The 63,213-nt window shown below is 39.9% G+C and overlaps 1 protein-coding gene and 1 long non-coding RNA gene across 5 annotated transcripts; one reads left to right on the top strand and one right to left on the bottom strand.

Moving 5' to 3' along the window:
• Window positions 1–8,616: 8,616 nt before the first annotated feature.
• On the bottom strand, window positions 8,617–51,682 carry WARS2 (tryptophanyl tRNA synthetase 2, mitochondrial). 3 transcript variants are annotated; one of them, XM_082070249.1, is made up of 6 exons: window positions 51,480–51,682; window positions 28,787–29,044; window positions 16,578–16,658; window positions 14,786–14,871; window positions 12,021–12,139; window positions 8,617–9,973 (listed from the first exon to the last, which is right to left on the bottom strand). In XM_082070249.1, the coding sequence occupies exons 1-6, from the start codon at window positions 51,531–51,533 to the stop codon at window positions 9,525–9,527; spliced, it is 1,047 nt and encodes a 348-aa protein (XP_081926375.1). In that variant the 5' UTR covers window positions 51,534–51,682; the 3' UTR covers window positions 8,617–9,524. The 3 variants fall into 3 exon arrangements, with proteins under 3 accessions (XP_081926375.1, XP_081926377.1, XP_081926376.1); XM_082070251.1 differs by lacking the exon at window positions 51,480–51,682 and adding an exon at window positions 50,914–50,932 and having other exon boundaries at window positions 8,621–9,973; XM_082070250.1 differs by lacking the exon at window positions 51,480–51,682 and adding an exon at window positions 50,690–50,765 and having other exon boundaries at window positions 8,621–9,973.
• On the top strand, window positions 51,338–52,976 carry LOC309448585. 2 transcript variants are annotated; one of them, XR_014185822.1, is made up of 3 exons: window positions 51,338–51,470; window positions 51,869–52,060; window positions 52,477–52,976. It is a non-coding gene; the product is annotated as an uncharacterized lncRNA (long non-coding RNA). The 2 variants fall into 2 exon arrangements; XR_014185823.1 differs by having other exon boundaries at window positions 51,343–51,504.
• Window positions 52,977–63,213: the final 10,237 nt, after the last annotated feature.

Below are 63,213 nucleotides of genomic sequence, written 5' to 3'. Positions count from 1 at the left end.
TGCCGGGGGCTCAAGGTTTCATTTCTCCAAACGTATCAACCCTCTTTAAAAAAAAAGAATTTTTTTTTAATTCCCTCCTCTAGATTGGTTTTCATCGTAGGGAAGTTGCTGCAATTTTCCCCGCTGAGATGTCTGCAAAAAAAAAAAGCACTGCAGCCCATCGCTGCTGCCTCTCCTACGCACGTTGTCTCTGGGGTATTTTCATATGAACATGGAATTTAACCTCTCGCTCATCCCAAAGAGCTCAAACCACGGGGAATGTTACATGACAGGGTGCTCTGCAACTCGCAGATTAAGTCCGTACCTCAGCAAAACACGCTCGCTTCGGCCGAAATAGGATGAAGGCAATCATTGCCTTGATTTAAGAGCCCCCGAAAGCCCCTGGATGGGGACATAGATGCGTGTAGTTCTGCCCACCCACGAGTTTGGGGCGCGAGGAGGACGGTAAAAACGAAGGGCTCCGGATTAGCCCCTCTCCTCCATCACGTCCCCCGCCACGCCGGGGACACTTAGAACCCGGCGAGCCCACGGAGGCGAGGAGGTGCAGGGCCATACGAGGTTTAGCATCACATTGCAAGTCTCAAAGAGGCTCAAGGTTGGGATACACGGCCAGGATCGGACGTGAATTTCCAAACCCCACGTCTCTGTTTCTCTTTCGAAGGCAGCAGAGGCAGCAGAGGCAGCGGGGAACGAATAAAGTCAAGAGGAAAAGGTCGTGCGTTGGAGCTCGTACTACAGCGAAAGAAGGCGGGCATCTTTACCTGCCGAAATATTCATTCTGTCCTCGCTGCAAGTAGCGGGATCAGGTGTATTTTGCCCTTTCGATCCTATTGCCCTCCCTTGAAAACAAAGTAATGGAAGGTTTCCTGGGCAGCACGCTTCTCCCTCTTTCTTCATATTACGGAGGTGACGGCTCAGGCCCATCCTCGTCTCGTATTTTTCATGTTTAGGGAAGCGGGAAGGGCTTCGCAAATAACACTCGAGGAGCAGATTTGATCGCGCCCGCACAGTCCCCTCCCGCATGCTTTCAAACCAGTCGGCCACTGAAATCATCCCCAGCTTCAGGCTCGCTTGAGGGCATGTGCTGGGGAACAATCGTCGGGAGACGGACAGACCGAGAGGGGCTGGAGCCACCTTCGTTTCCCCTGCAGGGCTTCACTACCTTGAAGGTGGTGCAAGCTCTGCCCTATTTTCTGCTCTGAAATCTACAGGAGGGCGAGGAAGGCGCCCTTAGGGACGCCGAGATCTCTGGACGGCCTTGAGTGCTCGGGCTCTGCTCCGTGCAGTAAGCAAGCATCTTGCCAAAGGGAGGGAGTGAGACAACAAGGGGCTCGGAAAGCCAACGCGCAACTTGATCTTCAAGGCGCCTCCTAAACGTTTTTGACGTTTGGAAAGGCTCGCTGGGTGCCCAGAGGCCACTGGGGAGCTCGGGGACACAGCACAGCCCCTGTGCGGAGCCGCGCAGCGCCGCGGCACGGAGCTGACGGGAGACCTCCTGCACGCAGCCCGCAAATAAGGGGCTGAGCCGGGCTCCCTCCCCGTGGGGACTAGTTTTGAATTTGGAACGCAGCGCTGCATCTCCCTGTACTCGCCGAGCCAGACAGCGGGCACGGCAGCGGAGCACATGCAGAAGCAGCCCCGGGACACCACGGCCCTGTGCTGCGGGTCCTTTCGGAGGGGCGGGGAGGCGGGGGGGGCGCTGCCCTTCCCGCAGCCCCGCCCAGAGCCCACGGCTGCCCCCTGGCGCCCGCCGCCGTGCACTGCGCCCCCCCGCCCGCTGGCCGCGGAGGGACCCACGCGCGTCGCAGCTCCCCCCGCAGAGGGAAAGCTCCTTCCCATCCGCAGGGACTGAGCAGTGCTCCCCACCGCTCTTTAACTCCGGTGACACTTTCCCCGTCAAACCTGTTTTATCCATTGGCTGCAATTTTCGGGGAGGGGAGCAGGGGGAGGCTTGCAACAACAGCAGGCTGGGGCATCCCAACCTAGAGACACCCACCAGCAGAGCGAGGTCCAAAAGAGCAGAGGGACCGGCTCCTGAAAAACAACAACAAAAAATATAAAACCATAACAACCAACCAAAACCCACCAAACTGTTTACTATTCAGGAAATTTAGTAATTATTTTTCCCCTCCCTGTAGTGGTATTAGGCCTTCTTTTGATATTAGATCCTTGCCAGAGGCTCTCACTTGCAGGCTGCAGGGACGAGGCAAAGATTAAGGAGTTGCAGTAGAGACTGTAGTGTAAGTTTCTTTCGGAATATTTTCAGACATTTTACAGTAGAACAAAAAGTTAGAAAGCAATAGCCTACAGGTTTCTGTAAGCAGACAAATTGGATCTATTATTTATTACACCAGATTGAACTGTCTGCCCTCCAGCATATTTCATTGTTTATTCATGCCACAAGCACTGCTAATAGAGCATCTCAGGAAGAAATACTGTAACTCGGTGTCAAGTGAAGGCATCTTCAACTGGAAGGCTCAAAATGCTTATCAAGTATTAGTTTAGCCTCCCAATACCTGCATAATGAAGTCTCCTACGCTTCATTTTATAGCAAACTGAGGCAAAGCACAGTTAAGCAACTTGCTCAAAGGCATAACAGAAATAGAAGGTAAAACATATTCCTAGTTTTTCTTTGCTTAACCGAAGAGCAAAACTCTTCCTGCAGAAATAAAACTAAAGGAGCAGAAAGCTACAAGGCACATGAAGACCTAAATCAGATTAAAACCAACAGACCAAAATGGCCTTGCTGATGAACATTTTCTCTGTGAAGCTGCAGAAAAACATTCTGTGAAGTAGACAGGAAATCTTCCCTATTTATTTTAATTTGCAGCTGCTGAGCCTCAGATGAAGATGCATTTGATACATTTTATATATATATATATATATATATTTTTTTTTTTTTTTTAAGCTAACAAGAGCTAACCTCCCCACCCCAACCTTCCAGCATCCATTAAATCTACTTGGGCCACCCATAGATCTCCCTTGACAAACCACTCATCATCTACCAAAACATCCTCATAAACCACAAAGATGACATTCACACTTCAGCTAATCCATCTCTTCAAAGGCAAGTGGAAAGTAGAGTGAAGCCCTTTGAGTCAGGTCTACGCTGGCTTAAAGGAGTTCCTATTGCAAGGCAGCCTGCCAGCATGTGGTGCTGGTAAGCAAAACAGCTGTGATGCTCATCACCTCCATTTCACTGTTATTTTATGCACGTATATTGTCAATCTGAAGTCTATTTTAACAACACTTCCTCTGTAGGAATTAAGTCCATTACAAATAAGCCCACGGCAAAAGCACATTCCATCTTCAGTGGAGCCAGAGCAACATGAGAACACCACTGCTCCTGTGTCAGCAACACACCTCATTCCAAGATCTTCAGAATCCCAGAACATCTCTGAGCCATTTCTGCACCGGTTATTAAACACCAAAACGATACTTTCCCCACAGGTCACACCAACACTATGCAACCTGCAGCCTTCACGCAGACCACAAAGTAAACTCATCCACTTCACAGCTTCCTCCTGGTGGGGGAGTTCATGCTGAACATAAGCCCGGAGTGTCACAGCTTGAATCAGTTGTCTCAATGGCAACAGTAACCCTCTTCCAGCAAATGTCTTCCCAAGGTCCACCAAGGCCCTTTTAGCTTGCCTGTCAATGCGCAGGCCAAGGGAACGCACCAGCTCTGAGAAGAAAATGGGTTTAGTTGTTCATGTCCAGCCTCTGACTAGACACTAACTTCAGTGCTTCTTGAGAACTGTTTTGGATGTGATGGGGAGGAGCTTTCTGTGCATCAAAACTATAGTTAAACCGTGGTCCTTTGAGATGCCTTGTCCACATGGATTCCACATATGTGCCAAGAATGTAAGACTGCATTCTTTTAGAGATGCAGCCATTGAAGCCCAGCATTCACTCTGCACACCTTGCTTCCTGTTTGCAAGAAAAAAGTGTAGCCTATATTTAAGAGCAAGAATCTCAGGAGTAACTTTCTGATAAGAACAGACGGAAGGCAAGACACACAGCACATGTGGACAACAAGTCTTGAAGAACCACAGCTAATGTAATGTAAATACCCACCCTTTCCCCTCCCCAAATATCCACACAACTTCAATACTGGAGGTTTGCAAGCACTGACGTCAGTAACAGAAAGTTGATGAGGGTTGCCTAAAGAGAATGGATGCCACACTGCCACTCACAGTTCACATTTGGCCCACAAGCCTAAATAGAAAAGTGCTCTTTTTCCCATTCTTGCTGTAGGAACATCTGCCAGACAGGCTGTGAAGTAGTTTGTGTGGGCAGAGAAAGCCTCAACCCACTCAGAAAGATCCTTCTTGGCTTGAGTACTCAAGAGGCACTTATTGAGACCTTTGTTATTCATTCAGCAAACATCATGAAGGGAGTCTTGAAATACATTTGAACAACTGTTTCCAGTCACAATAAAAAGTCAGCCTCACAACATTCAATATACAAGATTTTACTTTACTCTGAAAGGGATGTGGTTTAGGGAAGGAAACATGAAGGTAAACACGATGAATGAAGCCAGAGGCTACCTACACCAGAAAATCTGGGTAATGCCAGAGAATAGCCTTGTTTTGATAAGTTTCATCTGTAGTTAGCTTAACGATATGTTTCTATAAATGCTGGGGCATCAGGAACGAAGTTTCACCCAAGATAGCAGAGAACATAGGTCAAATGTTCCTAACAGAAGTTTCATTGGTTTTATCAGCATGTGATCATCATTTCAAATTGATGAATGACAGTTAAGTCACACCAACAATGAAGACATGCCTCAGAAATCAGACTGATTGGAGAGTCGTAGATAAAACAGTACGTGGGACAAGTGACACTGTCCATGGAGGATCTTGCCTATGATTTCTGCAACCTGAAGTCACCACCTGAACTGTGAGCATCTTGTTTCAGAATGGCTTGGGAGATGTGGCAAGAGAGATCTGGTACCACCTTACTCTGCCAAAAGCTATTGCTTCCCACCTGTAAGGGTTAATCCATTAACCCTTCAAATTAGATTCATGCTGTCTTTACATTGATTGTATTGAGGAAGCAGATGGCTTACTTTACTCCACCATCACATACAGCCATTTGACTTCTCATGTCAGCCATATGAATGAGGCTAAGACCATTCGATCATACCCAGGCTTTTACAAGCATGCTATTACTGCCAAACATTTAATAACTTTTAAAGATTTTGGTGCTGGAACTCTTGTCCTGACATTTCGTCTTGCAGATGCACCAAATATAGCACATCTGGAACTAATTGAGCTTTCTGGTGTGGCATAGATTTGATGTTCCTGTTTCGCAGCCACATTGGAGTGCTGAGAGCACGACAGCACAATGGACATTAAGCTCAGTTTCATGTCCACAGGCAGCACAAGACCACTCATGTAGTGGATAATCTCACCTTCAGTCATGGTGTTCTGTGACAGCAATTTATCACAGAAGCAAAATATCTTCCCAGATGTGAAACTGTTTATTGTAACTGGGCACATGTGCCCATCTCTCAGTGCAGGAGGTTGGCATTTTGCTTTACATAAAATAATTGCAAAACGAAAGCTGCTGCCTAAAAGCAAAAAGATCTATGAACCTGGCATTTGCATAATAATGTGAGACTGCTGCAGGTGGAATGATTTTTCATTGGCACAAAACAAAATACTGTTCTGTCAAACCTTCTACAATATGATCATTAGCACAACCAACAAAACCAACAGAAACAGCACAGAATCTTTTGTGACAATAAAGAGAATTTCCCATTACTTCAGCTGTCATCTGGTCACCAAAGGACTATGCAATAGAAAGCTTGGTTGGAAACTCCCAAGTTTATCAAAAGTCTTCTCTCACAACCTAGTCAGTTAAAAAAATAAAGCAAATGAAAACACAAAAACTTTGATTAGATCAATGAATGTCACATAAGACCACAGTTTTGCTGCAGCATTTTACCTGAAACTGGCTCAAGCAACTAGCAGAGTCCCAAAATGTAAGTGATTTGTGAAATGATGAGAGGAGATGCCTGGCTCCTTCCAAGACTTTTGACTACACATTAAAGTAACATTCTTGTTGCAACTATTATTGCCAAGTTTACTCAGAAAGAAGAAAAAACCAAATCATTTAAAGGAAATTAGATAGTCCAATATAGTGGAAAGTTTTTGTTTTCCTGGTGAGGTAACATCTTTCCTGAACAAACCTTTCCCACTAGAATCCCTATGCTAGCATGCTAGACTCTTTGTCAAGCAACCAGTTATAAATAATCAGGCAAGCAGCATCCAAAAACTCAGAGACATAAGCACAGGTGAAAGATCCATCTGTTGTGAACATAAATCTAACCCAGCTGGACCACTGAAAGAACATGCTCACTAGATTCAAGACTCAAACCCACCTGGGTCCATATTATTGCTATTGCCAGAACCACACGCAGACCCTCTATGAATTTTGTCATGATTCCTGAGCCACAGGGCTAAGGAGCACATGCATCAGAGCAGTAAAGAAAAATACAAATGAGTCGTTCAGAACAGACCTCTGGGTCTTACTGATCCTACAGCAACTACTGAAATTGGTATTGTAGCTTATAAAAAACAAGATGTTTTGGGAAAGCCCCATTTTGGGAGAACATCCAAAGGCTCTGGATCTGAGAATTAGGTTTGGTGTTGGCTAATCGTTTCCAAACAGATTTCTGCTGACACAATCATCTAGCAAACTGTAAAGGCCAGAGAAGTTAAAGTTTCATGTTATAGTACGGTCCTCAACAGATCAGAGAGTTCCTACATAAGCTGACATAATGGCTTTCATCAGCACTATTTACTGCTGTACTGTTGTCAGGATCATGCTGGCCCCCACCAAGGATAAAAAAACCCCACTTGCTCTGATATAACCTATGGTCCCAAAACACTGAGATGCAGATCAGTCCCCAAGGATCCCATTTCACTGTGATTCTTTAAATCTTCAGCTCACTCATGTGAATTCCCTAACATTAAATGGAGGCAACCATAATCTTGCTAAGGAGTTTTGCTTGAATTGTTCGTAGGTAAACACACACTAAATCAGAACTATGCACAAGGTCTTCTGGAGAATCTGAGAACCCAGATCATGGAGTCTGAAAACTAAGTATACTTTAACCACATCTTTAAGAGTTACAAACAAATTCCAGGATAATGTACAATATACATACACTTCAGTTATTTGAGGCAGCCATGTACGCAGATGCTGGAGGAGTGCCAGAGTTAATATAGGAAGCTAATCATCATCTGGAGTCTCTGCTGAAGAAAACATTGTTCCTGAATCTAAAATTCCCAGTAAATTCTGTGCTCTAAATTTGGAGCACAGAACTGAAATTCACTATCAGCGTCTTCTGATAAGTGACAAAATGACTTACTAGGAACCATTGGCCACAATGGTAAATGTCTCAAATGCAGAAATGTTTTAGTTACATCTTATTAAGTTATTCACTGTGGAGTTGATGTTCATCTTTAAAGGTAACTGAATCTCTTCAGTTACCTGGATGTGCTAGGCCTGCTACTGCAGAACCCACATACGTACTTCTGATACACTAAACGTACAGGAATGGGAAAGGAGGAGATTTCGAGACTAAGACAAAAATTACTGCACGTATTCAAGGAAAAGGATCGCTAAAGAAAAGGAAGCTGAAATAATGAGCAAAACAGCAAGGATACCTCTCCACCTTTCAACTCTTCTTTCTTCTACTAATAAAGATGTGATTTGGTCTCTTTCCCACCCAGTCCTGGAATAACACCTTACAATGACTTTCACAGCACCGCAGGGCACATCTACACTAGCATTGTGGCTGGGGTCAGGAGTGTGCTTCTGCAGAAACTACCCACTGTGCCCACTAAGTACACTTCAGCAGCATCTCAGAGAAGTCTCAGGGAGCCCATCATTCTGTCTCCATGCACTGTGCTCCTCTACTCTTGACTAACTTCAGAAACTCTGTCATCATCAAGTTCTTGCATGGTAGTTCTCTTCTTCAGATCCCTAACAAACGAATACAGGTTTTAGTACAGATCCACAGACAGTCAGCCCACAACTTTGTGTTTTGCAAAACTGAATAATTCTTTCTTAATTACCTCATTATGATAATTAACCACATTTAAAACTAAATAGATTTAAAAAACAAACAAACAACTGCACCATATGGAACCTGCTCTCCCCAGTCTTACTAACCAAGTCATGTAAGATTGCAATCCTTCCTGACAAATGCCATAGGCCTATAATGGTTATGAGCTGCCAGAGTACAGGTTGAACTCAATGTACATTCCAGCATAGCAATTTCACACACAGCACCAGTAAGTGCAATGATCCACCTAAATATGCTGGCACAGGACCTGTAAGGCTTTCATAACCTTTTAACAGGTTCAGAAGGGGACATCTCCTTTTGGCAATTCCCCTTTGCCACACAGTCCCTAACAAATGCCATAGCCCATGGCTCCCAGTCTGTGGGTCTTATGAGGCCTAAGATCAGGGGAGGCTAACACCATTCTCCCATCACTGAGTTGTTTTGATGCTCAGTAGTAAGATTTCATAAAGATCTATTTAATCTCATTCTGTCTCTCACCTCAGCATAATTTTCCAAACAAGTAATTTTTACAGAAAGTTCTCTGATTTCTCAATATTCTCTAAGATTTCTTTCACACAGGATTACATCTTTTCCCTTGCACATTTTCTAAGTGAATCCTAGACTTGATGCTGAACTGAAAATTCTGGAGCTCCCTGCTAAACCAAACAGCAGGTGGAATAGCAGCAGTTGAAGCACATGTCGTCTTTCACAGTGAAGTACCTTAGATCTGACCAGCAGGATGGCACAGGTGGCAGAAGTGAAATTCAAGTCGATTCTTTGAAGTGATTGTCAAAGAGGCCATCTAGCACAGCAGTCACAGTGAGTTTTAAGAGTACAGATACCTGTAACACACACTGACTCAGTTCATGCAAACTAGACACAGATACGAAAATACACTGAGTTTGAAGACACCATAGGGAGAGGCAGTAAGTTTTCTCTTAACCATCATGAGCATTTTGATTTGTAAGCCTGTGCTTTTATTCTGGTTATCCAAGAACACATTCAACCATCATATCAATGCTGAGTAACTACCAATGGGAGGAGTTGTCCATCTGTAATAAGATCACATGTACAGGTAAGCATGTTCTTGAGACTACAAATCTTTCTGTTAGATTCTGATTAGCTTGCCTATACCTTAGCTTCTTGCAGCAGTCAATGGTAAAACCCAAACCCCATTTGGGCAATTTTATATTCTGCTTTTGCAGCTTTTCTTTGTGAATGATGACTGCTTTTGCACTCCCTCTTTCCTTATCCAGACAAGTTCAACGCTGGTCCCACTGGAAATATCTGGCTTCATACACATTTTTAAATGCAAACACCTTCCATGTTCTACTTGGATTTTCCAGGAAGAAGTTTTTGTTTCAAAACAAAATGATTAAGAAGATACAAAAACCAAAATATCTGTCCCAGGAAATAAAAAGTCCTTGCAACTACTCAGCAGTTTCTATTGAAATCCCACCAGATGTCTTATTTCTTGATAGATGGGGGCAGCCAGTTCTTTGGCTTTCTCTGCTCCATCATTTAAAACCTTTATCAGGTGAGATTTGTCTTCCTGGAGTTTCTTGATTTCATTCCTGATAGGTGCAAATTTTTGAATAACTGACTCTGCTACCACCATTTTGTAGTGAGCGGTGTCAAGACCAGCAGATTGGTGCAGCACTTCTTTGATGCTAAGCCCCGTTACTGCAGCATGAATTGACACCAGATTGGAGACACCAGGGCGACCAGCTGGATCATAAGTCACCTCAGAGGTAAAGTCAGTCACAGCTTTGCGGAACTTCAGCACTATTTCGTCAGGGCTGTCCGCTATGTTAACAGTTGCTAACTTCTGTGGGTCTGACTTGGACATCTTCACTGTTGGATCTCTGAGAGATTTTATTTTCTTTGTTGCACCTTAAACAAAAAAAAGGAATAAATATGAGTGCGCACACACACAGACAACGGTTTCTTATGACAACTGCTAAGAACACTTGTAGCAGCATGAAGTTCTCTGTTTTTCCTTGCTTAAAAACAAGTTGTGAGAACAACTGTGTACACTCCTGCTTAGTCCTTTTGCCCTCCATGTCCTTCTAAGCCACTTTTCTCCTCCCATAAGCTAAAGGAAAACCTGCTCCATTTCTCCCCTTCTCACTAAGCAGAAAATTCAGCTGGGAGACTTCCTAATATTTTCTGGGATACATGCTGATCTTCCCGCAAAACTCTCTCCTCCCTTGCATTCTTGGTGCTGGGGACAAGTTACCTAGAGAGCACAGACTGCACATTACTGAAAGGTTCTGTAACAGTGGAGAAGCAGGTTAAATCCACTGGTAAAAAAGAATCACAGGACAGTTAATTTCCTTACTTTACGAAAATCTTTCACCCAAAATCTCCTGGTAATTCTCCTAAATATTAATAAAGACACTTATTAAATGTTCCCTAACTGAACACTAATCAGCTCCGTTGGAGAGCACTGTTCAGACAAGAGAGGTGTGGGTATTGTACAAACTACTAAGATATATGCGTGTACATGAAATAGAATAGTAGCATTAGGGGAATATTGTAAAGTACTTTCTTTAACAGCATCAACACAAACTGTTTCAGTTTTTCACCAAGAAACATCATACACAAAGTACCACTGATCTAGTACCACTCACGCCAATTGTTTTTAAACATCTAATACAGACAACTAAATTACCCACATACTCCTCATAGATGGTCTGTGTACTCAGTGAAAGGAGAAGCATTCTTCCAGGGTGCAATTCAGACTGCCCCAGAAAGTGCTCTGTTTGAATCACCTTTTGGAAAGGTCTGTTTCTTTTCTGTACACTTGAAGAAGTCCAGGTAACCTTAGCTGCCTACAGCTAGTGAGCCTGAATAGGTACCTAACTCCTCCACTCATCTAGGATAATTCATTGGTTCGCATATAGCCTGTGCACTTATAAAGGTGTGCTTTTCATAAGGAAAGTTTATGTTCTGCTCCCCCCCACAACTGAGTTTTTATTTCCTGGGAAACAGTCTCACCTGAATCATAGGCTACACTTGGCTCCTCATTACAATACTTAATATTTAATTCTTCATTAGAAACTGCAGAGCTTGCAATACCTAGTATTCTGTAGGCTCCACTCTGAGTCTAACACCATTTTTTGTCACTGAGGCTTGAAAACTGAGAAAGGTTTATTACTGCCCATCTTTTCTAAGGTGAGAGCTCCTTGCCCTTTAAGGGGCGAAGGTCTCTGCTGTGCATTCCTCTACATTACTTACAACAAAGATGCAATGCTTCTTCCTTGCCCAATTCTTCATGTTTCTTAACAAACATGCCATTTGCGCCATCTGAGTCCTCCTCACACCCCGGCCTATGACCCTATAGCTTAAAAACGGCTGAGAAGATTTTCCTTATAAGTCTCCTGGAGTCTACAATCAAAAGTGGAAAGTCTAAGCTCTGTAAGAGTCCCTTACTGAAATAAGCAAGTATATATTAAACTCACCTAAAAGATTTTTGAGCATTGTAGCAATAAACCTACAAGCTGTTTAGCATGTTTAATATGAACATCTACCACTCAGACACTGAAGAATTCTGCTTGCTAGAGTCTCTCATCTTGTTCCTTACATGCCTCCTGAACTAGCAACATGGAGCAGAGGCTCTACTCTTAAAAGGTCTAGTACTTGAAGAGCAAGGCTGACTGGCAGCAGCCGAGTGCATCTGGCCCCTTGGACTAGAATACCAGATGTCGCATACATTCCTCTACTGGGGATTTGTAAAGTCTTATGCCGATCTTGGGAGTTCAATTTCACAGCCTCTAGTCTCTTGTTGTCGGTTTTTAATTTTCCACTCCCTTAGCATCAGTTTGCACCCTCTTCTTGGTCTGTGAATCTATTTCCACAATATTTAAATCTGTCTTCAACCTTGAAGTGTAGTTATGAGGGGAGGAAAAAACCAAAAACAAAACCAAGACCAGCTCACTTAAAATGGCTTTGGGCACAGGAAAGAATTCTCCGTATTTCTTGTTGAAATGTTGTGCTATATCTTGGGCTAGTTCCAGGTGCAGGACTTGATCTTCTCCAACGGGAACATGTGTCGACCTTTTAATAAAAGACAGATACAGGAAACTCAGCAAAGCTCTCTGGTTCTGCTGAAATGTTACCCAAGACTGCCATAGCTTCTGCCATGACTGAGGGTCAGATTGAGCCAAACACCCAGTCCCAGCTAGACATACATGCTGTGGGAACAAGATCTCAAACTGACTGTATCCCAGGATGAGTCTGCTCTTTATGCTGAAGTACAACTCCAAGGGCAAAAATAGCCCTTCACAAAAACATACCACAAAGATACCAATAAGAGCAAAACATTAAATCCAGCTCAAAGAAAGGTTTTTGTAGTATCTCCTGCTGTCTCTTTGGAGATAAGAGAGCATGTGTTACAGTGAGTAAACAAAGTAAGAAAGATCTGCAAGGCACAAAGTGCAAGTACCTTGCCTTGTCAAGTTTCAGGAAAACAAAACTGTTGTTGAGAAGTTAGTACTGTGGATTTATCCAGGGAAGGAAAGAAGAGAGTGGTCCTTCCTCATGGGTCACAATCATGTAAATATCACGTGAGCCAGTGCCTCTACTGCCACAAGTGTTATCACAGATTAGAACTGTTAGGATCAAAGGATGATTTGATCTTCTGTATTGAACTCAATAGCCTGAATGCAGTTCTGGAGGAAAACTCAACTTGCATCAGAGTACATGAGGAGGTGAAGAATCCATTACTTTCCCTGGTGATTCTTTCCCACAGTTAATCATACTAGCTAAAAATGCATGATTCTTTTAGTTGAGGCAGACTTGAAGTCTTGCCAGCTTCTGATTACTCTCCCTTCTCCCAGCAGATTTTTTTTTTTTCTAAGGCTTGTGGGGTATTCAGCTCTGAATCCTGGATATGTTCCAGTGTAAGAAAGTTCACTACACATCTTTAAAGTTCCCAGAAAATTTCAGTTCAACACGGTACTCCTTCCTTCCGATTCTGAATTACTGGGCTGACATCCAGGAATCAATTTGTCCACCTTTATTCCCCACAAAACAGTCAGCAAGGGCAACCTAAAAACAGTTACAGTAGCCAAGAGGAAATCACAGTGGCCTACAACTAACAAAAAGAAAATCAGCTACCATAATCAATATGCTTTAAGCAGGTCAAAAGAAATGTTTCCATATGCCAAAACAGTTCCATATTTACAAATTTTGCCACTAAACAGAAAACATATTGTCTTTGTAAATGCCTCTGCATGATTCTTTGCCTTTTTCTTTGCTGTTTGTAAAATATTTCTGTCCTGGTGCTATTTTTATTCCTTTCTATCATATATTTACCTTCTGTCCATTTTCCTGTCTCTTTGATCCTTGGTTCATCTGAATTAGTACTGTTTCTCCCCCTCCTCCAGTTCTTAATTCTTCTTCATGACTGCTGTTCCCTTCCTGTGTTTCCATTTCTCCCTGATTCTTGTTCCATATATGATGTTTTTACATGAAAACATTTTTTGTTAAAACATAGTATGTCAAATTTCTTCAGAGAGATATTGTTTCTCTTTCACTTCCTTGTTTTGTGCTTTGTCTGGATGGCCTGCTGTTAATACACATAGTAGCAAACAAACCACAGGCTTCACTAAGGAATGACAAATCACATGATCTTATTAGAAATGGAAAAGACATACATGGTTGAGCTCAATCAAAACAAGGTGATTTCTGATAAAGCTGCCTATATTTCAGCCTTAAAACAGTGCTTGACTATCGAATGGGACTCACTGCTTAGAAGATTATCTTAGTGTTCAAACTCATTCTGACTTTTGCTTCCCATTACTTTCAGTTTAAATTCAAGTGAATTAAAATATCATCTACTAGTCTTCTAACGTTACTGTTTTCCCTTACTAATGATCACTTAGGATTACATTTCTCGAGATGGACTTCTGGGTTAACAGTTTGCCAATCTTAGTTAGCATGTCCTTCTAAAGTCCCTGCCTTCAGAGTTCTGTATTACGTTTCTGTCCCAACAAATATTCACAATTTCATTTCAGAACAATTCCACAGAGTATATCTGCTCAGAACATAAAAATAATTAATACATAGTGCATTGTCTTTGACATTTACTTATTGAGACAGTTTAAAACATATTATGAAATATAACTAGTCATGACAATGTACTACAAGTTCTATCAGCTAGGCTACAAACTTAGGCATACTGAGTCACCAGTCCCTCATTAGAATGTATTTCCACTTCAGCACACAGCACACCACAGAAAAAATGGAATTAGCCCAGGTGCCACAAGATGCAGTAAATTACTCACTTTTTCATCAGTATCAACAGGCCTACACAGAATCCCACACTAATATGGGTATACTGTATTCAGCTAGCTTAGGTATCTCTACAGTACACTGCATGAAATAAAGCATAACTATCTAAAAAAAAAAGTATGTGTGTGAACACGTAATACGTATAATTAAGCATCAATGTGTTATAATTCGCTAAGAATTGTTTTGAAGTGATCAGCTTTTTCTTTTTACAGCCCTTTCAGTTGCTTTCCAACAAGGCTAGATTTCAGCTAGCCACTTGACAGGTAAAAAAGCTGTCATCCCTTTCCAATCTTCTGATCTAATCACACCCAGCTCCCCCACTTAATAACTTAGCATGTTGACCTGATGAACATTCATTTTAATGCAGCTGAACAGACATTGCCCATGGGCTCACATTCTGTCTCTTACTTGTACAGCAAAATATCTGCTGCTTGAAGCACAGGGTAAGTCAACAAACCAACAGTTCCTTCATTATTCTGGCTGGCACGCTTCATCTGTTTGCAAAAGAAAAACAGAAAGAAATCACCCTTTTGGTTAATGGTATCAAAGACTGTGATTTTAATTAATTAGCATCCTGACTAATTTGAGTAACTTATCATGTAAGTCTAGAGAAAAGTGTACCACATAAAATCTACTCCCTGTGAATACATGCATCCCATTTTATGTCCTATATTTAAGAATTTCCCTATACTGTTCTGACATTGTAGTGTGGAGAAAACAGGCTTGGGTTTTCTTTCTGTTTGTAACCTTACTGAAGATAATAATTACAAATGCAAAACCATCAGGCTAGGTCATTACACTGATTATTGATAATTCCTACTTTCTAAATAGCATTTTCAGCAGTAAATTTTTGAAATGCTTTATAATAAGCTATAAAAAAGCATTAATACCCGTGTTTCACAGAAAAGAGATCAAGACATAGTGGTCACACACAGTCACCAGGAGAGTCAGTGACAGCTAGGAGAACCCAGAACTACAGAGGCAAAGCCCAGTGTTCTCTCCAGGAACTCATGCTGCTCCCACTGTCCTGAAATCCTTTACCACTCTAGGTTATGGATCATTTAAACCAAGATAGTCAGACTACAGATACTATTTTAGCAATGGCATATCTACTTTTTGCTTTTAACAATAGTTAAACACACCAAAATCCTTATAATCTTATTTGAATAGTCTTAATGAAATAATTATCTTCAGATTTTTCTCACTCTCTTGTACAGATCCTGTCTTGTGTCTACATCTCTAAGTACCTAGGGTTCAGGGGACCTAAATTGCAAAGCCTAGCACCTGAAAAACCTATTTGTAGATTTGGAAAGTCAATCCAGTCAAAGTTGGATTTAAGAGCTTAACTTTAGAACCTCAGGTTTGAAAAGGTTGGCTTTAATCTATGCCATGCATTAACGCTGGTTGCTGTATTTAAGTTTTACTGTTTTTATTTAATTAAGAAGAAAAACAGGAAAAAAGAAAACATCTGGAGGCATTTAAGACTGCTCTGAACTCTGCAAGCCAAACTGCTCTTAAGATTTTTTTTTTTCCTTTTTGATACTTCTCTCTCCTGCCTTTTGGTTTTTCTGCTTACTAAATGCCAAAATACAATACAAGGAAATTAAATGCAAGAATACAGTTGATGCAGTCATGTTGATGCAGTACCAAGATTAAGAAGACGAATACTTGAAACTTGTAAAACCAAACATTTAAGTTGCATTAACTTTCTCGCTCAGTGCATTTTTAATATTTATCATCTCTATACTCTTCTTCCAATGTATGCTTCTCTTGCACCCTCTTCCATCAAATCTAGAGAACAGCCACTCTTCACAGTGGAAGAAGAAAGGCTATTTATGGAACTCCTTAATCAGTAAGACTCAAGGTTTCCACTATGATATCTTGTAGTTGTTTTGATTTTATTAAATAAGCATTGAAATAACTCCCAGCATTATAACAAAATCAGTTTAACAACATCAAACAACTCTCCTATTTAGTACAATTTCTGCAAGTCTCTGCCAAAATTACTATCCTGTAGCTTCCAGCAGAAAAACATTCACTGAAACAACAGACCTGGAAAGACATGTTTTCCTCCTTCCACCAAGGGACCAAAGAATTACTTAAACTTACAGGAAAGTGTTTCACAGATAACAAGTATTCCAAGGACAGCAGTTCTACTGAATTCCTTTCATCTCCTTTCTATTTATGAAACTGTCCATACCTTCCACTGGGGCAAGCGTAGCAGACGTGGCACATTAGTTAAGCACCCAAGAATCCATGCAAGTTCTGCATGCTCAGGAACCTGGAAACACAAGGTCAGAATGTATTTTAACCTTCTACATTTATGTGAATATTTTATCAAAATCAATACATATAAATAGTATCAGAAATAGATCAGAATAAACAGTATAGATCAGAAAACCATTTATCTTTGTCTATTATTTTTTCAGTAGAGTTAAGCGACAAGCTAATGGGAAGTTCTGGACACTACAGGTATTGAACACACTACACTCAAGCAGCACAGTAAGGTTCTTGATCCTATCCACTCATATTCTAAAAAAAGAAAGAAAATGCTTTAGCAATAACAGAGTTGAACACACACGTAAACTAACCAACTACTAGCCGCTGTGCCACAGCAGCCCCACACTTTTAGATAATATATTAATAGTTACAAAATCTTTTTGTTTTTCTTATTTCCAGTGCCAGTAAGCCACTTGAGCTTCAGTTCTTCTGCATCATGGTCCTGAATGCACAAATTTCCCTTAATTGCCCTCACCAGCCTCACCTGAGCCCTCCACCCATACCCTCCGCCCACAGTCCCAGGAGCCCCATTTAAGCTCATGCCAGATTGCCCTCAGTCCTTGCCTGCGCTGCATTATGCTGCAGTGTGTCTGGCACTATACTAACTGCAGGTCCTTCACAGAAGCCTGAACTAATGGCCAGGGAGCAAGAATAGCTGGGCTGCCCCACGAGGCTGTGGGTGCTGACAGCCACAAGCCAGGCAGGAACAGTCACCCCCATGACCAGGACAATGTCCTGCAGTATTTCATCAGGGCAGGGGTAGTGATGGTGACAGTCTGGTGATCATCAGACATAGTAATCAGTCACATCTGAGGTCAATCCCTGAAGCCCGGGGAGATTATTTGGGCAGCAAGGACAGGGCTGAGCACAGGTACACTGTGACATAGCTCAGATGAAGACTGTGGGCCTGTGCTTAAGTGAAGCTCCTGGGGTACTGGACTGACAGAAGGTACATGGCTGAGACTTGTCAGGGCTTTGGGTGCACCGACAGGTCTTAATGACCCTGACCTGTCTGCAAAACAGGGATAACAGCTGAAGTCAAACTACAGTGCAGCCTGAATTGTGGCTTTATTTGTCCCTCAGTTCTGCAATCCTATCAAATCTAACACTGATCTGCCGGTGAAAGAGAAGGATTAGGTTTCCACATACCTTTCACTACAATGGTGGTTTGAAAAGATGAGAGAGAAAAGAAGATCCCATTTAAGCTCATTCAACAAACCATTTAACGTTCTCAGGAGACTGCAGTGATAGCGGAATTTTAGTCGTTTCAGAAAGACAACAAAGTGATTGCCCCCCTCCTGCTAAGAGGAAAACTGCTACAGGCAGAGACAAGAAATGTGCTGTGCAACCACCTCCTTTGGATGAATCCCTGTTTAGCTTCTTTATATACACTCTTCAGCTTTTGCATTTCAAATACTCATTTTAGGATTAGTAAAAGAGGCAAACATTGCTCATGCAGATGCTGTTCTTCAATTTCTTTCCTGTCATTTTGTCTGTTGTTAGTTAGCTATATATACAATAATCATCAAAAGAAAAAGTTGATCTGTTTTCTGCTCCTTTGCTTACATGTTTGATTCACTTTTTTCAGCACTGGCAGGTTTGGATACTTAAGTGCATCCTAACTATCTCAAAGATATTCAAAGCTTCATGTTTGCCACATGATATAATAACCCAGATGGAAGGCAGTAAACTGTTTGTTAACAAGTAAGAATTAGTAGCATTGTTAATGGCAACTCCTTTGTTGTCACATTTTAAATGTAGTAATTTTCTAACTAACAGTCATTAGACTATTTAGGCTGTCAATGTTGTGTAGAGGTATCTAACCTCAAGACAACTGCTCAGCAGTTAGAGATATTAAATATTCCAGGTTGATTCTCTTTCCCTGCTTTCTGCCTTTCACACATTTTTTTTTTTTTTTTTTTTAATTTCCTTATGCTTGTTTGACCTCCAGTCTTCTGTGCACAAGTGCAGCAAGATGCACCAAATGTACCTTCTGCAAGATACAAAGAGTGAACCGAACATTATAGAAAATACTAAGCTCAAGACCCCTATTTCATTTAGAAGGAATCACCATCTGGTTCAAAGTGGTTTCTCATTCCTTTCTTCTAGTCACGGATAGAGAGGAGATGGTGCTCTGTTGCCCTTGTGTTGACAAGGACTCCCTTTAAAAGCTATTCAGTCATCGATCCAGCTCTGTCAGAGGTTGCTTCCACAGCCAAGACTGCACGTGTGTTTCATTGCGTCAGTGTCTTTGACATTACATCAGTTACCAAAGCACCAAGCGATCTAAACATAATTTGTTGAGTTGAATCCACAGTTCTGGGTCCTAGCAACTTATACTTACTTCTCATCCTCAAACACAGAGTCCTTTCCTGAGTAAGGCTAGAGTGCTAAATACTGTGAAGAAAAAGCCTCATAAAAAGGGGAGAAAATATTAAAAAGTGCACAGAAGGGTAGAGATTTCAGTTGGAAAGCATCTCAGTACTGGAGCCTAACGAGTTAACATTCATCACCCAAACTGCAGTAACTGACTGTGTGTTGGTCTGTGAATCAGGCTTAAACCACAAATCATTTGTCAGACCAAATCATGGTTTAAGCTACTGAGTTTTACTTGGCAAGAGGGGCAGGTAATTGCTGCATTTGGTCGGTCATTGTGCATCAGCTCAAACGTGATTACTCATTAAGCTACAGTACTCCATAACTTTGATTGGATAACTTTGGATACATAGAAACTGGAAGAAGTGAAGATGTATATGATACCAGTAAAATAAAGGCGCCATCTACTCTTCCTTTCTGGCACTGAGCAACATCAATGGATCACAATTAGGAGAAGCTATTCTCTCAACAAACTCAGTCAGCCACTTACCCTAAGTCCATTTAAAATTCTAAGCAAATGTCTTCTTTAAACAACCAAAACATCAGAACATACGAAATAATATTGTACTGGATCACAACAGAGGTAGCTGTAGCCTAGCACTCTGTTTCTGGGAGTAGCAACATGAGACGGCATTTAGGGCAAGCACATGAGCCTATTGCTTCCTACAGAATCTTCCCCACCCCTGCTTCTCCAGCATCCATAATTTTTGTACTATGGAATATTATCCCTGGCCCAGTCCTGTTAGTATCCATGTTCCCCATGAATGTGCCTAATCCCTTTCTGAACCTGCCGATCCTGCCCATTTCACAAGTACATGAAACAACAAGCTCCAGAGGTTCAAACCTGATGTGTAAAGAAGTACTTTTATTTATTCACTAAACTGATTAATAGTTTTAAATGCCACCTGTTTCTTGTATTGCACAATTTGATGAACAATTCCACATTCAGCTTATCCAGTGCTTTTCTGATTTTGTAAACTTTGATTGTATCTACACCTCAGCCTCCTCCTCTTTGAATTGAAGCATCCCAGACTTCTATAATAAATTTTTCCTTTTAAGGCAGCTACTCTATCCCCTGTAGCATTAATTCCCCTTCTTTCTATCATCTCTAATTCACTACTTCCTTCTTGAGATGTCAACAGTAAAGCTCTACCCAATATTCAAGATATGGGCACATTAAGGTTTTTTATAGTGACAAAACGTCACTTCTGTCTTGTTCTAAATACCCTTCCTGATGGTATGGCGATGATAACATATTGTTGCTTTTTTTGAAAATTACTTGGGCTGAGCCAATGATTTCAGAGAACTGCCAATGATGACTCCATTGCTGGACCAATGTTTTCTTCATGAGTGGTGTCACACATTTAGCTGTTATTGTTTTTTCTTTAATGTTTGTGTTTTTTTGCTTTGGTTTGTTTTTAACACATTAGGTATTTGTTTTGGTTTTTAAACATGACCTAAAGGACAGCTGTAGGTTTCTTGCCTTTTGCTTATTTATTTCTGACCCCTAGCTCCCTTTCCTGAAATAGAAAATTCATGCACTTTATTTGGCCTGCTTCTTCCAGCCACAATGCTAAACACCACTATAATGATATTTCTACTACTGTCCTCCACTAAAACATCCTGAACTGGGTCCTGTGCATCACTCAAAAGTAAATGTAGTATGGCATAATTTCTAACTGACTGTAAAACTAGGACACAATTTATTGCATCCAAAAATTTTATCTCTGTGGCCATCCTGATAAAGGCTATATGTAGACAGTTGTAGTGTAATACGATTGGTGTTTTGGTTTTGTTGTTGTTGTTTTGGTTTTTTTGTTTTGTTTTTAATTCATGCAAAATCTAACTACAACTCTAGCAAATAAGATTCTACAGAGTTCCAATCAAATAAGGTTAATCTGTGTATACATGAACTTAATTTTGTTTGTATTTAAAAAAAAAATCTGATAACAGAAGTACCCTCTGGAGCTACAACATACTTCAGGAATGCGTCACCTTCCCAAAGATAACAGATAATAATAAGCTTAGCTCTTCTTCAATGAAGACATCAGTTTCTCAGCAGTGCTCTGTCCCGCAGATACCCTAGTATAAAAATGCTACAAAATGCAGAAAAACAGAATTACATTTCCAAAAAATGAAACTTACAACCAGTGACAGTTCCTAAACTGTATGTCAAACCAGCTTCCAAGAATGTCACAATCCCTGGTAACTCTGAAAAACAGCTATCTAAACCATTAAATCCTTCATGTCAACTCCAGCTACTTTTGTATCCTGAAAGAATATAATTGCCTGTTTTCAATATAAATATTTTTTTCAGGAAATATTTCTTGCAGCTCAGCTGAAAATACTTGGAGTACTAACAGTCTTGTAAGTCCTCTATTTATTGTTTCCCTTACAAAGCCAACTATTTCCCACTTAGCAGTTTTCACAAAAAAAGCTTAACCAGATCCATACAGTGAATCCATTTTTAGACAGTGCAAATCATACCCTTTGCTTTTCTCAGTAAATACATCAAGTTTCTCTCTTTTTTTTTCCTGCTCTGTGCTCTCACACACTTTAGCACAGTTTTCTTTCCTAATCTGTTGCAAGTCTGTAAAAACCATCAACAATTCTCAAAGGTTCGAGATGGTCATCTCTCTGCTATTACTAGCGACACATTTCCTCCTTCAATTTCCATTGCATTAAGCATCCCCCACGATCTGGCTTACTAATCACTAATCAAAGAGTGATCTCCAGAGCAAGCTACTTATATTCCTTTCCTGTGGCCCAACAAGCCTGAGTCTGCATAGTCAGATTCCTTTTATTTTTTTTTTTAAGCACACTTATTTAACAGGGATGTCCACTACTAAATGATAATGAGCAGTTACATAGAAGGCTTTGTCCTCAATCCTGGCTATTCCCTACTGAGTTACTGCTGCTATTCCCTGGCCACAGCCACAGTTGATATATACATGGAAAACCAATAGGTACTTTTAGTTCAAATAATTCTAGATGACTTCTCATGCTGAGACATACAGCTGAGGAAGACAGTAAGCAATGAGATTCAAAAAAAATAACGGAGGGAAAGGCATGGACACTGTGAGCAGATCTGAAAGGAGGCCAATCAGTGACACTGAAACTCAGCTTTCTGAGGCTTATTATACAAAGTGTGTATTGGCAACTGAAGTGGCTTCCTGCAAAAAGAGACACAATGTTTCATTTTCAAGATGGATTTCCTCAAGTTGCAACCTATAGCCCCTCTCTGTAAGGCACCGCAAATCTGCTGCACGTCTGTTACGTGGAAACAGCTTCCCCTCAGCAGTGTAACCTCATGATGGGCTACATTTTAAATGGGTAATAAATTTCAAAGATTTGATTTTGACAGCACAAACACACAGGTGTGGGGAGGTAATTTGGATAGCTATGTACTAAGAGAAATCTGAGGAGAGGAAGAGAAAGTGTCCTAAATCTCAAAAGAAATGAAACCTTTTTAAAAAGTATTTTTGTCTTTCCTAGAAGCACCAGTTAGTGCTTCCAAAAAAATTAAGAGGCCTTTAAGAAACAAATGCTGCTCATGTTTGTTTTCCTTGAATAAGAGGTAAGATTTTTTTAATGCCTAAGGCTGTAAATAATATGTTCAAGATATATAGTAAAGCCTCTTTATACTACACAGCTAGAGAGAATAACAGGGCTATAAACAAGAGAAATCAGACTGCTCTTGAATCAAATGCACACAGTAACTGAAAGTCCAGTGAGATACTTTAATGAGCGAAAATTTGACATGGTATCCCAAATTCCTGTTCAAAGAAATAATTCAAGTGTAGGTGGATATGTTCACAGTTACAAAGGCAGCATCTGATTTGTAAAACATGTTAAGCAATGTGTTGAATTGGGGGGTGGTTATCTAACTATCATTGGTAAATCTATCAGTATTTACAGCTTTCACTATTACCTTTAAACAATTTAATAACTTATCCTCGTTTTGATAAAACTTATGGAAATAAGATCTGTTTCTCCTTTCCAAAGATCCTGACCAAGAATACCCCTGCTGGAATCAGGTTATACTGGTTATAAAGCCAGACAGAGCACAGTAATTTGTTCCAGGAACTCTCTTCCCTCCTTTTATTCATTATGAAATGAACTTATTTTCAGAAACATTTTCCTCGTCTAACACACAATACTGTTTGATTAATTAGCCTGGGGTATCCAGAAGACTGGTGGAGAGAGGAACATATAACAGCTACATAATAGTATGAAATAAACCAGGTAAATTAAGGAAGAAGGAAAGAAAAGAAAAAAGAAACCCTACTGAACTGTGACTTCTCTTCCCGCTGAGCTCTAGTTATGTCTAGTCCAGTCCTATGAGGGAGAAAACAGAGGGATGAGAGAAGCAGAATAATTTTCTACATTAAATAGTCACATAGTTCCTCCTACAACAGGAAGTTTTCAATGGACCATGCTAAATTAATGTACTTAAATGAATTTATAAGCTATGATGCAATGGAAGCTTTTAAGCTCCTCTGAAAATTGGACAAGAAGTAGTGTGAATCCATTCAAACTCTGCCCACAAAACAAAGCAGCTGGATATTTCTGGAAAATAATAGCAGTGAAACAGTTAGTGCGCACATTTAAATTGTTGTATTTTGGCTTTTGGAGTTAAGGCTAAGACAAATTGGCAAATTCCCACCTCCCAGAGTTACTGCTTCAATTTGCTTGCACACTGCAAGAATACTGCAGCTGATTATATTAAAAAAATAAATCACCCCATCCAGAAGGTTGAAAACTGCAATTTTCCGCCCTGAAACTGAATGTTACGTTGTCCAGAAACTCACAGAACTCCTCAGAGAAGTGTTAGTGCAGCATATTGCAGCATATCAACCACTGCTTGCTGAATCAACTCTGACGGAATTTTAGTTTCTCTTGGGACATTTACCATGTGTCTACTACGATAGGTGGGTGGACAGAAAGAACTGCCTGAGACCACATAAAAGCAACAGCCGTTTCTAAAATTGTTTTGACTGTGAAGCAGATGAGATACAAGATGGTTATGGGTAAGAACTGAAATGTGTATTGTACCCACTAGGAATCAGAGAAAATGGTTTATACCATATAAGCTTACCATGTGTGCAGATTGCTTACTGTCTTCCTTATTTCCCCCTCCCCTGTAGTCCTTTTTGTTTTTAATAAAACATTCAGGGTTTTATGAAAGACGACTGTTACAGCTTTTATCAGTTATGGTACAATTTAAGGAATACATTTGCTCTTTCTTCTAGTATTCTCAGGACATGTTTTATAAGTCATTATTCTGTTACTTTTCTTTTATGCCTAGTAGGCAAAGGCAGCCACTCGAAGCTTACATTGACATTATTTTCTCTTATAGCTGTGATCCAAATAAAAAGCATAATTTTGAAATATGCATATAGTTTTATTTTTATTCTTACAGAAATTGTCACTCTCCTATGACTTGTCTTCCTACTTAAGAAAATATAATTAATCAAGCTGCAATGAAAGAGCTGCTCTCACTGGGAGGCCATTCTAGTGTCCAATACATTCCACAATTGTGTTTTCATAGATATTCAGATTAAATGTGCTCATTTATAACCCTTCACAGACAATGCAATTCCAAATACTACTCTAAATATTAATAATCATCCTTCTTGCTTCTAAGTATTTTCAAGTTATCACCATTTGCTCTTCATAGCCACTACTTCCCTAAGCAAGAGTTCAAGTTTGTATATGGTAATGAAAGTGTGGGAGGTTATTTGGTGAGCTGCCACGTATGGAGACCAAATATATAGCCAGCCGTTAACTTTCTGTTTATATATATAATAAAAAAACTATAATTTACAAATGGTAGATTCTATGACGTATATAAATCTAATTTTCATCAAACTAGCACTTTCCATTTATAGGAAACTTTGCTGCATACCTGATACATTAGAACAGATGCCATAAGCAATACAATAAAAATCAGTCTATGCAAACTTCCTCTGACTTTTATTTCATTTTACTCACAAGGCAAGGACATCACTGAAATAAGTCCTGGGACTCCAAGACAGCTTCACCTGTATCCTTATCGCAGCAGCACCTTTTGAGTCTAGTGTAAATGTGACAGGTATCTCTTCTCACCACACTTCTTCCCAGCAGTCCACCTGTGATTATTCAGCCCTTTTTCTCTTGCTTGTATTGAAAGGATGATAAAATGTGGGAAAACTATGGAGGCAGGTATTTCAGATAGCTCTGGATTAGAGATACGATCTGCATAAACCCTGCTGTAAACAGTCTACTGACAGTGAAATCCTTACCAAATGCACATGCCTTTTGAGAAACAGGGTAATCAATATTTTTTCTCACATATGGCAAAAATATTCCAGAGAACCAATACAGGCAGCAACAGAAAGAACAGAAAAAGCCAAACAAATAAACAAACAAAGCCCTCTTCAGCAATTCTAGACCATTCTTGCCCAAGTTAACGCAGAGGAAGTAAGTGGACAAAGGAGCATTTACAATAGTGACTGTATGAGCAATTCCCTTAATGGGAGCTTACCATTACCAGCATACTTTTGCAGTGCAAGAATTTAATTATGCTATATACCACTACAGAATTAGAGTGTTACCAGTCGTCCGCTGTAGCTGGTTTTGGTGATTAAAACAAAAAGTTAGTATTTTTTAATAATTTCATTGCATGTTTAAAAAAAACGAGAAGTGCCAATTAGAAGTAACTGCAGTAGCACTTTTGTGATCTATAGATTTGGGAATTTTCAAGACAGAACTGAAAACACAGCACTAATTGTACCATGTTAATCTACTGAGAAGTCTCTCAATTATTAGTTTGATCTGGTATTGAAAAGAGAAAGCTACTTTGCCCATAACCAAATACCTAAACCAGTTTTCTATTTGGAGCTGGATTTTCACTGCTTTCCAGATGACCTCTGGAAGTACAACCTATTTCAGTATGCAATTGGTTTTGGTCACTTTGCTTTACACTTCAGCCAAATGTTTATAAGCAAATTTGTGGCCTTTTAGACCACACTTGGAGACTGCTACAGTGGCTGAAAAGGACAGACCAGCTCCTTTTTTGAAAACTGAGCAATTACCAATCCAAAATCAAGCAACAGACTTTTTTGATTAGCAGTAGCTGCAATCATCTTATACCTTTGTTTTTAGAAACAATCACCTCAATATTATGACATTCCATTGCATACTATTTCATTACCATACTAAACCAATAATCACATTAGCAAGGTTCCTGTCTCCTTTCCTTGCATCAAGAGTTGCACACAGATACTCCTTTTAATTGCTTCCAGAGGAATGCCTGGTCCATTGTGCATTTCTGGGTATACCTGACCACTACATGCAGCTTGAATAGACTTATTTTTGGGACGTCAACAAGCCACTTCAGCCTGAACCATTACTGAAACAGTCTGCATTCACAAACAACTGTAATAGTCCTTCTTCTGCTTGCAGTGTGACAATGAGCTTACAAAAGTATGCTAGAATCAGCCACTTCTGAAAGTTGTATTGATATATGTCTACTAAGTATTACTAAGAATATGATTCAAGACAGCAGACACTGGCCACAGAAGGCAAACAGTTAATGGCTTAGGTTGAATAAGAAGAAAAAACACTAGATCTGGACAGTTAAAAACACTCATAAAATTAGGATAAAAGGTAGTCTATTTAACAGAGGCCAGCCTAGCCACCATAACATAAACCAAAATCATCTTTGGTGGAAACTTTTGTTTGATAAAGCTGAACATTCTTCAAGTGTAGCAATCCAAAGTTTTAATTGCTTGCTGACTGTATTGGTTCTGTAGAATCATCACTTACAGCCCTCCATTTCTTGAGGCTGATACTTTCTCTTTGGAGACTCAAAGACTCAATCTCAACACTGTTATATTGTGAAAGATACAATGTGCTTTCAGATTCTTACTGATAATCTGATGGCTTCCAGGGAAGTCTGTGTGTTGCCTTTAGCAAGACCTGGAACAACAATAGTTTAGCTTTTAGACTCATAAGAACCTAAGAAAAGCAACACTGGAACAGCTCAAATATCCATATCCATCAGAAAAGAGCTTAAGTACAGAAAAGCACAAATACTATCCCAAATGTGGTTGCAGCACTTCTTGCAGAAGTGGCACCCTCAGGTATGTAATAGTCCTCAACATTTTTTTCAGATTAATTTGTAAAGTCCTTTTCTGAATTCATACATTTTTTTAGCATGTGCTGTGTCCTGTGTCAAGGAGCTCTGTAGCCCAATTGTAGACTTCATGAAATGCAGCATTCTTTTGCTTGTGCTGAATCTACCAGATGCTAACTTATTTTGGTACCTGTTGTTCACATTCTTTAGTGGATAAAACAGTTGTTCCCTATCTATTTTCTCCATTTCACTTGCAGTTTTATAAATCTTTACTTTATTCCTCTCTAACCGTAACCTGCAAATTATCTCTCTTCTAGGCTGAAGAGTATTTTCTGCGCATCTAGTTATAACACAGAGTCAATTACTAATTGAACAGTTCAGTTGCTTGAAAACAAGAGTAAACAAAACTCCAGACTGGTTTTTACTGCGTTACTGCCTTGTAACTTACCTTGAGATTATTCCAGTTAATGTCAGCGTCAATGTGAATGAAGCTAAGTCAGAGTAGAGCCAAATTAAAACCCAAGCTGCTAACTTACTTAAAAGGATAAACAGATTTGAAAAAGGATAAATTAACTTAAACATATCTGTGCTATAATTCTGAGTATAATTCTGACTGTTTTTTTTAATACAGAGGAAAAGTGAAGCAGGAAGTGTATCTGTCTTCATCATATCAATATACACCAGGGATATGGAGCTATGACTGTCATTCGCAGTTTGACAACCACAGGAAACTCTGCCTGTAAAGAACCGTGTTCAAAGGAGGAATGTAATACCATGATTTCCTCTCACACTGATAAAATTCAGACCTTGTGCACATGAACTTTGCAGTTCCGTTGCAAGTTGGACATCAGTTTAAAGATGTCTTCACAAGAGCAGAAGCTATTACACTTCTGCCACTGTGGGAAACTGCAGAAGTTTGTCAGTTTAGAGAGAACTACAGAAAGTTAATCAAGCAAGAAACTAAGCTGTGTCCCAGGAAAACGCAGCATGCGATAGACTACGCAGACAGATGCCAAGTAGAAAGGTGACGTGGTCAGAAGATGCTAATATTTTACATAAGAATTATCAGATCAGGTGGAAAAAGGTACATATGAAAAGGAGCTTATAGCAGAGAAGGGAAAAAAAATTAAAAGAAAATGGCACTCCCTGGTGATTACGATGGAGCTGACACAAAACTTACCATGCCAATCACCTATTGGAGATATTGTTCAGCTGGCCAATTAAGTGGTAAGTGCTGATATGAAACCATAGAGACATGTTTTACTTGCCTTTATGGTAACACAGGCTGTGCTTATGCCTTTATGAGTTAACCTTTTGTGACTAAAGTGACACTTACTGAGCTAAATTAACACTCTCCTAACAGGTCTTTTTGGTATATTACTCATAACCTGCACAAGCTTCTAGCTCTGTTTTGGAAATATAAAATGTACTTATCCCTAAATGAACTTCTCAATCATGATTTCAGCCACTTCAAAACAGCAGGAAGCGGTAAGTTTGAAATCCAACATTGCTAACATTTTCTAGGACCACCGACACAAAGATGATAAAAGAGTTCAGTAATGCTATGCCCATTCATTAGCATGTCTGGAAAGCCATTTCATGAGAAACAGATCTAACGTAACAGGAGCACTAACCAGTGACTGTCGGAACAGGAAACACTTCTTTGGGTCAATACCACAGGCAAGGATGGCAGCAGTGGTGTCCAGTATGTTCTGGCGCAGGACAGCTGGCTCTTTGGGCATGGTGAGAGAGTGCATATCCATAATGCTATACAGCACAGAGCTGCACTCTTCCTGCAGATTCACCCAGTTCTGAATGGCTCCGAGGTAGTTACCCAGATGAGGTGTCCCAGTCGGCTGAATACCAGAGAAAATTCGATCCACGACCACATTCTGTCACAAAGCATTGGTAAAATTAACACATGCATTTTTTGACAGATTCTTTTACATTTTAAAGTCATTAATAAAGCCTCACTTACACCTGTCTCTTGTCTTCTCCTGCTAATATATTAATGTATACATGACCTCAGGATTGACTAAAAATAACTACAGTAAGTCAGTCAAAATACTCAATCTTCCTGCAGAGAGACTGACAACTACCATAATTCTAAGCTGTAAGACTGCATATGCAAACAAACATAGCTGTAAACAAGAACACTGAAAACTAGATCTTAGAAACCAAGTGGTAGATTCTTTCATCCTTTTTGTGCTGAAGCTGTATGTCTCTCTTTAGCATATTATCCACTCTGATACAGAAACTTAGGATCACAGCACAGAGGAATTAAAACATTTTTGTTGTAAACATATGCGATGTCCCAGTAGATTGCCATCTTAACTCCCATGAACATTGAAGTCTTATTTTTCTAGCTGGAAAGAACATTTTGAGCTGTTCTTGAAAGAAACCTAGTCCTTGACCCAAAGGTCAAAGAATTATGAAAGAGATTATCGAAGTTCTGAAAGTACCCATCTTGGCAGCAGTAGAGTTTCTGAAAGGGCTCTACAAAGAAGTCCTGTTATAGTTCAAGATCACACCTGGAATACTGTGGATGCATCAGTACCAGTAAAATGTCAAAATCTTAACAGAGTTCACAGAGAAGCAGCAAAAAATGAGTAAGAAGCTGAGGTTTTGAGCAAAGATTAAAAAGCTTAAAGTGTGTATAGCTTGGCTAAGTGACAGTTACCATCTTGGAAAATTTGTTTTCTTGCATCCCAGCCCTCCATCTGACCATTTTCTCACTGCCCCAAGCTGTCAGCATATGATCAATTACCTCCCCGACCTTTCCAAAGAATTCCAACATATTCAGAAAGTAACTCAGCAATGTTTTATGTGAAAACGCTTGTTATGTGCCAAGTTGTAATAGCATGCAAGACTGCTCAACTTATAAATGAGGGTCCCACCAACCTCAGCAGGGAATCCCAGTCACAAAGCTGCACAATACAAACCTTCAGACTCTGTTGTGCAGCAGGAACATCAACTTCATTATGCCTCTGGCTGCATGACATTTTTTTTCCTGCTAAATTTTATAAGCAACATCTATAACAAAGTAGAGAGAATTTATTTACTGACATAGTTCATCTCCAGTTCTGCGAATCTCTTAAAAATGTATGGCAGAGAAAAAAAAAAAAAGCCATACAATCATGAAACCACAGAAAATTGCACCAAAAGTCTAGGCCAAGAACCATGATTTTTAACTATTAAAAAGAAAAAGGACTTCAAATTGACTTAATTAATTTTCACTCGGACTCAAGAAAAATCAATGAGAAAGTGTTTCCAAGCAGAGTAGGACTGATTTTTTTTTCTTGTCTTTTTTACATGATCTATAGCTCAGAAGAGCCTAGCCCATTTCCTTCACAACTTGCTGAAAAATTCTCTTTGCTTTCAAAGTAAGCCTCTTTTTCAGATCAAGACAGTTTTCTTATCCAATGTTTAAGTGTTTGCAGTGACAAGAGCAGGTTCGGGCTAGTAGCATGCTAATTTTTATTGCTCACATAAATGCCTACACATTTAAGTCCAGGTGGTAACCCTCTCACCCCATCCCAAATATCTGCTTGACTTTAAGGTATATTCTTGAGTCAGTTTCTAAGTGCTCTTGGAGAACCTCCAGCACAGGAGCTCCAAGGTAGTCTCTGCAATGAAAAGCACATGATTTCCTCCAACAGCAATTCTAATTTCCAGTTCTTGTGCTACATGTTCTTGACCAAACATGACCTTTTTCTCCATTACATAAAAATGGAATTGTGCTACTCAGTTCCTTGTTTGCCATTTGATTCCTTATTTTTCTAGGAATATGCATTAGAGCACTCATCACCACTTGCAGAAGCCCCTCACCTCCCATTAAGCTACTACATGGCCCAAGGACGGCAGCCAGTTTTTTTGTTAACACTGAGAAGGGCCAGGTGCCCACCTAGAAAAGAAGGCATACAGAATCCCAACATACATAAATTAAATTAAGCCTTGTAGAAACTTGACGTCCACCAGGCTTCAAAGCTGTCCCTCTATTATTAATGGTGTAGAGCTGTTGCTAGCCAATGCAACACGTACTTCACAGGCATAATATTTGTCTTCTGCTTTCCATGTTCCTGCTCTTCACCAAGAGAATAAGAGCTCAAGAAGAAAACAGGCTATAAATATATGATCACTAAGATGATGTTCTGGCCCTACAGGGATCCCAGAACAGCTGGTTGTTTTTCAGAGCACATTTCCTCTTCTCCCAGCCTCTCCTCACTCAGTCCAAATCCTGATGCTCCTTCCCACAATTACTTCTCCTCCCAGTGCTTCCTGCTTTCCACTGCCCTTTTATATGCCTGTTTAATTGCTCTTTTTTATACAGGCTATAGCTTCTTACAGCCCTAATCTCCATTTTCTTATTAGATAGTTAATTCCTCTCATGTTACTGTATTCTCTTCTTCCTCCACTTGTGGTTCCCCATCTTGTGCTTCCCAGAAGAGCTTCTGAATGGTATATCAAGACAGTAAGGAGGCACAGAGAATGCCATACAGTAAGGAAGCTATTACTGCCTTACTGCAGCAACTTCATATTAAATATGTTTCCTACCTGCACTGTTAGAATAGCTAGGAAATTTTATGGTGTTCTAGAAATCCGCTATGGATGTGCATCAAATAAAGAATGTTAGGATGACTGTGTTAAAGCATGATGCAGAAGCTTGCACATCTTTCAGCTGCAGTCTAGACAAAGACAGCACTACCTGAAATGTCCCCTGATGCTATTAGTTCTCATCCCTGGGACCCTCAGTTAGTGCTACTTCAGTACAGAAAGAACTCTACCCTCTGGGATAACTGTCTGTTATACCAGAAAGCAGGAATCTCTGTGCAGTCAGCATAGATCAGCTTACGTGCCAATACCTTGACCCGAAAAGAGCTGGCACCCTGAGCCTGTGGAGAACGGTTCTGCCTACAAACCTTGTGGGTCTCCAAGTCATGCAGACTCCATTCCCTTGCAGCTGCAGCCTCTGCTTCATATGTGTCCCACAACATGTTCATTATCCGCCTTTTCCCCTTCCCAGATCACTGTAGATTAAGTCACTATGAACATATCTGATGTACTGGTAAAATTATGTCCCCTAATTTGAGAATCATGCACTCAGATGGTACAAATGCAACAGAGATATTTAAGTAGGTAGTTTGAGGACATTTTTCACCAAGAAAATACAAAGTATCAGTGTTTCAACATACACTACAGATACAAACTCTGTACTAACTCCAAATGTTTAAGGGTATCAATGAAGCTAATTAAACATAGGTTTATTGTAACACTGTATAAGTTAGCAACTGGTGACACACTACATGTTGCAAAGAAAACATGCAAGTACAATGTAAAATGGACACAGTTTCATATAAAGAGATAACAAAGATCTCTGTCTATCCAGTAAAGAGTGTACCTGTGAAAGCAAGTGTGGCATCTTTAATGGTGCTTGTACATTCAAATGGTAAACAACTACTTATGAAAGGTTTGTTCAGTATATGGGCAATAAATACCAAGTTAAACATGAGAAACAAACAGTAGCAGTATTATACTGAGTCTAAGCTCAGTGATTACTTAACCTAAGCATGGAATTTGCAGAAACGAGTAAATCCAATAATGAAAACTGAGCTAGGCTGGACCTGAGTAAAGCACTAGCAAATATATTACAAAGAACAAACCACACAGACTCCCAGCTGAGGGACCAGTTGACTAAGAGTCTTTCATCTTTAACTCCTTTGATGCCATTTAACAACATGAAGCATGAGATGTTACAGCAAATAGGGTTGTATGAAATATTCCATTGTGTTAGCGGAAGTCTATATTAAAAAAAGGCCCCACAAAACACCCTTAAATTAATTTTGGATTTCTAGCACTAAAAATACACAGAGAACATTGCCCCTTTGGAGAGAGTTTATGTTCCCTGTTTGTTCACTCCATGAGAAGCGGCGGGCAGCATAGCAGCGTGGCAGGGGAGTTCTGCCTGGTACCATGAAATCATAGGGCTGGAATGCACTTCAATGGAGCTCTTAGGTCAGGGGATGGGATCTGTGTGCTCAAAAGTACTGGAGTTGGAAAGGGATAAAAACAAAAGGAGTGAAGACTTCCCAATGGAGCAGAGTGAAAGCCACAAGACATGCAGCTCCAGCCCACAGGCACTCACTCATTCAGACATCTGTAGTAAGCACAGTGTGAGCCTGCTGTTCGTATGTTTAACTCTGTGTGGTGTGTGCACCTACACTCGTACTGCTGCATGTTAATCACCATGCTCTTAACAGGAGTGGAATCTGACAGATGTTTTAACATCCATTATTTGTTTTCTCTCAATAAGACTTCTGCATGGCTATTCCAAACACCATGTTGCATTTCTCAGCAGCATTTCCAAATGAAGCTTGGCTCAAAACCGTTAAGATTTAAGTGTTCCCTTACCTAATCTCCTTTTTCATGATGAGATGAACAACTGCTGGTCCTTATACTGAAAAATGGTCAACATCCAAATGCTTTCAAATAATGAGTAATAAGTATTACATTCTTGTCCCAGAGCAGGATGGCTAGACTCTGTCTCCAACAACCTACATATGATCACATCCATTTTCAATACAAAAGAATATACTGGAAAAGATGATAGCTTCCAAAATCCAGTGCTGCTCTCCTGGACCCAAGCAGTGCTTTTCTCATACGCCACACCTGCAGTAAGGAAAGCTACAATTGTCAAGGCCTCAACTTGGAAGTCAAATCCACATTCATTCCCTGCTCACGAGACAAATGTGCCAGAACTGGAGAACACACCAAAGTTGCTAGAATTAAGGAAATCCTATCTGCATGCCTCCTAAAGACTATCACAAACAGCTTTATTTTTAACAGAAAGAAGGTGTTAGCAGCATGCTCATCTATCTGAAAGAATTTTGTGAAAGAATATTAGTAAAGTCAACTCGATGCTGTTCAGTCATATAGGGAAATATACAGATAATACACAGCTTTCTCATGTTATTAATGAAATGGGCAGACCGACTCGAAGACCAATGAATCTTTAAAAGAAACGTGCAAACTGCCTTAAACTTATATTCACAACAATCTACCAAAGCAAAAAAATCTTCAAAGAGAAGATAAAAAATAGAGCTACCTTAGACTGACATTCAGTTTTGTTTCTTTTGTGTGTGTGTGTTTTTTGTTTGTTGTTGTTTTACCCTTAGTGGGCCAAACTATTTTCACACACTAAGCATGATCAGCCATTCTGCATCAGGAAACAAGACCTTTCACTATTTATAGGAAACCTGGAGGACAATCAATTTTAGGGGTTAAAATGTTCACCTCAGAAAGCAGACACAGTATTCTTTTGTCTGTTAAAAAGCACACAGAAAAGCTTCCAAGCTGTTCCACAGCCCAGCAGCACTAAATCCTAAAAGCAGCTATGCAGTTCTTTGGATGCTGGTAGCCGTACATATTGCATTTCCAATTGTGTTTAAAAGCCTTTTGCAACCTCCAGAGCAGGATGCCATATGCTCCTTAAACCATCTGCAGCTGTAGAAAAAGTTTCACGAAAAAGTTTCACAATAAAGTTTCTCTATTTCATTCCATGACTTTCAGATGACTCAAATTTACGTTGTTAACACCCTCTAATTTAGATATCCATACAATTTGACTCCATATTACTCTTACATATACATATATAATTGATATCTAAACAACACAATAGCTACAAGACATCTTTTAAAAAGATAAGAATCTACTCAGGAGAAACATTTACAAGCTTAAAAATGGAAATTAAAATATTAGTAGTTACTTTAGAAAAATCTGTGACAAAAAGTTTTAAAAATTAAAGATTAGAGAGTCTGGAAAATAAGAGTTCAAGGCTCCTTTAAAAACAAGCATGGAAGCGTACAGCTAACCATAATCTAGAATTGTTTTTCCAAACTAAAAATCAAGTGGAAAGCAGAAGATGACCCAATTGCTGAAAGCATTTAATTGTATCACTGACCGTAAAGTTACAGGACTCCTTCCATTAGCTCAGCACCACATCTGCAACATTTAAAATTGTAAGTCTCCTTTGTTTATTAGTATAAGAAGACACCTCTGCTTCCTTTAAAACTACAGGAAGTTATCTTTTTTCATTTAAATTTTATTTTTAAAGGATTTTTAAGACTTCACCAGAAGATTTGTTGTTGTTTTTAAATTGACCCAGATAAGCAACACGCAAACTCAAGCATGACATGCTCATCATATTGAAACACAAACCATGGCTACAAAATAGAGCTGTTTGGAGAGGTAACTAGTGATTTGGGAAGCCTCCAATTGTATTAATTCAAAAGAAGAAACCAATTCAAGTCTCTGAAAGTGTGGAGAATTCACATTGAAAAAATCCATGTAGATAAAAACATCCCATGTTAGTACCTTAGTACCTTTCATATTTAGCTTTATGAATTCTATGAGGATTTAATACAACTATTTACCTGTTGAATACATGTATTTTCCTCACATGGTCAACAGAAAACTGCTTCTCAAATATGTAGTATAATCAGTCATGATACACTTTCTCCAATTCACAAAGGTATTACACAAATAAAATCAAGTGAAAGCGTTCACAGGACTTAAGTTTTCAGAGCCTCTCTTCTTTATAACTCTACATAAATATTGCCATCATACACTTGAAATGACAGCAGACAAGCTACAATTATAAGGAACCCTTATGCCTCATAAACACTTTCATCTCTTAGTGGGTTTTGAAGATAGAAAAAGCTAGCATCCAGTCAGGGAGGCAGGAGAAAGCTGACAGACAATTCCCAGCACTGCACAGGAAAACATTTATACAATTATATAAAAATATACATAAAAGTTGGGCTGGTTAGAGTCTGGGTTAGATCCATTATTTCACACAACAGACAACAAGATTATGACATTAATCCTGCCCTAGGAGTACAGAAGCAGTACATCTCAGCTTCTCAACCTACCCAGTGATGGGGAAGACAGACGCTTACATTTTCAAGACCCCCACTAACCAGACACAGAGGTATAAGACTCCCAAAGAGTCTTTTGCTAATTGTATTCTTTGAGTAACTGAAACTAGGGACAAGGCTTCAGACTAATTAATTTCTTTAGACTTTGTTCATAAAGCTATCCAAAGCAAGCTAACTGATGGGAGACAGGCTTATGCCTCTATCTATAACATATCTAATAAATATTTTCATCTTTACATTAAATAAAGACTTGCTTGCAAACTAACCTTTGGGCTGAAACACAAGCAAGAGATTCTAGACCTAAAAACCCCATCATTACAGAAAATTATTATAGTATTACAATAGCATCAGTACAAAAGCAGCTGCAACAGAAATCAGTCCACAACCCACAGGGGTGGTTACTATTCACATGCTATAGCATTTAGCTACTCTGCTTTATTTTAACAGCTATTTATTCAGGGCAGAACAGGTGAAGAGCTGAGTGAGATCTGCAGCATCAGAGCTAATTCTAAACACAGGTGGTGGGCACGACAGAGAGAGCAGGAAGCCGGCAGGAGAATCACTGCTGACATCTATGACAGAAAAGATTGATGGCTTCCCTCTCTAGTTTTCCCCACTGTGTAGGCACGCAGGGGGTGGGGGAAAGGGACGGAGAAGCTGCTGTGCTGGCGACATAACACACCACGCAGCTTCCACAGCACCAGTACTGATTAATGAGATTGGAACGACTCAGGAAACAGCAAAGGATCATTCACAGACTTTGCTCTTCTTGCTATAATTTTATCTGTGGCGGTTCACTTAGCCCTAGTTGTCCTAAACTGAAGCAAGTTCAAATTTACCAGAGGAAAAGAAAATGTGAAAGTCAAAGGGAAGAAAAAGCAGCATTAAGCAAACACAGACACAAGTAAAACACAAAATGGAATACTTGAAATTTCAAACATGAAGATCCTCCCAACAGGGATCCAAAAGGGAAGGAAAAAACCCACTAAACCCAAAAACTTGCCTCAACCTCAGAGACAAAAGAAATTCTTTGGCTGACAAAAGTCCCCAACTCCTGCATCTTTTGCATCTATGACATTTTTTTATTTCCCTCATTAATGCTGTGCAACTTCAAAGCTCTCATTGCTAAAATGATATGCTCGTCTGTTAATCTTAGTTTAGCAAAACCTGTCTTTAGACAGCTATTAAGCAGCAAAATGAAGGAAAACCAGACGAGTCTGATTTTACCAGCTAAAGCATAAATTTTAAAGCGTAACTGGGATAATTTAAGTGTTAATATTATTAGCGAGAGAAAAAAATATGAAGGAAAAGGGAAACATAGAAGCAGTCTATGTACTACAGTTGCTTCATTATTGCTTTTTAAGCAATTACTTCTCTGCAGTAGAAACCTTTAAAACATGTTTATCTCGATCTGGTAATTCAATACATCCAATTCATCAAGTACAAATGAAGTTTCAGCATGCTCAATTCTTAAAATTAGGGATTAAAGAGCTAACATTAAATTAGAAAGAAAGATATTTAGACCAGAGCAAATTTTCAGATAAATAGCTTCTGAAAAAGGATTAACTCATTGCTCAGAAACTGAACTAAATTAAGATTTAAACAGCACTGCCTGGTACCCCTTTCTTGAATGTCAAATGCATTTATATTTAAACTTAAGTAAGATTTTAATATTTATATTTAAAATGAGAAACACATTTAAAGGAGAAACATTTACAGCACATACCAACCCCACCCTATAAATTTAACTCTGCCCTCCGGGGCTAGCAAAAGAACACAGTACAACTGCGTCTGGGTTAGGCTGCCCTCTCATGCTGCCTTGTTAAAGATGACTAAGCAAATGGATCCTTTCATGTGGTATGCTGCATCCCGCAAATGTATTCTCTCATTTGCCTTTATGAGCTCCACGTGCCACTCAATGTGCTAGTGACAGCTGTACTGACAGACACATGGCTTATCTACAGCAGGTTGCCACAGTTCACACCGCCACACAACAGAAGGTACCTCTGGACCCAAGGCAGCCACAGACCCTTCCCTCCTGCACCCAGTGAAACAGGTTGTACAAAATCTGGCTAATGGACTTTAAAACACTCAGCAGTCTACAAAACTGAAGAGCTGGCTCAAATATTCTGCAGAGGTCCTAGGACATGAAGAGGAGATAACACTTCACAGAGTGGGAAGGGTTTGTGCAGTCAGTGTAGGAAACAAGCACTGGGTGTGCATGCAGCCAACAGCAGTGAGTGATCTTATTCTAAACCTTGATGTCTTCCGTAGTAAGGACACAACCTGACAGCCTTTTTAGGCTGTGCTCCCTACAGTTCCCCACATCAGCTGCAAGGACAGCATGCTATGGCATCTGTTCAAAGCTGAGGCACACCCCAAAAGCCCAATATACGCTGACACACACAGTACTTCTGAACCTCCTGGTTTTCAAAGACATACACAGAACTGCAGTTAATGGTTTCAAATGGTCCAATACAGGCAGCAGCCTATATCAGCCTTAACTCTGCATTAACTATTCTCAAACCATTTACTTTTATTTTTTTAAGCCAAGGCATAAAGCTTCTTCAAGCAAACTACCTAACCACAGGCATTAACTGCAGGTCTTATCAACCCTTTTAACCCAGACTCAGTGAAAGGGTAAAGGACTCAGTAACACTATGTTCTTACAATGACCATACAAGTAAGGTGCTAAGAGGTAAGCCAAATTAGTGCCTCACTGACAGGAGGCTTCAGCAAGAGCTGAGTGTGCTGAACCATCAGCAGGAACATTCTGGCCAGCCAGGCAAGGCATGAAGGTCAGGCCAGTTCAGTACATGCTGCCTCCAAATCCATTAAAAGATGCACATAATGTTAGAAGCTGAAAATGTGACAGTTACAGTACTGTAGGCGTTGCTTGAGAAGGTGGCACAAGGGAAATGTAGAGTGGAGACACAAGCTTATTACACTGTGGAAAACACCCCTAAGACTCAAATCCATAGAAGAACTTGTTATCATTCATTGAACAATGCGGCTGAACCAGCAGCAACCAAACAATTAAAATTTGAGAGCACAGATGCCTTCTGCAAACAGCTCCCCAAAGCACTCCACCAGGTCTGCCTTCCTCCTGATCCAGATGCAGTCCTGTGGGCTGACAGAGAGCACACAGTGCAGCAGCAAGCAAGGGAAAGCAGGGAACCTTATGCTCCACTCTGGGACCTCACCTAAGTGGAGTTACTCTGTATGAGTCAGCTTAACTTCAATTCTTGGAAAAATGCAGGAATAAAAAAAGAACTAAGAAGAAATTACAGCTATAAACAGCAGACAGCAGTATTTCTCAAGGACTAGTAATGTCAGACCACTCTAACAGCCTTCTATAGCAGAACAGATGCTATTAAGAGAATGGAGAAGTACTGAAGGTTATACCCTGATTTTCATTAAGTTCTGCATTACCTCAGTTTCCCACAAGCTAGAGAAACAGCACATAGAACATAGTATTATAGACTGGGAGGGTAGAACTGGACAGAAAAGAAAACAAAGCAGCACTTATCAGAAGAGTGCTTAGAGAGGTTCTTTCTCTCACTCTCTCTCTCTATATATATATATGAGAGATGTGTTGATAAAGATGTAGGGGCAGTTAATTTTTATTTTGGGCCAGGGGAGGCCCTAGGTCATCTCTAGTTGGGTCTCTTCTAGCTGTCTGAGCCTCTGATCCTATAGAGGCATGCTTAAGGTCAAAGTGCAATGAACAAAGAGGATGGAAGAGAAATCAGAATTCTATTTAGATGGGCTAGATCTTGTGGCATTTCAAGATTCAAGTATTTCTACCTGCATTTAACAAAATTTATTAATTGAGGCCTTTACATGGGTAGCAGTTGAACACTGACATGCTTTGAAAAAACATGCCATGTTGTCAAAAGATGTGAAATATAGGTTAACATTTATCACTTGTAAACTGGTATATACTCACATTCAGACATGTATACTGCTTCAATACAATAAAACTGATAGCAACAAGTGAAGAATTAGCATTCACTTTGCTACAAGCTACAGGTGCTACTGTCAAAATATAAAGAGAAGTGTATTGTACAGGGTATTTAAAAAAGATGGACCCAGTTTCAAATTGAAATTACTTGGAAATTGCATCCAGCTTTTCGAAACATCCTGTATTTCTTCATTATAAATATAGGTTATTTTATACATGAAACGCTGATGTGATTTTAAGTTAATAGGTGAAACCACTTTAAGGACCCCAAACGTCACAATCTTAAAGCAAAACAAAAGCTGAAGAATGCTCTTACAACTAAATACTTCCCTTCCAGAGAAATTAGATAAGTTTTATGGTTTTGATCACAGTAGTATCCAAATCTCTGAATAACATCTGATCGCTCTTGCTCCTTCTCTGACCTCTAGCTGAAAGAGAGTTTATTATATTTTTTTAATATATTTTCTTCAAGTGAGGAGTATGCTTGCTACCAAGATTGCCCTATGGGATATAAACAAAGACTATCAACTTACATCTAGAGGGAAGTTTTTTAAAAAATATTTTTTGTTTGGAATTACTACATTTCTTCAGAATATTGTCCTAGAAACTCAAAGAGTAGTTCACTTCCTCTCCGTTATTTTATTTGGCAATTTCCTGTAACAAGGAAAAGTTGGCTTCATTTCACGTGGGGCCAAAATTAACACAGCTGTTAAAAAACTTTCACCTTGTGGTCACTGCCTGAAATTCATCTCAGGTGAAAAGGAAAGTTTTAAAATCACCTGATGGCTGTTGAGAGGCCTTAAGACTTGTAAGTCTCAGTAAATTCCCTGATGGTGCACACATACACAAAAAAACTGCTACAGCTGATCCTTCTTGTCTATGCTGAAGAGAGAATTCTATCAATTTAAATATTTTAGATATCATAATCATAGTTGTATCGGGGACTTCTGCAGAATTTAAAAAACATTTTCTGAAGACAGACAATACTCATAGACTACATTTAAATTGTATTTATCAGTGCAAGTTGGTCCTGAAATCACAAGACTGGGCTGTTTCCGCAGAAAGGACAAACAAAAGATGAGAAGTGGATAAGGAGGACAAACACAGAGGTGTTCATTTGTAGCCAGGTCTTGCCCTCCAACAGGATGTAGCTAAGGCACATTCCTGTGTCCACAGGCACAGAAGCTCATCTGGATGCCCTAGTTTAGATACAAGCACTGACCACAAAAAGTAAATGGTTAACAAAAGCTATATTCTCTTCCTAAGGAATTTCATCCAAGGTTGGTGTCCTGGTTTTGTTAAAAACAAGTTTCTCTTTTAGTGATTTTGCTTGTCAGCTAAAGCCTTCTTATTAGCTGCATTTTCCTGGAGAACCAGACACATGTTTTGGTAAACCTAGCAATGGAATGCAAACTTATTGATAAGCACAGATGGACATCTCACGAGAGGGGCGACGAGAAACCAGTGACCAAGAAACTGACCAACTGTGTATAACATTCCATTCACGTGAATACTTCATATAAAAGTGGGAGATCACGAGGATCTCGTCCCTTTTGCCTTCTTTTCCCTTCTGCTTATGGCCGACATTAGGAGAGGACTTTGCTAGTCATCCCTGCGAACTGAGGCCTAGTGAGAGACTGAATCCAGCTCCGGTTGGCTGCAGAGTTTAATCCAGGACTTTGGTTGCCAGCTCTGCAGTTGCTGAGACGTTCAAGATTGGTTTTGTATATTTTGTATTGTTTTCTCTATTCTTATCAGTAGCCTTAGTAAAACATTGTTAATTTTTCTAACTGTCTTCTCTCCGTCCTTCTTTCCCTCCCAATCGCCTGTCCTTAGTGGGAAGGGGGGAGAGGGAGGGGCAAAAGGGGGAAGTGGGGGGGAGAGGAGGTTAACAATACATCTGCCAGGGTTTTATTGTCACCTCGCAATCTAAACCCTCGACAGTTGGGTTGAAAATAGGATGAGTGTAGTGTCTGTATGTCCATTGAACAAGCAGACTGGATTGACAACTGATGAAATCTTCTGTATACAGAGGAAATTTTTGGCTTACATGAGAGGAAGTTTTTGTAGTACTGATATAAAATGTGCACCGGCATTTTCAGTCACTAGCACAATAAAATGCCGCTTAAAAAAGTATGCCGCTTGGTTACTAGCATCTAAGGAATGTAAAACAAAAGCAATACAGGCAAGTATTTGTGGCAGTACAATGAAGGGTTATCATATTTGAGACCTAGAGAATGTAGAAGTTTATAGAACATTACCTGTGAAACTAGAATGGCCACAGCACAAGCCACCCAAGTCACAGTCCTGCTTATTACACACCTTAAGCCAAAAAACATCAAATGAAAAGTTCTCTAGTTTGTGTGTGACACTCACTGCTTTGTTATAAAAATGAGATCTCTTTTCTAACTTAACGTACCTGTATTATTCAAACTGGTCCACAGGAAACCAGGCAAATTACCAACTCTCAATTTGGATGTACCCATTGGAGTACATCAGTGTAAAAGAAGCTGACTGCCTGTAGTGCAGGTATCCCAGAGATGTGTAATACTTCGTGTTTCTTTGAGGACTGGCTAGTATTCTCCTAGAGATTTACAATCAATGTTGCACGGCCAACTGTAAAAATGTCCCACTGAAGGGAGTGATAGCAGCTTTGGCCGTTCTGACCTGGCTTAATCCTTGATGAACATGCAAAGTGCTGACATTGCTTTAATTCTGCAAAGATATCAAATGTGGATGCCTTCCAGAAACAAACCAAACCAAAACAGTGGAAGTGTATGAAGAGTAGAATGCATACTCATTCTTGGTGGCAGCAATTACGTGGGCTAATTTGTTGCCAGCAGAGATGCAAAGTGAGATTCAGTCAGGAATTCAGAGAGCTGGACCCCTTGTTCACCTTACATAAGCAACAAAGAAGCTTTGAAATGTTTGAAACTGTTTTGTTCTTCCACGCAAAAGGGAAGCACCCCATGCATGCCTATCAAGTAGTCTTTCCATATCTTGGCAAGTATGTGATTTCAAGAAAAATATTTGCAAATGGATAACCCAATTCAAGTAGAAGTCAAAGACCACCTATGAAAGAAACTTTGATGTGGCTATAAAAAGATTATATTTAGGAAAGATAGCATAATGTGCTTCTGTCATCAAAAGTTTGTACTTCCCCTATTTCTTTGCTGTTGTTAATGTAAAAAGCAATGCTGGTAAGCAGAAAAGTGAAAGCCTATGTGACCTAGGATTAAGGCAGAATTCCTGAAAGGAACTGTTCCTCCTGTTGGGTAAGCTCAAAACAGGCCATTTTGCAATCTCCGTGCCAAAGGACAGGGATATTAGAGTATCTACAAGTGTGAAAGCAAGTGACAGAAATAGTTGCTATGTGAATCTTTGGTGAGATCATCAGGAAGCCTGGAGTTTTTTATTAACATGGAAATGTTGCTATACCATTTCCAAGACACAACTACAGTGGCAGATTCCAAAGTCGGAACCGTGCACCTGGGCAAAATAAAAAAAAATATGAGCCTGGGGAAGTTGTGAAGATGCTACCAATCAGGTTTGGTGTTTGTGGTTTTTTTTGTTTGTTTGTGTTTTTTGTTTTGTTTTGTTTGTTTGGTGTTTGGTTTTGTTTTTTTTTTTTTGAATGCTGGCCAACAACCTTTCAGATGAGATTAATAGTTCAGCATCCAGATTGTGAGGAGGAGGCTATGAAGACCAAGGTATACTATTTGACTGTCACTGATGTATGTGACCAGAAACGACAATGAGAAGATTGCACTGATGGGATTCAAAACCACAAATATTCCATCTGTCAGAGTGGGAGGAATTTCATCTCACTTTAGCTTCTGAATACTTCTGGGAATTAGAATAGTTATACAGGAGCTCTGAGCCTCAAAATGAAACTTATCACTACCTAAGCCTGGGATCTTTCTGCACAGGAACTTAAATATTGACACCCACCGATGTGGGTGAACTAGATGGGCTTACCCCACTTTGAAAACTCAATGAGAAGCACTTAATTCACTTTCTAATGTGTACTGTAAAGCTCCAAACCCCTTATCTATAAACAACGTAAGTGGAGCAAAAACATTTCCTAGTCTATACAGTTATGAAAGTGCCATCTAAATACAAAGGAAGCATAGCAGAGTTTTATCTGCCTGGTTATGTAGAGATGATCAGCATTGTCGTAGTAGTTCATAACATGACCTATGTGCTATACCATGAAAATTGAGGAAATCCCTGTTAGTGCTCCCTCCACACAACACTAATTCTTCATTTAGATATTGCACAGACATCACTGAAGCAATGAGGTAAACTTCACCTTTCCATTACTTCTGCCACCTCCAAGAAGTGGAAGCAAGCCCTAGTGCAATTCAAACATCTTGAAGTAAAAAATAGAAGCAGACATTTCATTTCTGGTAGCAATCATCACATTTCAGCATAAAAATGAATAAGAATTCATTGTATATTTTTGCATGTGTGTATACATGTATTCAAATATATATGTATTTCCTTTCCCTTGCAGGAAGAACTTCAGTACAGTCTCAAACTGGACATCTCTGGCCACAAAAATGTATTTAATCCTGTGCAGTGAATGTATAGATTTGCCTGATACAACAGAAAATGATAAAATCTGCTATGTGATTTGTTTGCGTTTGGAACTCCAAGAATGTTATTGTTACAGTTAACAAAAGTCAAGGGATCAAATGGCCAAAAGGAAAACAATTTCAATTCACTACTTACAAACTGAGCAGAGCTCAAAACATATGTGATCTACAGTGACTTAACTGACTTAATGTTTAAGGGTTTTCTTCACTTCAACTTCTGATCCTACTGTAATTTGAGTCAACTCCACAAAATGTTTGTTCTTCTAACCCTGGAGTCCTAGCATAAACCACAAGTTGTGTCATGGAAAAAGTAATTGTTGAATGTCTAGAATAGTACTTGCTGTATTAGTAAATGAAAATTCTATCTGACAATGAAACAGCACTAAAACAAGACCCCCAGTCTACAGTCTAGAGGCAGAGGTGATCCACTACAGACTGTACAATTCACAATATGTTTGTCCAACATATGCACCAGCGAAATTTACACAAAACTTCAACATCCAGGACTGCCGAAGTAGCATCTTTCATTAAGTTCACTGTACAAAAACAAGTTAATAAAACCAGAAGTCCCTTCAGAGAAAAAACAGGATCAGCCAAGAAACTCCAAGCAAGGGCCAGCAGGAGAAAGAATGGTGGGACTCTACCCAAGCCCTGCCAAGATGCTAGAATAAAGGGCTGTTTCCTGCTAAAACAATCTACGTTTGCCAGACTTTATTGTTAGAACTCCATTATGGAAATGAATAGGACCCGTTCACGCCTCAAAGATCCTTCATTTCTGTCTTCAATAGGGGCTCTCTCCTGTGCAGCTACAACAGTGGCCAAAATCCACTAGAGACAAGGCATTAAGCAAGGCAGATTAGGAGAAGTGTCTCTACGACTGGAAGATCTAATTTCTGTGTGGCAATCTTAGTTCTCCCAAATCCAGTGAAGACCCGAGAAATGCATATTCTCACTGCATACTAACTTCCCTTCAGCTCTGAAAATGATACACAAGTCAATGATTTCACTCTGACTTAAAGAACACCTCCAATGCTTCATCTAAAAGATAAGCCAGTTTCCCTAAAAGACTAAACATAAATTATTTAGTGATTAAAATAAAATCAAATTACTTCCATTCCAGTGTGGATAGGAGACACTAGAAGTTTAATCCAAAAGCTGGAACATGTTGCTAAATCCATTTGATTTCAGGAGGAACTGGGTAACCAAATAACTCTTAGTATCTGTGCCCAGCAAGAGTCAAAAACATTAACATTCAGGAAAATAGGAAAACATGACATTTTTAAAAAGGTACCAATTTCTACACTTGAATTCACATAGATGCTACACATACTTGGAAAGCATTTCTCAAGTCACTTAGATCTTTCCTAAGGGTCCTGTAGATTACAACATACTGAAGGACCCCATACTGGATACCAGGAAATAGGATGGGTCTTTGCTGTCAAACCAGTATTTGCATTTCCAGCCTTTTTCTCAGTCAAAAGCACTTTACCACCTCCAACCTTCATGCTCTTTAGAAGAAAGGTATGCTACACTGAGGATGGCCACAATCATAAATCCAAGGTAGGCACTTAAACTACCCGCTTATCTATCAATCTCAGCACAGGACTGCCTTGAAGGCTGTCCTGAAGTTGACCTGCTGCAGTACCCTGTGTATGTGTGTAGCTTGTTACATGCAGCTGGGGACTAATTTAATTGATGGTTAACAAACTGACCCCTATGTGACAGCAACAAATTCAAGATGGGAACACGGATGCTTTTAATTGTTTGCATTTCGTTCATAACATATCTGAATGATATTAAAATTTGAGCTCTCTCTCCCACTCTAGTTTTAACTACCATCTGAAATCTTTAAGGATTAAGGCCTGTTAATTTCAGTTACTTCCTTTTTCTGGAACCCGTATGGTAACTATAGCTAAAAATTTTCGAGATTAAATTTACAATCTGGGAAAAAGTATTTTAATGGTCTCCTCCACAACAACCCTTCAATTTTTATGTAACTGCCTTTTTCACAGCTATCTTCATTAAAAAATATGAAACATGACCAGTCACTAACAGGAAAAGTACAGTAACAATGGAGTGATCAGGTGGCCTGAATACAGAAAGAACAATACTTCATCAAAAAAATGAATCAAATTTAATCAGAGCCAACCAGTCTGAAGATATCTTCTTAAAATACGGAGAATAGTGGCCAGAATAATTGAGGTTCACAGCGGCCTAGCAAAGTATCAGAAGACCAAAAAAGGACAAATGTCATCCCTGTCTCCAAAAAGAGGAGCAGTCTGGGAGGTAGTCTGCTTAGCATCAATTCTCAGTGAACAATAAACATCTTTTGCAATTCCCTAGAAGATAACTAGAGGAAAACAACAGCAAACATGGGTTTGTTAAGAGCAAAACATACCAGACTAGTCTAACTTTGGCCTCAAGACCCAGTAGGCTGTCACAGTAGAGGAAGACACAGTAAATGCATCTTGATTTTAGCACAATCTTTGGTCACAACCTGTAAAGCAAGCTAGAGAAACAACACCTACAAGGATCTACCCTATGGCATTTTTCAGATATTAACTAAGGTAAAGAAACAGGAACATTCCTAAATGAGCTGCTGAGATTACCAACACACTGGCTAAGATTCCTTGGATTTGAAGGTCTCGTACTTGCAACGGTCCTGACTAAACGTTCACCAGAGATGACTAATTCTGTGCACCACTCACATAGAGCATCCTTGGGACTTTGGAACTCAAACCAGTCTTCACTTTTTATGACCCAAACAGTGCCTGCTAGAGTCACTGTCCTGAGTTTCATTACAGCAAATCTAACTTTGAGTGCCAGAAAAAAAATGACCAAATTCTAGCACAAAAAGGAAAGTATTTTGTGTTTAAAAATACCAACCCTTGTGGCTAGAAGATTGAGTTCTGCATCACATAAAACTGAAAGAGAATCCATCAGACCCTTGTCAAAATTGACAAGAGATGAAAGTTGTAGGACATCAAAACGTACAGCTGTGCAACAACAATACAGTCATCACAATACATCATGTGTGAAGGCCAGGGAAGGCTTACCTACCAAAAAGGGAAAAAGAGAAAAGGCAGCAAAACGAGAGGTTCATGTTTTCTTTAAAAGATGTTCTCAGGAAGAAAAGCAATACAGGTATTACAGTACTGTTACAATAACTGTAACAGTGAGAACTACACTAGAAGAGAAAAATTTTTCATCTCTTGGGTAACATCAAAGGTAGTAAAATATCTTCTGGTATATCTCAAACATACTATGTAGAAGGAGCTATGCAGGTCAGAGTCTGAAGGGGGTATGTGCAATGCTGACTAGGCTCCTCTCTGAACAAATTAGAGGGCCATTATGGAGTACAGAGGAGAAAAGGAGATAGATACCCTGTCCGAAAGCTTAAGTTCACACCAGTACAGAAATGCTCTGCAGTTAGTCACTGGCATTGTTAGTAGTGCTGATAGATAAGATTTTTTTCACCCAGAGCACAAACAGTCCCTGTCATTATTCACTTCCCTGGACTTTCGCAGCAGCAGCTGCTATGGTTAAAAATGAAGGTCTGAACTAGAGAAAAGAAAGCTCGCACAGGCTGGGATTCGACCACTGACCACTTCTGATCTTAAATTATTTGGCTTTGCAACAGTGAGACTACAGAGAGATTATCACTTGAAGATAACTGATGTAACAGCTAACCCATGAAATTCACTGACTGACAGACCCAATGTGAGGCCTGATTTAGTAAGATTTGACTGAATGCTTACATTAGTAGCAAGAACGTCTAGAGCTTTGCTGACAGGACTAAGCCTAATTCATATTTTATCAGGTCATATACCAACAGCTGACTGACTCACCTTAGATTAAATTTCCCTACTGACAGGTTATGCCATAGCTGGATTTCTCAGAATTTTATCTGTAATTCCCTGGAGTACCTGGTAGCTGCCATTTTTAAGAGTGTCTTATCAAAGAAACAGATTTGGTGAAATGGCTTTCTATAACCCTGGCTTAGAGACCACTGAATAATAAATCAAGGAATTTGAAAATAAGCTCCTAAAAGCCAAGATAGCCAAAATACAATTAATCTCTCTATCAAAGTATTACTTTCTTCTTAACCACATATATTATACCTACATATTCTAGTTGCATCTTAGAACTAAGTAAAACAAAAGTATAGAAGAACTTTTCCACAGCATGATAAATCCAGCATAATGATGAACTTTGCACTACAGTGAAACAAAGCTGAAACCACAGAAATTATATCTCCTAATAACTGTGGCTGCATTATGAAATGCTTAAACATAAAAAATGTTTGGGTGCCAGTAGACATACACTGCTCAAGCTTTAAGATAAACACATTTCTAGCTTGAAATCTGAATAATCCTCATTAGCACATAGTAAATACACGAGCTGTTCCAAGCTGTCTGCCGTAATAGTTGAAATACTCTGAAGTTGAGTCTGGCAACAGGAACAGCATAAATTAGGAAACCAGTTTTTTCTTCAATTCTTTTAGAGAAGCACTGAAGTACCACTTCAATTCCAGTGCAATTCTTTCCAGTCAGACATAAGAGGGCACTTAAAGTGAGAAAGGAAAGCGACAAAAGCCCACAGCATATTGGACTTGCAAATTTAAAACTAGAGAAACAACTTAAATTACTACTGTTATTTGGGGGCAGGCAGTATGAATTTACATAACCAACACTAACTTTGGGCTTCTTGTTTTTCAAATTCAAACATCTGAAGAATAACAGTGAGGATGTACATTCTTAGATCTATTACATCTAAAGAACATCAAGTAACAATAACCAAGTGACAAAGCACCCAATGAATAATCTCGATCTGACAGGCAACTCAGAGCTGGCAAAGAAGTTCATGTCAGAGTGAATATAAAGATTTAACAGAGCCAAGTCTACTTAGGGCAGATTTCTCTGTGATGAAGGATAAACCAGAATCCTTTGCTAGAGGAATGAGGGCAGGGGAAGGTATCCGCTAGGATACTGAATGGATCCCCAAGAACCACCATGAAAGATAAGCATATATAAACCTTTTCAATGTTTTTCAAGGAACTTTGCAGTTCTTTTCTTCTAAAATAAAGAGTGGTTTGAAACACCTCTGCAAGATCTGCATGTCATTTGCTTTGGCAAATGTATTACAGGAACAGTGTAACTGTTCCAATTTTAAGTGTCAAAAACATAGGAAGATTTAGGTACATATAAGTGCACTGAAATCAAAGCACCTAAACGAATGGAAGCCCTCAACAAGCTTACTGAGTATGCCACATCAAGCCCCTTTAGGTCTTCTGTATGATTAAAATTCAGAGTAGTATTGTACACAAATGAATTATGAAACAAAAAGTAAGCACAGAAACCTTACTTCTGCCTCACAGTAACACTTAGTAGGACGCACACAGTTACTAAATAAAATATCAATTATGAAAGTTTCATAGGGGATAACAAGTTCTCCTTTTTTCCCTCCCATTCTACCTCCTCAATAGGAAAGGCAGAATCCAGGTAATTTGTATGATATTAGCTATCTTCATAAGTAACTGAAATATGCATTAATTTAACCTTAACACACCTGCTTTTGGTGTATTCGTATATGGTTTAGCTTGAAATTCTCAGAATAGCAACTCTGTGGTTGAGGACAACTGGTAGAATACAGTTGCTGCAAGGTCACACATAACATGGATAACACCAAGAAACTGAAAGTCATCTTTGGTCTTCTAATTATCCTATTTCTTCTCACAAGCAACATGAGACATCTACCCTGACACCCATTCTGGATGAAGTATAGAAATACAGCATACCATTCAGGATTTGGATCCTATATGAAGGTGAGCATGATTTTCGTTAAAAAGCCAATTGTTTAGCTAAGGGAAACAAATATTGACTAAATTGATGCAACATTAGTATTATTGTCAGTTTTTTTTTAGTAAATAATTCTTCCACTCATTTTAAAACAAGATGACAAGCTACATAAATTGGTAAGGCAAATAATTTATAGACAGAAAATTTTATGAAGCAGGTTGCCTACAAACACATATATTCCTACCTGACTTGGCTGACTGCTGAGGGTACATTCCCAAACATCATGAATGCAATCAACTGCTCCTTTATTTCAATTTTGTAATAGAATGTGGGAAGAGGATCAGGAAAGGCAAGCTGCGGTTCCTTACGGTTACAATGAAAATCTACAATGCATTAAGCCAATTAAACCACTACATCTCACTGAAGTGCCAAGGGTTGACATACAGCCTTTAACTAATGTTCACATACCTATATATATATAAAAATACGTATTATTTTTTTTCTTTCTTCCTGCTGGAGAAGCCAGGAGTTTGAAACCTGTAGGTACATTTAATGTGGGAACATAATGATCTGGGGAAAACTTAAGGCTAATAATGAAAATCTGAATAACACCCAGTGGTACCTCAGCACTCAAACGACCACCAGGACACCGACCAGACCGGCGAAGGCAGCCGCTGCGCGCTCACACCTCACCTGCCGGCTCAGGCCTCCCTCTCTGCCCTGCCCCTACACCCCGCCTGCCCCGTGGTGCAAAAGCACCGCAGCTAAGAGGCGCCAGAGACAACCGGCTGGGAATCCGCGGGGACGGCCCGACAGGCGACAACCGTCAGCAGGTCACGGCGCCCGCCACGGCCCCGCCCTCCGCGACCGCCCTGGTCTCCCCAATGCGCATGCGCGGAGCCGGCCCGCTGCACTCGGGGCGGGCTGACGCTCGGGCAGGCCTCGATTGCAGCGCGGGGCTCAGCCAAGCCGGAGCACATCGTGAGGCGATCCCGCGTCCCCCCGGGACGGAGGAGGTGTTCCAGGCCGGTTACCTGGCCGAGGGTCCCGCGGTGCAAGGCCCGGATCAGGCCACTCGGTGTCGCCATGGCAAAGGCGGGAAGGGTGGTTTGGGGGGGAAGGGAAACAGGGTGGAAACCCGGAAGGGTCAGCACATGCGCTCAGCAGCGCAGTCGTCGGAGCCCAGAATGCGCACGCGCAGACCCGGGGTGGCAGCTTGAGGGCGCGGCCTGCCGGGGTGGGGGGTGTGGATGTGGGGGGAGCCATCACGTGACAGTCGCGCACTGAGGAGGGCGGTTGGGGCGCGCGGGGGTGGTGGCGGTTGGGGGTCGGCGGTTGCTGGGGCCTGGCAGGCCTGTCTTGCACGTGCTGCGAACGCCAGTGCGTCCTCTCCTCTCTTTAATGTGTCCTGCCCCATCTGCAGGTTGCCCTTGAAAGTGCCCCTCTCAGCAGTGTGTTCCCGCTGCCCCTGACAACCTTTGAGGGCTCGCTGACCCCTGCTCCCCTGAGGCTGGCTCACCATGGCCGTGACACCTTTTCTGCCAGAGGTCCACAGACTGGGCCCCTGCTCGAATACACTTGCCTCTGCACGTGTCAGGTCTCCTGTCAAACTAAAGTAAGTCCCCACAGAAAACCTCTCTCTGCCCCAAATCTGCCCTGCTTTGTCCCAAATGATACAGTCAAAGCAGCTCTCATCATCTTTCATCTCTGGCACTGTGCAACCCCAAATCCAGTCGTTGTGCCTGTGTTGCTCCTGGTTTGCTAGATAACAGAGTCAAAAAAATAAGTAACACTGAAATTATAAATGAGACTTAACATGCTCTTGCAAATGTTCTACCTCAGGGGTGGGAGTAGTTACATTTATACAGTCCTAAAATTACATTTGGCCCTTTGAAGGCAACCTTGAGGCTGATGTGGCCCCTGGTGAAAATGAGTTTGACACTCCTGTTCTACCCCAACCCTTCATGATGTCTCTTTTGGGAAGGGTGCTGGGTTTCTCCTCAGTTAACTTTTACCAAGTTCAATTCCTAGGCTGGGAAGCCACAGGATGCTTGTTACCAACATTCAGAGGATGTGAACTGTGTCTCGTCTGCAGAGCTGGAAACATCTGGGGCAGAGACTGTGGGAATCTGCTTCTTCAGAATTTGGGAAAACAGACCAGCTATCAGGAAAGATGGTGCAGTTGTAATTCTGTTATCAGTGGCACTATGTAGCTTAAGGGTGGTTATTTCCAGTTGCAAACTCAGTACCAAGCAAGATTAGTCCAAACCCCATCACTGAGGATATTATGATAGAATGTTCCTAACTGTGAAATCATGAAGTAATTTTCATGGCTAAAAATACTCTTAAGTTTACATAATTGTTTGTTTATTTGCACTTTGCATTGGTTAATAACAATTTTTACATTTTAAAATTGTGTCTCTACAGTGCTTACTACCTTGGAGCCTAATCTTCATTTAGTTCCCCAGACTCTACTATAATACAAACTGTAAAAAGTCTACTTTGCCCAGTCAATAAAAACTTTAACTTGAATCCAGAAGTTGTGCATCATTACTATAGATATTGCTTATAGTTTGAGCTGAAATCTTCTGTGTAATAGTCACCTTTGTCTGACGTTTTTGTTCAGTGTTATGTTTCAGCAAAAATGTGTCATCCATTTTTGAGAACATAACTAGGAAAAATCGCATGGAGCTGCTTGAATTATATGAGACATCAGAGAAGAAGCTGAAAAATGGAAAATCCAGGTGATATTTTTTTAGATTTTCTGGTCCTAAGCCCAAAAAATATTAGACAAGAGCCTGTGGCTGCTTCCATAACATGAGGCTGAAGACATGCTTTGAGTGGAGTGTTAGTCAACAAGCCTGATAGTGGGAGGGATGCACAGATGCCTTGGCCTCTGTCTCACAACTAGAATTGTTCTGTGTTGGAGATTAACTGGAGCAGGTAGAGCTGTCATAAACTAACTTGATAAAGAGGGGGATGCTGAAGTGGCAAATGGGGTATAAGCTTATCTTCAAAAAGTTGTAAAGAAAATGGAGATAATGCGATAAGGAAATGTTAAGGCAATTTTTCAGTCGTAAAGGATTTAAAACCAAATGCTTTTCCAGTATGTAACTATCAAGGAGAAAGCTTTCAACATCTACTAAATATAAATGTTATGATGTTATTATAAATAGGTAAGTCAGACAGTGGTTTCAGGCAAAATGACGAAGAAAAATCTATGTAGGATTCAGTGTTAAAAGATTGAAGAATGAAGATATAGTTAATGCTACTTAAAAAGTCTTAGTGTTCATTTTCAAGGTTATTAGAGTTTGAGTTAATAAATGGAATACGGTTACCAGTAATTTGGAAACAGTTACTGACTAATTTATGTTGGAATGTGCCCCTGACACAAATATTGACAGACATGTAAATAATACTAAAAATACTAAATAATACTAAAAATAATAATACTAAAAAAATACTAAAAATCACTCATACCACTCTGATAATAGGCGTGTAATAAAACAAAGTATGTTTTAAAATCAAGTTGGAACCAAAGTAAAAACTTAAATTTGTATTTGGTTTTGGTTTTTTGTTTGTTTTTAGTTAACCAGAACTGGGCCTGAATTATTACTTTGTAGTCTTTGTTGAACCCAAACTCAAGCTGAACAAAAAGAACAAAATCAACACAATACTTAGAATAGCTCTTCAACACAAGAGGAGCCCACTAATATGACAGAAATCTAGCAGGAGTGGAAGAATAAGCACAAGGTATTCATGGTGCAGGCAGTGAGGGAGACTGGTGCGAATGTGTGAGGAGGGTGAGAAGAGGAATAGGTTGGCTTTGAGAATCTCAGAGAAGACAAGACAGCTTGCATCCTGAGAGATGGCCCAGTTAGGGGAGGAGAAAGATTCACTGCTCATATTTATTGTCCTCTGAAATCTCACACTGCTGCCAAAACTCTTCTGACCTTTCACATGTGTGATTCCTGGACACTTTTCCCCTAACCATATTGCCCCTACACGCATTGTGAATCCATTCAAGGCTGTTGAGATGTGCAGAATTTGTTACTGAGCCCAAATTACGAAAATACCACCAACAGGTGAAGATGAACCAGAACTCAGTCAAAATATCACTAGTACAATTCTCCATTTTTAATACTGCCAAACTGACTGTTGACTTAGAAACAAGAGTTCTAGACCATATCTTTCAGATGAGTGTGTGTCTCCCAGGACACAGTGATTCTGCAAAAGATCTAGAGTTTGTGTCGGAAAATCAACTCTCTTTGATAGTGTAGATGTCTTGCTGAAATGGTCAACTAAGTGATCTTTAGTACCAGTCAGTAAATACGAAGTCCACTTTGGGTTTCCATGCTTAAAAAGACATATTGAAAAATCAAGGAAAAAAACTACAGATAATAGCTATAAAATTATTTAAGAGAAGACTTAGGCATATGCTCAAATAAATGATTAGTGAAAATGCAGGATAGTGCTAGGACCAGAATAGAAAGTGTGTGGTTCTTTTTGTCAAGGTAGAAAGACCTCTCTAGCTGGGCTACAGCCCGCAAAGCTTCTATTTTCACGAAGCCTTTAAGAGTCCTGTGCTTTACACAGGACCCATTCTTGGCTGGTCTACAGTGTGAATGGGGTCCAGGGAATTAATTAATTAGGGATGTGTAGAGAGATTTTATGCACAGCCTCTTTGTCTTATTTAATATAGAAATTAGAAGTTGTTTGGTGGGTGTGGCAACAGATTGTAAAAAGGAAGAATGGTTAAAGGAGTGGAATAAATTTTGAAACCCCAGCTTTATTCCTTACCGCTGTCAAAAATCATAGGTACTAAAACATTTTGTGTTGCTCACCTGAAAATGTAGGGCAGATTTGCAGAAATTCTGTGCACTCCTAGCTAAAGGCTATTTTTTTCTACTATGCTTCTAATGTACTATGTGCTAAAAACATGAAATAACCTAAAATATTAGGACCTATGTCTATTAATTTAACACATAAAATTTATCTTTTATGCTTAATGTATGTATGCTTTAGCTCCCATCTTTAAAACAGAGTAAGAGGTATTCAAGTCAGCATTGTCAAAATAATTTCACTAATACTCTAGAATAATTCACATTCTCTGATAAAAGTGAGAAATAATGACGTAGAAGGAAATAAGTGATTTTCTGTTTACTTGACGGTTTATGACAGAAAAATCTTATGGTAAGAAAGTTTTAGGATACTATTTTGAATAAAAAATATTTTTTAAACTGAACAATGATCAATGAAGCAAGACCCTGGCAGAAAAATAGTGTGCAATCATATAGCTATCATATAGCTATAGACCTATCATAATATTTATACAGGAAAAGGGAGGGAATCAAATGGAAATCAAATCACAGAGCTGATGCTGTCATTTCTCAAATTCTGAGATCATGCCTTTTTAATGTAGCTTGGAGGAGGGGTAATTGCAATTAAAATTGATTTTGTTATTTGCTACAGTATTGCTCAGGTACTGTCTAAAACTGTCTAAACCAGGATCCCTCTGTGCCATGCTTTGCTCAAGCACACACCAGATGACTGCCACTGTTCCAAACAGCTCATAGTCTAAGCACACAAAATGGACACAGATCGAAGAGTCTATGACACATGGCGTGATAAATTAATTTGCAGAAATTGCCATGTAAATATTGTGACTCCCATGTTACTGCTGTCATCAGCAAGGTACTACCTGAATGAAAGAGCAGGAAAGGGAGGTTTAGGCAAAGTCTAGAGAAGGCAAAGAGAGAGACCAGGTAGGGTGGGATCTGAAGAATGCGCAGTAGGAGGAGAAGTTGCAAAAAGCAAACAAAAAGCACAGGAAAGAGTCCAGCCGACCACTTCATGTTATCATGCAGAAAGAACTTCACTTGAGATGTGTAGGTTGGCGTAGTTTAAAAGCACATCTTTTAAATTCTTGGGAGCCTAGAGGTTAGCAGCAAGACTGAGTGAAGAGGGTGAATCAATTACTCTTACCTGTTTCATTTTACACATGCTATGGAAGAATCTTTGGCCATTTTTATACATCTGTTCAGTGCAGCTTTGGCAGAATAGTCACTTGAAAGCTCTGAAGATCTGGCAGAGAGTATGAAGGAGTGTTGTATTATCTTTTGTACACTGAAACTGTTGATAGTATAATAGCATTGCAGAGAGCTATATCCTGTGAAGTTCATGGAAAAACACTGTACTGGTAGCCCCTCAGAAATAAAAACACCTAGAATCTTCTGAAATCTGTAAACCTTTTCTCCCCATAACATGTTGGGAGAAAAGAAATCTTTCCTACATGTTCTTTTGTATTATCATCAGTTATGGTGACTGTGTTCTTTACATTCATTTTGAATCTGCGTTTCCTGTCATGAGCAGATTAAAAACAGAAGAGAGTGGAGTGAAAGTTTTCTATTGCAAACATCTGTGTCTGAAAAAGGATTGTATTTCCATGTCCTGGAACATCAAGGGGAAACGCTTGCCCTCCCCAGACACACACCTTTGGTTTGCAGCAATAAGTAGTTTATAGACGAGGTTGCTTTACTACAGTAAATAGAAAACCCAATTCTGCTGTTATTTCCAGTAGTTAATCCAGTCTGGGTGTCTGAGGAGACCTTCGATCGTTGTTCCCAGCAGAGAGCTATCTTATTCTATATCTCTAAAATGGTTAACTTATTTTGGAGTGTAACATAAGCAATGCTTTTAATAAATCCTGTCTTTTGTATCTGAAATTGTTTTATATTGCAAATATTGCTGTCCAGATAAGTGTTCTTAAGGACTGTAAGTACAAATGGAGAATGGACATACTTAGCCTCTCTGAGTTACACGAAATCCACAGACAGAAAAAAAATTGTTATGTCGACGGACTTCACAAAGAAAAAAATTAGTGCTGAAGTATCATCCATATCTGTCTGTTTTTAAAGAACACAAGGCTAGAAAAGGAGAGAAAAGATGCAAGAAGCACCGGGGGGCAGATAAACAGTACTTTCTCATACTTTCTGATATTCTTACAGGAATTTAGCCCTGGAAAGAAGGAATTTGTTCATTTAGATGCCGCCTTGAGACTTTCCTATCTCCTACACAAATGTCCTCCTCCTAAAACTTCAATATACTAATATGCATCAGTGCAAATACCACCCAAAATGTGTTTCACTAGATTAATGTACTGTCTCACCCCATTGTACCTGAAGATCTGTTGTTGTATGCAAAACGGGAACAAATCTGGGAAACAGTTTGATAAAATAATCATCTGGACTGGTTCTTCAGTCATAATTTTCTTGGGCACCAAGGAGGCTTTTGCTGTTTTGCTGGTATGCAACAGTGATTCTCCTTTTCTGAAGTAGAAACATGTCTTCAAGTAACAGTCCATGGGCTAGAATTTTACTTTGGGCAACATTATTAGTGAGGATAGTATTCTCTCTCCTAATAATTTCTCTCATCTGCCAAACCTCCTTCAGGTATGGTGATACCTGTGGTGATACCTGTGGTGATAACTGATGGTGATACCTGTGAATATAAAGGCTCTTAAGACTGCAAATATCATAACTAGAATTAACAGAAAAGTGAAGAAAAAATTAAAGTTTTAAACAAGCACGACAAAGTTAAGTAAGAAAAATCTCATAAGCAAACAGATCTGCAAAATTTTGAAATGGTTAGAAATTCACAGTCTGAACCCCTGCTTTGTAATACCACTTGTTCAAATTAGCAAGAGAACCTCACAGCTGCCTTTTTTTTTTTTTTTTTTTTGCAATAGCAATTAGCATGACATATCTCGTGCTTTCTCTAGAGGATATATTGCAGTGTGAACATTTTCCTGTGACTTACATGTCTGGCTAAGGTTCTCAGAAGAGACACTACAAAAAATAATGAAGTGAATCCTGGACCTGCTTCTTGGAATAAGGAACTTAAAGACATGAGAGTAGGGTACAGAGAGATCTGCTTGCTTAATTTACATATAATTTACATTTAAATTGGGGGTCATTAGACACCAGACACTTTTGAAAAGGCAATGATGTAAAACCTATCATATATTTTTAGAAATTGTTCCAGTTCCTAAAAAATATGTTCTATTTCCTATTTGCATTTGTCTAATTTCAATTTCCAGTTTTAGATTGTATAGCCTTATTGCCTTTTAAGCTATCTTTTACTTTCAGCAATCCTCCCTTATAATCAGAATTGGGTTTTTCTTTGTCTGTTTGTTTTTTCTGTTTAAGAAATGGCATAGACTGATTTTTTTCAAAACTGTCATCATAAAATAGGCTTTACACATTTTAAATTGCAATTGTAGCTTCTTAATCTTTTCAGTTTTTGAAGCTCTTCTGTTCAGGGTAGGAACCAAAATGTGCCACAATACTACTGCAATACTTGGTATCATTTATTTGCTCCTACTCAACCATCTGCTAAAACAAAAATAGAAATGTAGCTAAGAAAGTTCACAGATGATTCACAGATTGATTGAACAATAAATAACATTTATATATCTGAGAACAGTGTTAGCTGCTGCACTGCACTGAGAGCTCACATTCTTTCTGTGTGATCTCTGCCTACCATTTTCAGTGTCAGTGGTTTCCACAGTCCCCCAACTTGTACGAGTGACTTAGTTTTCTTTTGTTTCCAGGTGTGTGACCTTACATTTATGTGTGTTCAGACACATTGCTTGAATAATTTCCCCTTCCTACCAAACAACCCAGCTGTGTATAACTGGCTGTTTCTCAATACTGTTCATAATTCCACCAAGCTGTGCATCATCTGCAAACTTTACTAGCACTTCTTTCATATTTTCTTCTATGTGGCTAATAAAAATACTAATTGCTAAACTGAGATCAGAGGCTTAACACCTGTTGAACCGGTAATGATTTAACATCCATTTAATGTATACTTCAATATACGGTTCACAGATCTTTTCATGTTAATTTAAAAAATGAGACTGTCACAAAGTACCAAAATAAACACTTTAGGAAAATGTAGATATGGCACACCCAAGTGTATATCTAGATACTAGAAAGATTGAATTACATAAAATGCAGAGTTGTTATTATTATCTCTAAAAAAATCACTCACATGTGTTAATATAATATTAAACAACACTCCTGAATAAATATTTTCAATGTTTTGTTTTGGTTTGTTTTTTTTGTTTGTTTGTTTACTATTTATACACACATTCATGACTATTCTCTGACTACTGTGTTCCCATCCAGGGAATGCAGAACACCTATGGTTTATGGATATGTTGACTGGATTTGAAGCTGCTTTGTTTCACCAGAGCAATGAAATTTGCTGAAATAGACTCAAGCACCCTTCACTTTTTGCACTCAAAATTCCTGCTGATTTCTCACATCACACCATTAATTGCACGATCCCTTTGTTTGCATTGCTTTAGTCTGGCATTATCCTGTGAATGTACGAAATTCCCCAGGCTCACACAATCATGCTCCCCTTGTATGCCAAGCTGGCACTTAATTCAGGCAGAGTGACCAGCTGCTCCAAGCATCAGGTTGGTTGGAGGTGACAGCAACACCTTCCTGGCTCTGCTACCCGCTTTTCTTACGCCACAGACTTGGAGAGCCAGGCCAGCCACCAGTGCAGAGGGAGCGAGGGAATTGCATGGGCACAAGCTCTGCCTGGGTGGCACCACCAAGCAGCATCGGTCCATGTCTCCAGTTCTTCTGGCCTCTTGGTGATGGCGGCAGTGACTGATGAGCTCTCCACAGCTTTTCTCTGACCCTTCTGCCTCCACTCCTCACCTTTCCTCCATCTCATGGCAGAAGTGTCCCTGTGCCTTCTCCTTTGGGTAGCAAAATATGATGTTGCCCACATTGCATGCAAGCCTGGAGCCAGCCCTCTTCACATGTCCACTTCCCTCTCCACCACTGCTCCGGGAAGGGTGCTCTTGGCTTCCCCTTCAGCACAGAAAATGAACATGCTGCCTTCCACCTCCCTCTCAGCTTATCTGTAAAGATGGTGTGGCACAATAGGTGCTTTCCTCCCAGATGCTTTGTATGAATGGCCATACTTGCTGTTATTTATTTTAACTAAAAGTTGTTTTGTTGTTGTTTCCCCACCCCATGCAGAATTCTTCCTTTTTGGACTGGCCACCATCATCCATTGTTCTCCATGAAACAGAAACTGCCATTGCCCTCGAGGGAGATGGCGGCTGCCTATACTGTAAGGCATCATAAAACACAGACCCCGTTGGGAACAATAGGGACAAACCTCCTCAACATGGCCAGGCCTGAGGCCTGCCCCTGCTCTCTGCCCATCCAGAGCACTGGGGAGCAGCAGCCATGTTGAGGGGAGGCGGTGGTCCACCAAGCAGCCTCTGGGCCCTGCCTGGGGGGAAACAAGATGACATGTAACAGGAGAAATACCCAAAGGAAACAAGCTTAATTACAAGAAGCAAGTGAAATAAAGTCTTCATGTGAAGTTGCAACAAGTTCCACTTATGTGGGAGCTAGCAAAGGTTTTAGGCTGTTTTGTAGGGGAGGTTAAAGTCCTTTTTGCGGCTCCCTCCCACTGATGCCTCGATTCCCCCTTAAATAATAAGAGAATAAAATTATTATTTGACAGTTTTAATAAGAAACAATTTTTGACAGAGAATAATAAGCATTTAATCTGTGAGGATGTGATATTTTTCCACCCTTCCTTTTCACTGTGCAGCCTCCTGCCTCATGTACTCTTGGGTCACCAGAGTTCGTATTCGTTTTACCAAGATAAGAGACAAAGAGAGGTCTAATAATGGGTGGTCCATTTTTTTAAATGTCTGATTTTTAATGTCTGAGCAAATTAAGATATTCAAATGCATCTTCGAAATAACTGGAAAACTTGTTTTGTAATCAAACCATACATATTGTACTATATGGGAGAGTACACTGTATTTTTCCTAGAGAGTAAAGAATAATCAATAAAACATGCCTGAGTTTGAAAATTCACCCTTGACTCTAGAGTCTTTAATTGCCTCTAAAACACACATTAAATGATAAAAAATATTGTAAAAGATGATAAATTCAAGGCCATCCATCGTCAATAATTTTGCACAAGCCATACTGTTGGAATGTTGTGATTATTTTTGAAAACAAGCATTGTGATTCAATGAAATAAATGGGCAGGGTCTTACTTAATAGGAATTTAAACCATTCAGGTAACTGAAATAATAATTAGCATACTTAACCATATCAAACTGTAATCTATTAAAATCCCACATACATAAGCCTCCAGATCTCCATACTTTTACATTTATTATTGTAACATTCATCTGCTGCCATTATTCTTCATAGCAGAAAACTTCCTCTTGAGCAGAAGTCTTAACCCTGCCACAGGGTGACACTAAAAACTTTATAATTATGCCTACAGCTGTTTCAGTCGCTTTGAACTTGGATTGATAAAGTTGATCCTTAAAGAGTCGGTGTATTCTCTCTTCTGTTCAGAGTAGGGACCATAATTACTCTGGAAGTAACGATTCATCCAGAACAATGAAATGGCATTCTCAGTTGAGACACTGAGCTACTGGTATTACACACCTAATTATGTGAGTTTGGGAGCTGAGAGGCAGATTTTTGGTTTTGAATAGTCCATAAATACCACTCAGGGTGCTAGGCATGCTTGTTGCCTTCCACACTGGCTAAATGAGGGAACACCCTGTGTTTAGTAATAACTTACACAATGGAGGGTACTGCCTGAAGTAAACATTGAATGCAGGGTCAGAGAATCGATTAGAGTGAATGAAACAGGGGAAAGGAGGAGGAAGCAGGCAGGGAGCAAACCCAGAAACCACGGTACAAGAAATGGAGTGAATACACAATGGCCTTGAAAGAAAGCCAAGGGAAGGAGCTTTTTGAGCAGAGCTCTGACTGCAAGCAGATCTGGGATCATGAGCAAAGCAACGGATTCTTGTTCAATCTTACTGTATTTCAAGAAGTGGGACTTTGTTTGTAGTAAAACAGGATTACTTCAAAGAAATACCTGGCTTTTGTAATCAATTTCTCATCCTAATGGAAACAGCATGCAATGCCGTGCATACAGGCTTACTGCTCAGGCCATGATGGAGTTAGACAATGCAAGGAAAACAATGAGGAAAAACAGGGAGGGGGGACAGAGGGAGATTTTAGAAAAAGACATGGCAAAATGGAAGAAAAATGAAAACTTGCAGGAAATTAATCTGAGGCACAGAGAGATAAAAGAATGTAGTCAGGATGTATTCTTCAGCATGGTGGTCAGTCATTTGGGAGATGTTAGTGCCTCTGGGGAAGAATAATCCCTAAAGTGTACCCAGGTCTGAATTTCTGATAAAAAAGAAGACCCTGTTCCTCCTGTCCCATTGCAATTTCAGAAAAGCCACCCTCTCAGACAGACAATCAGGCACCATTAAGGAGGTTTAAAACACATGAAGCTGCTGCCCATTTGGAACACACTCTGTCTCCTTTCACATCTGCAGAGCATTTAGCTGCTTGCATCTGGTTGTGTTTGCGCAAATATAATTCCATATTCACTAATAATTCCCGAGGCTAAAGGCCCCTCTCCTGTAACCTTGTTAATATTCTCACAAGGCCTGGTGTGAACGCCTCACAGCATTTGGATTAGAATTCAGTCTGGTGGTTTTTTTTTTCCTCCCCGTCTCTTACTCTTTCTCTCTCTCGTACTTTTCTGGCCTCCAGTTTCCTGGCCACCCACATGACGAGACACTCTCCCTCCCGCTCTCTCCCCATTCTCAGTTTCAAGGAATTTCCTTTTGTCAAAGGCAAAGTGTGATTGACATATTTTCCCCCTCTTAAGTGCAGT

This window comes from Streptopelia decaocto (assembly GCF_964273445.1).
Source record: "Streptopelia decaocto genome assembly, chromosome: 1".
NCBI lineage: Eukaryota > Metazoa > Chordata > Aves > Columbiformes > Columbidae > Streptopelia > Streptopelia decaocto.
Note: the sequence above shows the minus strand (reverse complement) of the source record. Positions and strands in the feature narration are given on the sequence as shown.

Excerpts from the sequence above, each read along its gene's own strand:
- WARS2 (XM_082070249.1), bottom strand. The coding sequence starts at position 51,533 with ATGGCGACACCGAGTGGCCTGATCCGGGCCTTGCACCGCGGGACCCTC. Across the intron at positions 16,659-28,786 it reads TCCTGTTCCGACAGTCACTG|GTTCCTGAGCATGCAGAACT; the intron begins GTTAGTGCTCCT and ends TTGTGTTTCCAG. Across the intron at positions 12,140-14,785 it reads GCAGATATTTTGCTGTACAA|GTCGACACATGTTCCCGTTG; the intron begins GTAAGAGACAGA and ends TTTTATTAAAAG.